Source organism: Vipera berus (assembly GCF_964194415.1).
Source record: "Vipera berus genome assembly, chromosome: 3".
Taxonomy (NCBI): domain Eukaryota; kingdom Metazoa; phylum Chordata; class Lepidosauria; order Squamata; family Viperidae; genus Vipera; species Vipera berus.
Genome location: NC_138204.1, coordinates 25,063,133 through 25,133,161, shown reverse-complemented (window position 1 = coordinate 25,133,161; position 70,029 = coordinate 25,063,133). Strand labels below are relative to the sequence as shown.

The window sequence follows — 70,029 nt, the reverse complement described above, 5'->3', positions numbered from 1 at the left end:
GTTGTGCAACTAAAACTAGCACCTTTTCTGAGGAAGCTTCTGTATTTCTCTGTCTACAAGAAGAAAAAGTGACAGACATGATTAGAATTAATTCTTTGTAAAGTGATCTATAATGAAATTAGGGTTGTTTTGTTTTGGTTTATTTGCCTTTTGGGGGGGAGGTTAAATTGTGCAACATCCCCCAAAATCTAGAACTGACAGGGCATGTGACATAGGTTGATTCCCAAACAAATAAAGTCTGTAAAACCAGGCATTGGGAAATTGAAATTATCCAATTGAAACGGGAAAAGAGAGAATTCTGATTTGGTGTCCTCTGACAAATTGCCACTTCAGTCCTTACTAGTTACTGCTCCTTCCTTTTTAAATATATATATATATATATATATATGTAACCAAGTAACATTCAACTGCTTTCATATTGGATTGCTTCTCCCTTACTCTACCCACCCCTACTACATTGCTGCAGGATTTGGAAGAAACCACCATAGAAAATCAAAACAGAGTTTACCTTGTTTTACACCAATCTCTCTCATTATTGTCTCAGAAGATTTCTTCTACCACATTTCTTCTATTTAATGAGTTCTTGACAGTTGGCAGTCAATTAGAGGTTCTTTAGCGTGATTACAGAGACTTTTTAAGGGAAAAGCAATTGCCCTGGGCACCACCACATGGTGGAGGCTCCCTCCAAAGGATAATTTAATATTTGAAATCATTCAGTGGTTTAATATTTTTCACGCAAGTTGGCAAAAGCTATCTTGTCAATTTTGTAATGGTTTATTATTAAGCTATGGATTTCAATGTATAAAATAAAAATAAATGGGGAAAACTATTACACTGATGTAGAATATAGTAAGAATATATAGTGATGGGTTCTTTAGATAAACATTTCTCTTAAAGTCTAAAAATATCCGTATTTGTGGTTTAAAGTGGTACCAACACTATTTCTTGCTCTCAGTGTGCAAGTTTTAACACAATACTTCTGGAAAATGCCAGTTTCAGTAAGGCTGCTTTAGCACACTATAAAAGCACAATATAAAATTGTAAATATACCATCAGTTTGGTGTAGTGGTTAAGGCACCAGGTTAGAGAACATGAGTTCTAATCTTGGTAAATAAACAAGGGAAGAAAAAAAATAGGCTTTGAAGGTCTGTATCCACATAGATCAGAGTTTTTAAAACTTGGCAACTTGAAGATGGATGTATTGGGAGTTTAAGTCTACCCATCCAAAGTTAAAAACACCTAGATGAAGGGGTTATCTCTTCATTGCTGCCTTCATTGCTGCCCCTATAATCCTATCTGACTACAACTGTTAAAAATAAGTGGAAATATGTCTTGCAGTTTTCAGGCAGGAAGCTTACAAAGAAGTGTTGCTGAGGCCCTAAAACAGGCTTTAGTTGAACAGGTATGGAAAAACGCTCAACCTAAATTTTTTTTAAAACCCTCAGAAAATAGGTTTCTTTGATTCCCAGAGTTGGCTTTCCATAATGGATAGAATTAAAGCAGATCATTTAATTAAAAAAAGAACTAAAGTAGATCACAATTGCATGGACCAATTAACCAGATATTATGATGGATGGTGAATGGGCAGATGGATAAGACAGGTTATGTTCTTCATAGATGGCCCATGTCTATCTGTGACTTTTGTGGCAAAGAACTGCAGAGTCCTTAGTGCTCTCTGCACTTCATGGCATCTCAAGAGAGTACCAAGGACCCCACAGTTCAATCCCAAGCTATAAATATTCTCTTCTGTTGGTGGCAAATAATTTGTTTACTCTTTCTTTTGCAGATATTGGAATGAATTTCATAATTGTGCGATGGCTACTCTTTGGGTGTGCCAGAGGGAGATGGTGACTGTCTGGGAAAAGTTGAAAAAGGAATCTAGAAAAATCAAATTCGAAGGCAATCTTTTTGACCTCTGCATCTCCAGTAACTACCAGAACTTACACTCATTCCAGATCCCAACCCTTTGTTTAGTAGGCATCACTCTGATGCTCATTTGGCTCAACTTATGAAGGCAACAGCTCTGTGATTTTGTACAAATGAACATATGCTTCTTTCCCTTAATATTTAGGAAATATTTTGTGGTTTTTTTCTTTTTTAGTGAATTTTTGATTGTGATAACAGCATTCCAAATATTTAATTTTTTCCAGTGAAATCAATTGTAAGTATGGCAAGTGTTCCAACTGAATTTTGACTATCAAAACTTGTGCATGCCTTAAGGATCTCAAAATTAAATTACTAAAATACAGCTTGCATAGGAAACTGTGGCACAATTGGAATGGTGTCACTAGATTTTGTATATTGGCCTGCTAATCAGGGTTTGCTTTGGTAAGGCTTTCATTCTAACTGTAGTTCTGATTTTTATATTTAAAGAACTTTTTAGCAACTTTCTTTTTGTATGGAGGCGTAACTACAGTAATTAATATATTTGCAGTTTTATGAAAGAAAATGTTGGGGAACTCAAGAGGGTAGCGTGAAGTTTTAAAATAATTGGATTCTCTCAGTAGATCATGCTGGTTTCATTACCTACCTGAAATGAGCTCCCCAAAATGTCCAAAGCAAGATTACAGACTGATGATTGACTTGCTATAGAGGTATTTGAAAGAATGATTAGTTATGCAACAGATTATGTTGGTATATGACTTCAGAATGAAAGAAGGACCAAAACCCTGAGATAGCTTAAGGCAGAACATCTGAAACCCATGCAAGGAATAATGCTGTAATATCCCTTTTTCTCCATTCCTGACTAGTTTTTCCTCCTCCCTGATTTTCCAATGAAACTTGCAAAATGCAGTCACGTATAGTAAATATTTCTGAGATGGAAAGAAATATTCAGTTAGAAGTAAAAATCCTTGCAATTTTCTAAGGAAAACTTCTGTATTGCAGGATGGGTGGATGTTCAGGGGATCACTTGAATGAAGTATGGCTATTGCTGTAAAATAGCAGTGGAGAAATGGAACTTTCTGTTCATTGCTTCTCTGACTATTCCTTGTAACTGCCCATTGTGGTTGAGGCTCGTGGGAACTACAATTCAACTTACGTTTTCTACATTCCTTACCCCCTTCTAAAATCCATATGAATTCTTGTATAACTCTACTCTGTACATGAAGTAGGATATGCCATATGTTGCAGCTATTTTCAACATATTCTCATAATCTCTCTTTCCAATTCCACTTCTCTAATTTGTACTAAATATACAAAGCAACCTTAGATTGTCACAATTAGTGTTAAGTTGCCTTTGTTTAGTATTGGTATTTAGCCTGATTTCTTCCAATCTGTTGGTCACTATGCTGTTCTCCAGATTTTTTGATGGTATGGTTGATTAGAACCTCAACTGATCCTTCTTCTGTTGCTTGCTATATTTCCGTAGCTATTTCATCAATTCTTGTAGCCTTCTGACTTGATAAGTTACTGGTGTGTTGATCTAACTTGATTTTCTAGTATTTGATATTCATGTAGATAGGTGAAATCTTCTAAGGTATCTTGGATATTAACATTCATACTGTTCAGAATTTCAATATACTCCTTCCATTTTTGTTTGATCTTCTTTGAATCATTACAGGTAGTCTTCGATTTATGACCAATTGTTTAATGATTGTTTAAAGTTACTGTGGCTTCAGAAAGGGTGTCTATCTTAAAACGTTGCAAATCCCACGGTCACATGACCATGTTTTGAGTGCTTGGCAACCAGCTTGCATTTGTAACCAGCTGTAGCATCCCAGTCATGTGACCACAATTTGCAACTTTTTTTTACTTGTTTCTGGCATTTTTTTGCCAGTCTCCAGCAAAAAAACCAAAAACCAAACCCCAAACCCACTCATTCAGAATGGATTTGCTTAATAACTACATGATTCAGACTTATGAACACATGATCCATTTAATGACCACTGTAAAGACCATTAAAAAATGGGTCCTGTCATGTCGATGCCTCAATTTATAACCACAATTTACAACCATACTCCAGTTCCAATTATAGTTGTAACTTGAGAACAACTTTTGCTATCTGTAGATTAGTGCCCCTTATAATACTAATTTTAAGGATGGAATTTCCTTCTGGGTTCAAGAATTTTCCACATCTTTAACAGCCTCTTTGACTTTGTTCTATTGTTCCTCTGGTTGCCTGTCAATAAGGGACAGGATTTTGAAGAAATTCTTGATATTCTTCTTGAAAATGATGGATATATGCTCAAGATCACATGGAAATAGACTTACATCTTGTACATGAGCAGTCTGTGATCTTCAAACAGTCTCTGACTTCATTCTTTCTTGATATAACTAAGACTTCTACCTCCTTGCATTAATAATACAACTGATTTGATATCTGCTTAGTCCATCAGGTGATGTCCATACACATAGGCATGGTTTTGGTGATCTGAAGACTTGTGTCAGCAATCAAGAAATAATTTGATTAGCAGAAACTAAGTATCATCATCATTAGCAGAAAGTCACTATTTTGCTTAGTTTTCTACGTTTCCTTGGCCTTATGATTCAATTGAGTCTCATTATTTCCAACTCTGGCATTCCGATCTCCAATCACAAGCACCACCATATTATGCTTATGACTTCTGTCAATTTATGGAAAAGTAGGCAGGGTCAAATAAGTTCCAAACAAACCTGTTTCTTTTTAACTACTTTTTCACTTTGCCTTAAAGACAACCCTTAATTTCAAACACAGGCTTTGATCATAAATAAATGTGCATCCTAATCCCTGTTAAGATCTGCTAAATAGCTCTCAAATAATGGGGACAAACTCTCAGTACTTAGATTGCCACTGTCTGTCTAATTAGATTCCAGTCTTTAGTCAATGTTAAGTCTACAGAGATTCATTGAAATGGCTTCAAATCTCCTTTGCTGCATTAGGTATGCTATTATGATACTCCCAAAGGAAAATAAATGCCTTGAGTACACATGTGAACATACATATACTACTGCGGAGAAGATTGCATAATACACAGCTTACAACAGGAATTGCAGTGGCTTTCACTACTGTCTTAAAAGGAAGCAGTGCCATCTTCTGGAAGAAGTGATGTTAATGCAGCTGTAATTCAACAACTACAGTAGACATGAGCTTAAACGGACTCCAGAAGATGGTAGAGGACAGGAAGGCCTGGAGGAATGTTGTCTATGGGGTCGCGATGGGTCGGACACGACTTCGCAGCCAAAACAACAACAAATTCAACAATGCATACTATACACTACTTTACAATATGTTAACATTGGATGAAGACAGTGTGACTCACTTATATTTTCCAACTACAACAATCATGCAAGGAAAGATATTCCCTCTGCCCAAATCTATACTATGTGGAACAGAACATGCTATTTTAGCAGAACCTTTGGGTTTCTTTATACGTTATCAATGGGTCCCATAAGAACGCTTTGAGAGAGGGTTTATAAAGTTCATTTTCCAAAATTATTCACCTTAATCATTACAAACATTAGCTTCCCAACTTATACAAAAATTAGCATTCCAAAATATTTACGTACAAAGGGAAAACTCTGGGATATATCCAAAAAAGTAATTATTATTTTTTTTAAAAAATAATAAAAACTACAGCTACCCTTTGGTGCATTATAAATGAACCTTCCCTTCACATACTTTCTTTTCACAGTAAGTCAATATTTGCTCTGGAGGACAGAGTTTATTCAAGTTCCATTCTAAGAAGACAATTAAAATTATATGCAAAATAAGCTTATCTTGACAGTGGTAGTTACAAAAAGAATTAACCATCCTGTTTTTCATGCCTTGCACAGCACCTTGCAAGTTTCCTTAATTATGAATAGTGAATCTTCAAGATAAAACATTCATTGCAGTAAAAGAGAGAGCTCATTTGAACTATCACGAGTCTTGGAGTATGTGACCAGGGGCAGTTACCTCTCTATGCCACACATTGTAAACAAGAGTGGTTTAAATCCTTGTTCACCTTTTTGAAGCCAATAGTTTAAAAGTGTCTAAGCCACTGTTTCATGAATTGTATTCCAGACTGATATTTTTTTCATTTCTACTGTCATATTAGTAATATAAACTAGCCTGATCAATACACTGTAAAGCTTCAATGGAAAGTTGAAGTCTTTATTAAATAAAATAGTAATTTCTTCAGTCAAATAAATACAGTCACTTTTTGCTGTTAATACACTTTCTGGAATCTGAGCAGCCAAGCGAATAATAGTACTGTGCCTTTCTGCATTGTTTGATCTCCTTGATCTTTTAATTCAAAAAGTGGAAGGAAGTATCAGATATATAAGGGATAAAAGGGAACAAAGTGTCTATTGTGCAATTGTTGGCGTTCACTAGTCAACTGATGTTCACACTATAGAGAAGGGAAACTGTGATCATCACAACTCACTGCTTGCTTCTCAAATTCTCAAAATCAGTCCACTTCCCATGTCTTTTATGCATTTTATCCGACACTCGAGTCTGATCTATGTCACTTTGGCAAATTGGGCATGTCTGCATAGTAATAAAAATGAGTTATGTAAAAACTATATTCATCTTGGCCTAGCAAAGTATGTCAGTCTCCCAGCTAATATATTTTAAGGCCCTCTGGATTTCTTCAGTTGCATTTCCACATTTCACAAACTAGCACCAAGATGCTGATACTGACGGAGAAACACAGTGTCTCTGATGGCCTATACACTGGATTTGGGGGCTGAATTTAATGGGATTTCTTTCAGTTCTGTCCTCATACAGAGGTATTCCCCAATCACAGCCATGAGTGCTGTGCACACCGTATGTACAAGCCACCAGGTCAAAGCTGTCGGAAAATATCCATTGTAAATCCAGCAGCCCAAAAGGTGAAAAAAATGAACGGTGGCTGTGAAATCCAAGCATTGCTTTCCTCGTCGAATAAAATGCAATAAACCAATGGCACTGCAGAAGAAAAGAAAAGAATTATGTCAAATCTTAAGATACTTCAACATTCTATTTTCCATATAAGCTATGTAAGACATATCTCATGGAAGCACTTTTCATTTAAATCTTTATCCAAGCTATGTGAGAAAGCAAAGAAATTAAAGGAAACTTTAGACTCCGAAGATAAACATTTTATATTATTTTTATATTTCAGCAATTTTTGATCCTTTTAAAAAATTGGTCGCTGAAAATAAAGTGAAATTTTCATAAATAAAAGATTCCTAACTGTTCTATTTTATACGTATGCCTTTTTTTAAACCAGTCTCCAAAGTCTAGAAGGGTAATTATATACTGGTAGTCCTTGACTTATAACCACAACTAAGCCAAACATTTCCATTGCTAAGCAAGGCAGTTAAGTGAATTTCCCCCCCATTTTATGACCTTTTTTGCAAGTTGTTAAGCAAATCATTGCAGTTGTTAAGTGAATCATGCTGTCATTAAGCAAATGTGGCTTCACCCCCTTGGTTTTTGAGAAGTCAGTTGGAAAAGTTACGAATAGTGATAATATGACAATGGAACAATGCAACTGTCATAAATACATGCCAGTTGCCAAGTGCCCAAATTCTGATCAGCTGTCCATGGGGTTGCTGCAGTGGTCATGTGAAAAATGGTCCTAAGTCATTTTTTTTCATTGGCATTGTAATTTCAAATGTCACTAAATGAGTGGCTAAGTCAAGGAAAATTTGGGTAATTAAAACTATGCGTTTTTCCTTTCTAAAATTGTAACTGTTAAGCACATTTTTCTTGGATATTCTCCCCACTGAAATTCTTTCCTATTCTTCATTACATGTTAAACAACTCTAGTTTTTTTCTTTCCTTTTTTTGCATTAGATATTACCATTATTTGGCTTATAATTTATCAGCCTCAGCTTCATCTTTCTGAATGGCTCTACTTCAATACTTTTTCTCTAGACTCCTCTTCATGATCTCTCCATAGGATTTGAGCAGTTCAACCAACCTGATTTCATTATGTATTATCAATTCAGTGTCTACTATTAGGAATTACATAGGTAGATTTTCTCCTGGACACTGTGTTCCCAGCCTGGTCTTTCAGCCATTGCTTCAATAGCTCAATCTGCCCACCTGGCAGTCAGATATTTTGGGCTACTTAGCTAATCATATTAAATGCCTAGTCCCAACTTTCTTTAGTCTGGCCTTCAATTTTACAGCACTGATAATCTGAATGCTTCTGTTTTTATCAAGAGGCATCTCACCACTCTAAAGTTGTTTGGTTTGAGGATGTCAGAAGAAGAACAACCCGACTTACCAGGTGAGCGCATTCAGGATAAATGCCATTGTGGAAAGTCTCCCTGGAGAGGTGGCAAATCCCAAATCCTGTACAGGTACAAAGAAACATAGCCATTGCAATAAACTGTAAACCAGCTAAGATCTATCAGCTTCAATGATGTTACATCAGCTCTATAGTTCAAGAGGCAACATCTGGACAACTAATCAAACTCATTTTAATACTGATATAATAAAGGCAGTAATTTGAAACAGTGCAAATTAACCTTTGCCATACTGTGCGTTAAATTTAAATGTAAATTATATGAGAAGTAATCCATGAAGTTACACATTAGCTTTCAGTATTCCTCCTAAAGATCTTCTACTGCCTTCTTTGTCAAAATTTGTTTCTGACATACTGAAAACATAATTACCTACCTCATAACTGAAAATCTGGTCCAGTGAAGGGTTGCTCTGTACCAGACTGTCTACTAGAGCCAACCAAAGCCCCAGACTGCTATAATAAATTGCTTGCATGAGCATAATCTGGGAAACGATAAGAGCAGGATCCCAAACATAACTGCGGAACTGGGGAGCCATTCCTGAAGCAACAGCCCAGAGGCCGCATAGACATATATAAATAATCCACAGATGTCTTAAAACATAAATTCCTCGGGTCACTGTCTAGAGAATGCAGAGTGATTCCATCAGTACCTGAAAGAAAAAATAATTTGTGTCATTCCAACTAAATCCTACAAAAAGAAGGCCTTCTAATGTACCTCTTCTCCAAAATCCAAGAATTGTATTGCATCTTTTTCCAATTACAATACTACCAGTGTTACTAACAGCTTCCTAAAGTGAGGTCACTGACCCAAGCATGGCACAGGAAAGTTATTAGACAGGTTACAATAAATGAAATTTCTCATATCTGGTTAAAGGGGATAAATAAAATGGAACTAGTATGCACTCTGATTATTTCAGAGGAGGCACTGCAGAATTATATTTGTATATATTATTCAATCTAACTCTTTAAGATTTGAGATGAAATATATTCAACATGAATAAAATATCATTAGAAAATTCAGAAGAAAAATGGTTTCAAATGGATGCTGTTCTTCAAACAATGGAAAAATTGGCTTTCTTGACCATGAAAAAGATCCAGCAAATACAACATTCTGCTTCTATTACTGACATTCCACTGTAAAAAAACAGACTGAGCACATATTAGTCATGGCTCCTTCATGACTAGTATCAGTTAATAGTCTTATTCCTCTCAGAAATTTATAATATATATGAAACACACACCTTAAAAATATCATAATTTAGGATTTAATTTGCAACCCAGTGCAATGTAAGTAGGTTTATTTCCATTTCTGCATTGACTGGTAAAGGACTTCATTGCATCCTTCTGACATTGGATCTATTTAATTTTGTAAAATAACAACTGAATATTTGTTCAGCAATAAGTTCAGATGCACTTAATGAGACTTGTAGATAAGTACATTACATTGCAAACATTTTTTCTATCTACTCAAAAGTACATCCTTTGTGAAGTGTTTAACTGACTTAGCCATGCTCTTTCTCCCAACTATCATAGATTTCCTATGAAGAAGGTCTCACTGTTACACAGTTGTCACCTTACAACAGGTCACTTGGTGACCATTCCAAGTTACAACAGACCCAGAAATGCTATTTATGGCCTCCTCCCCCATAGTCATGTGACTACACTTCAGGTGCTTGGCAACTGGCCTGCATTTACGATTGTTTGCAAAACCCTTTGGTCACATGACTGCAATTTGCATTTTTGTCAGAAACCGCCATTTGAATTTGAATTTAATTGAATTTATTAAATTTACTTCTGAGTGTCCACAAAAAAGGTGCCATAGTGAGCAATGGGTTTGTTTAAGAACCAGGATATTTGCTCAACAATTTTAGCATTTGCTTAATAACTGCTGCAAAAAAGTGGTAAAATTGGGTGTGGTCACATTGTTATCTGCTTTATGACCATCATGATTTATGACTATAATTGATAGGTTCCATTGTGGTCATAAATCAATAACTACCTGAGTACTTGGGTTTGAATATTGACCATCCAACAAGTGTTTGACATGGTAATTCATAATTTATACTCTCAGATACTAAGCCACGGGTGTCAAACTAGCCACGTCACGTGACATGTCGCAACGTATCACGACTCTTTTTGCATTGCCAGCAATGGGGTAGGTGCGGCTTTGGTATGATGAAACCGGTCCACGGGCTGGCAGTTTGACACCCCTGTACTAAGCCCTTCTTTATACAGGAAAATACACAGTAGCTCACTCTATGTCTGTGGAATATAACAGAAAACCAATCAGTCAGTCAGAATAGAGCTGGAGGGGACCTCGGAGATCTTCTAGTCCAGCCCACTGCTCGAGTAGGATACCCTATAGCACCATTTCAGACAAGTGACTGTCCAGTCTCTACCAATGATGAAGCACCTACAACTTCTGAAGGCAAGCTGCTCCACCAGTTAATTAAACCAAACATCATTATATACCTTTTCAGAGATCAGCATTTGTTAGGTCCAAATTTTGAGACTGAACATGCACTTTGAAAGCTGCATCAGTTGGTGGTATCTCACATATTATTTTAAGTGATGGATATATTTAGGTATTTGGATTGTTACAAGTTACAATAATTGAGTTCATAAACAATGAAGGCAAAAAAAACATAGACTGCCAATCACAGTGACTGGATTCCTACACTATTTTAAGCCCCAAACAATCACATAATATAGTCTGATGTAGAAACCAGTCACCATTATATATGTTAGCGAGAGAGTCAAAAGACTGATAAACTTCAATTCTACAGTCAGGGCAACCTTTTCACCATCAACAGATACTAAGCTTGAAAGATGCTAGGTGAAGGGCTTGCTCCATGAATTGGCTCGATGTATAAATTGTAAGTCATGAATGATTTACCCATTGTTTATGCAACAAACTACAAATGACTGGACTCACAAGTCACCTAAACCATAATTGGCTGAGTTCACACACAACAAATCGCATTGAGGCTTCGCGGGTTGTACAAAAGTGGACCTTTAAAAGAAAAGACCAAAAAAAAAGCAAGTAGTTTCCGGTGTCTTTACAAAAGAAAAAAGAAAAGGAAAAAAACAACTCCACTGTTGTAGATCCTGATGGGAGAAAGCATCCCTGCTGGTTTTCTGTCAAGGGAAAGAAACGAAAGAAAGACCACCATCCTAAAGAGGCCCATCCGACCCCCTTCTCACGATCACCGCTCCCAATCGAGCGGCAAATCCGTAATTCCCCCAAATCCTTCCGATTTACCCTTCGCATTTCCTCGCCGGTCCCCCGCTAACTCGCTCCGTCTCTTCTACCGGACCGAGAAGCCACGACACTACAGGCTCCTCTCGTCCACCGCCAGGCCCGTCTCCGCAGCTGACTGCTTTCCTCGAACCACCGAGTCACGCGGCCTCCAATCGCCTAGAAGGAACATTGAGACAACCTCGTCCCTCTGAGGAGCCATGGAAACAACCCCGCGCGCCTAGAAAGGTAAAAGGAAGTGACATTAAACACAGGAAACGTGCGGCCTGTGGCGTCTATGTTCTCCCTGAGCCGTAGAGATAAAAAGTTAGAGAATACTTTAAAAAAAAATAAATCTAAATCATTGTATATTTTTCTAGAAATACTTTTAGAATTAAGGGAACATAGTTTTCTCTAATTCAGCGGTTCCCAACCTTTTCTATACGCCGCAGCCCTAGAATGCTTCTGATATATTTTCGCACGCTTTACAAAATTAATACCTGGTTATGCATATTATACACTATAATTTTGAAACTTCTAAATCCAAGTTTTCGCACACCCAGGGGGTGTGAGCCCCTGCTCCAATTCATTAAATACAGCTGTACATTTACTAATTTTCATAATATGCTGAAACCTTAACTTTCTGTAAAACAGCCTTCGATATTTTTCAAAGAGGAAAAGAGATGCTCATTAAAAAGAAAAGTGGACTGGTTTTAATTTCCAGTGAGTTCATCAAAACAGTGCTAAGGGTTAGGGTTCGTGTTACGGTGCTAACAAAATGTTTAAATGTTTTTCCAAAAGTACAAGTGTTTCACTCTCCATTTCAAGCATGTCTTGAGACATTGGCTGAATCTTAGCTCCAGAAGCATCACTTCCTAGGGAACTCTGAAGTGGTCGGGATTACCCAGTGCTGAGTCAACCGTACTCGTTTCGTCCGTCCGTCACGTTCGCATTGTGCAATAAATAACTTATTTCTTTGGGTTGTCGTTTTCCAAGCCGAAGATGTAAAGAGAGAAACTTAAACCTCTTCTTCATACTCGATAGGGGAGGTCAATTAATGCAATCCCTCCTAAATTTTGTATTAGAATACCTAACCCCGCTCCCGTGAGCTGCTGTGAAATTCAAAATGACTAAATAGCTATAGTATACAGTAATGCCAAGTATAGCACTTTAGAAATATGCTAATCTAGAAAATCTAAACAGGATAGGATTCTTTTGGTCGTTGGATGGGAGAATATCAGGAAATCCTGAGTTGTACCTAAGATTGGATATCCAAAAAAAAAAACCTTCCCAGAATAAAAGCAGTGCCAAATAACTTAGTTGTTGCAAATAAACAATGCAGATCTGTATGTACCGTAACCAGAAATAACGCCATATTCTTACTTATCAGTCTGTTTTAATGCAGGAATACATGGGCTTGTATTGCTAATCAAATGACACGCTTCAGAAAATAATCAGGCATTTATTCAACTACAAGATTCTATACAAATTCTTTGATTCTTCTTTCAGGATTGTCTAGTGTACCACCCCCAATATTTTACAACAAGTGTTGTGCTGTGCAGAGATAAAAATAACATGTTGATTGGAACACAGAACTATAGTACTTTTAAATATCTATGGCTGCTTTCCCTTGCTTGCTATCCTCCAGCTGCCTGGAGGCAAGAATATATCTGGAAGAAATCCAACTGGAAAAGGCTATCCTATGCTACCCTCATTGTATTTGTGAAAACAAATATGAAAACAACACCCGTTTTCTTCTCATTAGTTCTTCATATGTTTGTTTCCTAGGTTGTTTTCCCCATTCCAGTTAACCTCATGTCATTTTCCATTATTAAGAGAAGCAAGGAAGTTTGGAAAACATTGTGAGTTAAAAAAGATCTACGCTCACCCATTCCTAACCAGGCTCTATGATGAAACAAAGGAGATGAAGAAAAGAAGGAAGGAGGAAGAAGTTTCAAAATCAAGAGTACTAGAAATCTTCTGAATCATAAGACAGATGAATCAACCTCCATGAGACAGACCAAAAACAACCATGTGCGCTGATTGATGAAATGTGTTATCAGAAAACAAGCTTGTTTTTGCTGACCGTCATGAAATAGGTCCAGTTCCTTCCAAAGAATTAACTAAAAAGACAATTTCTGAATCTGCAAACCTGGGTGTGTTTTCTTGGAAGCGACAGTGGCATTTATCTTTGAAGATATGAGAAACTGGGCTGCCAGATTGGTGGTTTTTCTAATCTTTCTTTGAAAATTCTTAAGAAAAGTAAACAGTTGTTACTATGGTCTTGTGAAATAGGCCCTCCTTTATGAAGGACACTTCTTTGTTTGAAAGTATCCTCTACTTAAAGTGCTGTCTGATTTAAAAATAAAGAGCTACAAGAAAGGAAAGCTTTGAAGTTGTCCTTCAACAGTTGAAACTTTCCTACATGCTCTCAGCTCATGAAAATGGGACATAAAGTGAATTGAATAAGTAAAATAAACCCTAAGGCTAAACAAGCAGGTAGTTTTATCTGGACACCGGGCCCATTCATATACTTTACCTTGCCTTCAAGATAGCCTAATTACTGTTTATGATGTGTCCTAACATCAAGACTTCCATCTTGGAGCAGCTGGCTGCTGAGGTGAACTAAAACTAGACCAAGGTTGCTCAGAATGGAAAATGGAAGAAAACCTCTTATATGAACATTCTGAGTCACAAGACTGTTTAGTTTTCAATTTATGTGTCAGGGAAGTGTTAACTTCACAAAAGACAATATTCCCATTTCTGCACAAAAACAGAACAAATATGACCCACATCAGCAACTGTCTGAGCTTGTAAGCTCACATCAGTAGCTCCTGCAGGGAGGGGCTGCACTGGTAATGGCTCTCCCAGTTCAGCTGTAAATACATGACGGGACTTGCACTCACTTGAGACTCTGGAGCTGCTGCCCACAGTCTACTCTGTCAACTTTTTTGGGCCAGCTATCAATGAACTACAGTGTCTGCCCCTACATACTGATAAGTCTCCACAGGTGGGACAAGTCCCACACTATTTACTTCCCCTTCTTTCTGGTATCTGTAGCAGCAAGGGCCTGCAGTCTTTACCTTTAAGAGATGTTTACAGCCTGGCTACAACCTATTTAGAGCAATTCTTGCTACCCATGGCAGCAGCAGCAGCAGCAACAATCACTATCCTTATTGGAGAACAGAGACACTGCCAGCCTTGTTCTGGAGGCCAAGCCAGAAAAAAATGCCATGGGGCAATAATTTTTAGATCCATATTTTTTTTGAATAGAGGTTGATTACTGCAGTGATGGCTGTGCAAACCTTTTGAAAAGGCATGTTTATCAAAGCTTTAATGGAAGTAACCCTTTGAGGCCATTCTATAATACAGTAAATGACATTCAGTAGTTCTTGCATAAGCCAAGGCAACTCTTTCATGGGCATTTTTAGTAAAGAGACAAAAGCAAAGTAACCCTCTTGCATTGGAGATGGCAAGTTAGGAGCACCTCATTCTTTTCTAGTCAAGGCACAAAGTCAAGACTAAACCTATGGAGTAATCATAGATTCTGGGATTAAACCGTGGTCAGTCTTACTGAATGAAGCTCAAATTCTATTGAGAAACAAAAATGATATAAGTAAATAGAGGACATCCATAATGAAGGCTAATTGATATATGCAAAGTCTTGTCTGAGAATGGTTATGTCTGAGTTTAAAGGAAATAATGAAGTCATATGTTGCATTTGGTGCTGTGAATTGCTTTTTTATTTTGATTGCTGAACAGCCTTTACTCTTTTATTTTCTCACTACTCTGTGCTTTATGTTTACACATTGAAACTTACAAGAAGGAAACTAAAAGAAGTCATTGTTTCCCAGGCATGATTATTTTACAGGATTGTTGTGATCTTAAAATAAGGATTGTGAAACTGATTTCAGTGCCACTCCGAACTCATAAGTGAAGAATATAAATAAGTATCATCCTAAAAAATATTTTGCAAGAAATTCTGGAATCTTTGTGAGCTTGGAAGGGAAAAAGAACAAATTTCTTGGTTGGAAACACTCTCCATCATACACTACCTCTGTCTTTTTCCATCCTTCTCTTCAATCAATTTTAGATGTCAAGCGGCACATCCACATTCCTCTACCTTCACTAACCTTCCTTAGGGACATGGTTGCATGACAATCTTCTTTCTCATCTACGATCTACACTCAAGTCCAGTTAACATCAGGGTGTTCTGATGTGGAAAAAGTGTTATCCATTTTCTCTCCCAATAAAAGTTCAGTTAGTTCCTGTTGGTTTCTGCAATGGTAATGGTTTTTAAGGCCCTACATGGCATGGGTCCGGAGTACCTCGGGGATCACCTGCTGCCGGCGTCAACTTCCCTCTGCCCTGTGCGTTCCCACAGAGAGGGCCTCCTCAGGGTGCCACCGATCAGAGAATGTCGGCTGGTGGCCCCCAGGGGGAGGGCCTTCTCTGTGGGCGCCCCGGCTTTATGGAATCAGCTGCCGGTTGAGCTCCGGATGGCACCTGACCTTCGCTCCTTCCGACGCGGTCTGAAGACCTACCTATTTGAGCAAGCCGGCCTGGCCTGATGGGGGATGTGCTGGGGGTTTTATTGGGGATTTTTAATATTATTCTACTGTTTTTAGCTCGGGCTCTTATTTAATTCTTTTTTAATTTTTGTATTCTGTATTTTTTATGTGCCCTGTTCACCGCCCTGAGTCCTTCGGGAGAAGGGCGGTATACAAATATAAAAAAATAATAATAACCATTTCCTTCTTCAGTTATTGCCAGTTTTCCTTCTTGAGCATCGTGGTTGGTGATGCTGGATTGACATCAGATCACTTCAGAGATGTCTTAGATTTTCATTTTCTCTAGCAATCTTGTTGCCTGTTAGAGAATTTCTTGCTACATGGGCCTGACAGACAAGTTGTTTTAGAAAGATCCTAGCCTGTCTGCTAGAACAATAATTGCTAGAGAAAGCTCTTGAGCAGGACTTGCTGGCGTTGTTATTGAGCAGAGAAGAGACCGACCATGTAGGTGGAAAATTGTGCTAGCAAACTTACCATCTCAAAAAGTATATGAAAGCACATTAAACCAGTTGTTTAGATATATTCATCTCTATGATGGGCAAATCCTGCCCTGAAATATTTGTAATTATCTTGGTGTCATGTTGCTTTGCTGGCACTAGGTGGCAAATTTTCTTAATACAGTAAATAATCTAGGTTTGGTTGGAACAGTTATTTTTAAGAATTGCATAACTAGTGTTAACCAAATGCTCTTTAATTATTTGGGACATATTATTTTCAGGGGTGTTTTATTTTGTATATGAACTTCTTTTCTAATATTGTAGCTGCTTTTCATAGCTTGTAGTAACATGCCTGTAATTTGGATTGTTAAAAATGAGGAAATATTTTTTTCTCATGCTATTGATGAAGGGAAGAGAAAATATGACTCTTCCAACTTCTGTACAGATTATTTCATGTACTTTTTCTGGTTGAGTGAATCAGGTCTTCTGGATGATCCACTTTAGAGCCTTGCTAAGACTGCCACGGCAGTGTGCCATGTCCTATGGTATCACTCACATTTATGAGGTAATGTTGACAACAGGATGGGTGTACAAAGAGTTAACAACTAGACCATTGTAATGGTTTGGCACAACTTACTTGCCCCCACCTACTTCTTGTCTACATTGCAGAATCTTCTGTCTGCATTTCCAATTGTCTTGAAGTCTAGATAAGCCAAACAAATTCAGAAGAATCACATGAGTAATGTTATTTACAATGAGATTTCTTTAGATATGGACAACCTGTGTCATTCCACATATTGTTAATTTTAACTCCCAGCATCTTCTCAATTTAGTCATTGGTGGAATAAGTAGAAATAACACATATGTGAGCTATATATTAATCAGTGTAAAATAGTGAAGACTATGTATAAATAAATCCTGAAGGAATGAAACAAGAAAATATAGGGTGGAATTCTGGAAGATGATGCAAAATGTAGAAGAGGAATGTACACAAAGCTAAGAGGAAAATAACTATTATATAACTGTGAAATGGTTTCACTTCTTGAAATGTGTACTATAAATATGATCCTTTTCATATACGTCTAACCTTTGAATGCCGTGTTGTATTCAAAAACCTGTTTAGCCTCACCTACTTCTCTCATTATCATATTCAAAGCAGAAATAATATGCAGATCCATTACAAACAGCAGGGTGCTTTCCCCAGTCAGAGACTGGAAATCCCTGGGCAGGTGGGGCTCATTAATATGACAAAAAGACTTTTGTCTAGGTTACTTCTGTATGGGTTGCGCCCTACTTTTTTCAGATTAATACATTTTTTTTCATTTTCATCCTGTCTTGTTTGAGGTAATAATCATCATACTATCCCAATATTTTATAACATTAGTGCTGTAATGATGTTAACCTTATATGGGTTTGTGAAATTCTGGCTGAATTTTCACAAACTACTTCTGAAATTCTCTTAGTTGCAAAAGCCCATGGTTATTTCATATGGGGAAATATCAAACATTTCCAAATTGCCTGGTTTGATCTAGCAAATCATCTGATATTTTCTAGGTATTTGGGGCAATCCCAACAATCATTTCCCAATATCTATAGTGACTGGGGATGATGGGGCTTAAAATAAGTACTGGGTACCAGGTTGTCTATACATGCAAGCAAATAAACTAGGAAAAGGTAACTTATTGTAATGTCTGAACATGGAATCCTGTTTCTTTGCTACTAAATGAGACAGAAATGTAAGGCAGCCAAATCAGGTTCAAATATCACAAATATCCATTTCTGTTTAATTTTACCTGGTTGTATAAAAGAAAGAACAAATCAAGACTTCTCATTTGCAACAAGCCATGCCAAATATGACTTATTTGCCCAACAAGCAACCACTTTTGTTCTAGTTTTCATTTTCTTTGGCTAATGATTTATAGAAAAGAAAATTAATCAAGTCTAATTGACTCAACAATGCAATCCTTTGTGGCTCTTGATATAATCTCAGAGACCCTCTGTGGAAGATCTAATCGGAGGCATGCTAAACTTGACTTGGAACAGAGATAAAAGGGTGATAAGAGAGGGAAGAAAGGAAGGAGTCAGAGAACACTTTTGTCTGGGTCACAGTTAGTGCTTGCTTCACTTTTCTCTAGAAGCATTGTGTCCCTAAACAGGAAAAAGCTGGCTCACTCTTCAGGGTTGTCAAACTGCCGGCCCGTGGGCCAGATGCATCATGGCGAAACCACACCCACCCCATTGCTGGCAATGGAAAAAAAGTCACAATACATCGTGACACGTCACGTGACATTGCGAGTTTGACACCCCTGGTCTACATGCTAGGCTAATTCCCTTCAATACAATAGGCTTTAATATGGTCCTTACAAGTACATAAGGAGAATGCCATCTGGCAGCATGAAAGCTAGAGCAACAACTTCAGCTGTGCATAATTGAAACAAGAGGTGATTCTTCCAATGGTTTGGTTTCACTTAAGTAAAACAAAACCTGTGTATTTCACATAAGTGATCCTGACATGAGGAACTCTAAAGCAGCCTCTAGAGACTTACAAGAATGCCTGTATTAGAATAACTGGGTGGGGATAGTGAACCTGTAGCTATGGTGACTTCCATGAAGATAGAACACAACTTATATATATATATGTCAATCTGTACATACCGGTAGGGTGAAATTCATTTATTTCAGCATACATTTTAAATAGGTTTGCTCCTTTTCTTTCCCAACCTCATGCTTCCCAGATTGAATTCATCGCTTCCAAATTAGCACAGCATCGGATTGGTGAAACTGTTGATAGTACTTATGTTTGAGGTAGCTTGAAGAGTATTCATTGCTGTATTAGTCCTTCCTGAGCAAGACTTCAACATGGCTATTCCATGTGGATGGAAATAATTATTATGTGATCTGTCAGTCAATGTGGTCTATTAGATAAACTATAGCTATTCCTCAACATATGATTACAACTGAGCCCAAAATTTTGATTGCTAAGTGAAAGATTTGTCAAGTGAATTTTGGCCCATTGTAGAACCCTTCTTGCCACAGTTGTTAAGTGAATCACATGATTGTTAAGTGAATCTGGCTTTCCCATTGACTTTGCTTAAAAGAAGGTCACAAAAGGGGATCACATGACCCCCAAGATACTGCGACCGTCATAAATATGAGTCAGTTGCCAAGTGCCCGAATTTTGATCCTGTGACCATGGGGATGCTGAAATGGTTGTTAGAGTAAAAAATGGCTATAAGTCACTTTTTCAGTGCTTTTGCAACTTCGAATGGTCACTAAATGAACTTGTAAGTCGAGGAGTACCTGTAGTATAATATTTTGAAAAAGCAGTCTTTTCAATGTACTGTATGAGGGAGATTAATGTAGTTCATATCACTCTTCTGGTTTACTGGGGCTGAATATTCCTTTAAATGTCCACATGCCTTAAATTTCCTAATTGTTTTATACCAGGGGTGTCAAACTGCCAGCCCACGGGCCGGACATGTCATGTGGAAGCCGCACCCACCCCATTGCTGGCAATGGCAGAACAGTCCTCATACGTTGCGCAATGTCACATGACATCACAAGTTTGACATGTCTGTTTTATACTATTTATATCAGATTTCCCTATTCTGTTACCTTCGGGGGTGGAAGTGATGAGGAATGTCATCTGAGGACAATTCCACACCGGATGCTTATGTTCCCCCTGAATTGGCTTTGCATTGCTCTTAAACAGAGGTCTTCAAACTTGGCTCTTTTATAACTTGTGGACTTCAACTCCCAGAATTCTTCAGCCAGTGTGCCTGGCTCAGAAATTCTGGGAGTTGAAGTTCACAAGTCATAAAAGGGCCAAATTTGAAGACCCATGCTCTTAAACCATGCCTTAGCAGATGAACTGGTTTACTTCTAGCTCAGCTGCAAAGGCATTGCTCTGAAGCTGGTTTTCATATGGAAATGTTGTCACACTGTAGTTTAGAGGCAAGCAATTTCCTGCAAGACACAGGTGGCATGACCTTTCAGCTTTATTGTTGAAATTGCAGTGTTGCTTTTTTGTTGTTTTATGAATTAAAGGTGGGTTTGGGAATGGGAGATCTGTCTCTCTTCCATCCCCATTCTTCAGTGCATCAGAAAATGCTCCAAAGTTTTTTTTCCAGGATCTCGATTTCAGCCAGTTTTTCATATTCTTTGAGAATTTCAAAGCTGGGAAAGGAGCAAGAAGATTCTGAAAGGGAAACAATTCCCATCTCACAACTCTCCCCAAGCACAGCCATGTTATGCAATTTTTCAGTGGGTTGGAACAATTAAGGGGGGAGGGAATGGAAATTATTTACCTCAGAGTCCTCATATTCCTATTCCCACAAAAATGAGGAACTGTGCAGAAATAGTTTGGACTCATCTCTTCTAGTGATGCCACTGATGGCTTCCTGCAGTTCTCTGGAAAGTGAGAAAGCTAAATTTGGTCCCCACATCCTAAAACATTGGCCACCTAGCTCTAAAGCAGAGATAGGGAATGATGGCCCTTTTATGCCCTGTGGACTTCAATTCCCAGAATTCCTGAGTCACCATGGCTGGCTCAGGAATTGTGGGAGTTGAAGTCCACAGGTCATAAAAGGCCATTATTCCCCACCTCTGCTCTAAAGGAAGGCTAGCAGTGGTTTTTGGAACAGGTATGAAATTAATAATATTTTCAGTTTCACCCATTTGTTCTGCAAATTGTTGCTGCAGAAGAACACCTGCAATAACACAGGATGAGCAAAGTTTTTGGGTTCTTGTTACTGAAAGTGAAGCAGATTATGAGTCGTTTTCAAAGAGTATTTGAGGGAATGAAAAGTGGACTAGTGACTGTGCCTAACATACACTATATAGAGGACATTACTTTTTTTGGAAACATCTGGAGGGCATCAGGTTGGGGAAGCCTTCCTTACATTAGTTGTATTTCTTTTATTTCTTTATTATGCAGGACATATACTGTGTATAAGACATGGTGGAATGGATTGAATTGGTGCACATGTACTAACTGTGGGTTATTTAAGTTTTTATTTTAAAACAGTATACTCTATGATTTTATTTATTATTTAATTATTTAAGAAAATAATTCTGATGCCAAGGTTTATGAACAGGAATGTCTCCAAGGCAATGTGGGAAAAGGAAATTGAGTAATATTCCTCTGTGGAAGGGAAAAGGAATATCCAGCAATAATGCTTTTTCAGCAATTTCCCAGCTTTCAGGAAGGTGAATAATAATAAAAAAAATTCCTGGTTCTCTGTGCGTAAGAAGAGGTTTGATACTGTTGTTTGCAAGATTAATTTGCTATATTAGGAATTTTTCCAATTGGCTTATGTCACACACTACAGCTTCCCTTTTCCTTTTGTCAGTTTGAATATGACACAACTGTGAACTGTGATATCTGTGGGCAGCTTTCTAAATATAAGTTCTTTAGCTAGAAAGAAGGAAAATCCCACCTGTGGTGCTGCTGGCTTTTCCAGGCAACAGGGCCTGGCACAGGCCTTTTCAGATAATTTGATTGTGATGTAATCAGCCATTATGTTTGGGAAAGTCCCAGCTCAGCTGTTCAGCCTGTTCTGCAAAAAACCACAAAACCACAGAATTTCTCCTTATAGCACAATTTTTAAGCAATTAGTTTCCATTTTCTATCTATCTCTGAGCACTTTATCAGAGAGTTGAAATTCTGAGAATCTGTCTCTGGGGTGCATCTGCATTTAGACAAGTGGATGTTCACATGATGGTGTCTGATGATGTACAAGAAATGGGTAATGAAGGGCTCCAAAGCTATGTGGAGTCATTTAGTTTTAGTTTTACAATTTCTGGACCCACCTCTGACTTGAGCACCCAGATTTCAGTTGCACAGTTGCCAAACGTCAATCATGCAGTTACTCATTTTTAGGTTGATAACAATCCCCACTGTTGGCCTCTAGGCAGCGACCAATAGGTTTAAAGTAGCAGTTTCCTGCCCCAAACCTAATTATCAGCCTGGAGACAGCAAGTCTGGCTCAGTAACAGCAACCGTTACATAACACAGAAAAGTAGGTCAGACATTAAGCAAGTGATCAGACATTAAGCAAGTGATTTTAACAGAAATGGCCAATACATTACTCTCACTTTGTGCTAAAACAGAATAATTTGTTTTCACAAGCAAGAAACTCTCTCCCCATATTCTCCTCCTCCTCAGGGTGCCACCGGTCAGAGAATGTCGTCTGGTGGCCCCCAGGGGGAGGTCCTTCTCTGTGGGCGAACCGGATTTATAGAATCGGTTGCCGGTTGAGCTCCGGATGGCGTCCGACCTTCGCTCCTTCCGACGCGATCTGAAGACTTATTTGTTTGAACAAGCCGGCCTGGCCTGATGGGGGATGGGTTGGGATTTTATTGTTGTTTTTAATTTATTTATTTATTGTTTTAGCTTGGGCATTGTGTTTAATTCTTTTTTAACTTTTGTATCTTTGTATTTTTATATGTTTGCCCTGTTCACCGCTCTGAGTCCTACGGGAGAAGGGCGGTATACAAATAAAATTATTATTATTATTATTATTATTATTATTATTATTATTATTATTATTATTATTATTATTATTATTATTATTATTATTATTATTATATTCTCCATTTACCCCCGGAATCTTTTCTGTGCAATCCATTTCCTTTGCATCATCTCTCCACTTAATCCTTGTGTGCTCCATTCCCTCTGACCTGTGCCTAATCCTCTTCCCCAAAATGATTTTTGATTGATGGCCAGGAAATATGATTTATTCCTGATATTTAAGCAAAGGATTTCACCTTTTTTCTTTGCTGTAGGAATGGGAGAATTCAATATAAGATATTATTTCAATTTATAGCTTTGTAGTGGTACAGAAATGCTACTTCCTAAGGATGGTGAGATCAAGAACTGGTTCTATTTCCTTACCCTGGTATCTGATCCTCCACTCCAAATCTACATGTCCATCTCTCAAAGTTGGGGAATTAATTACATGATGCCAATAGTTCTATGGGATGAAGATACTGCATACGCCTAGCATGGTAGCTGAGCTGCAGAAAACTATTGCTCATTGTCATGTATTTTGGTTTTTGTTGGACAAGTCAGTGGATATTTTTTATTTCCATCTTCTGAACAGAAGAGGCCAGATCCTTTTGTAATTTCTGTGGGTTTATTATTATTATTATTATTATTTTTAAAAATGTTAAAGAAAATGCAGGGCATGGGTTTTTAAATTCTTTCCAATCCCTTTACCAACAGTGGTCATAAGAGGCCCTTTTCCCCTGTGCAATGAAGTAGTGTATTTTGTCTGTGTTTTTGTTTTCCCCTTGTGCTACATCTCTCTGTGCTTGGGTATTATGTGTGCACTGGGAAGCATAGAACAAGCTGGATATGCTTTGCTGTGGATCACATGACCAGGAAAGGGCTTAGGGTGGGGCATTTGGCAGCCTTTCCTAATGGGAATTTAGGATTCTTTTTCTGGAATGTTTTTCCCACAATCCCAAAGCACTTATAACCAGGGCTTTTTTTCTCATAGAACGCTCAGAACGGAGTTCCGGCACCTTTTTTGGATGGAACCTTGTATGGTAGGCAAGGTGGATTGTATGACATGTGTGAGTTCCGGCACCTTTTTCTTTTACAAAAAAAGCACTGATTATAATCCATATTTCTTTTGCCAGCTTCTCTCATCATACCACATTTACCCCATAGTCTCATTCTTTTCCATTTGGGGAGAGTCATTTCACTGCTGGTTAGCTGGATAGCATTCTGAGCCCCTTTGCATAGATTCTTTTTAACATACTGTTGTTTTGGAAATAATAAAAGGTAACACTTGATGCAGATTCACATATTTTAAATCTAAAGCATTGAGGGTTTTTTCGTCTAACACCTGTGTTTTGCAAATAATAGCACCTGACTTTTAGAGGAACCAAACATTGTGTTAGATTGTTTTTTTACTTACTCCAGCAAAGCTCTTACAGGACAGATAGGTGAAGGTCACTGTCTTTCTGGGGAAGGCAAAATTTTCAATGGTGAATGTGCAACTGTATTTGAATGGTGCCAAAGGTTAAAACTATATGTCGGGGGAAATACTTATTAAAAAGCATATGCTACTGTTTTGAAGAAGTAGTAGCCTTAGGATCTGATCCAAAATTTACTCCCAAACCAATCTGAAGGCTCACACTATCCTTTGGACTGCCATTTGTCCATGTAAGTGTACTTTACTATTAACAATCTCTTCATTGTTTCTTAGGTATTGGTAATTAAGAGGGGAACATTCATCAGAAATTGGAATAGTTGGGGTCGACATAAACAAGAAAAAATATATAGGGTCCGTTCTTCAAAACTATAGTAAGTTGGGCAAGTTAAACACACTTTTAAAATGTTTATTGTAACAAGTTTGGCAGACTTTACATAATTTCTAAACTCCTAATACTTGTTTTGAAAAAAGGTAGGTGAACCAAAGTTATTTTCCTTTGTTTTACCTTTCAAACATTAATTGTAGGTGGCAGAAGAATTCCTATTATATATTGCTTTAATGGAATCCCAGGTATGAACTGTGCTCTTTAAACATGATTTAATGGCAGATAGCCTTGAAAAAAAGCAGTTTTCACACTCCTGATTGCATGCTATTTACAGCAACAATACCTAACAGACCTTGACTATGCATATACAGGTGAAACTTGAAAAATTAGAATATTGTGCAAAAGTTCATTTATTTAACTAATGCAACTTAAAAGGGGAAACTAATATATGAGATAGACTCATTACATTCAAAGCAAGATAGTTCAAGCCGTGATTTGTCATAATTGTGATGATTATGGCTTACAGCTCATGAAAACCCCATATCCACAATCTCAGAAAATTAGAATATTGTGAAAAGGTGCAATATTCTAGGCTCAAAGGGTCCCACTCTAATCAGCTAATTAATCCATAACACCTGCAAAGGGTTCCTGAGCCTTTAAATGGTCTCTCAGTCTGGTTCAGTAGGAATCACAATCATGGGGAAGACTGCTGACCTGACAGTTGTGCAGAAAACCATCATTGACACCCTCCATAAGGAGGGAAAGCCTCAAAAGGTAATTGCAAAAGAAGTTGGATGTTCCCAAAGTGCTGTATGAAAGCACATTAATAGAAAGTTATGTGGAAGGGAAAAGTGTGGAAGAAAAAGGTGCACAAGCAGCAGGGATGACCACAGCCTGGAGAGGATTGTCAGGAAAAGACCATTCAAAAGTGTTGGGGACTTTCACAAGGAGTAGACTGAGGCTGGAGTCAGTGCATCAAGAGCCACCACACACAGATGGATCCTGGACATGGGCTTCAAATGTCGTATTCCTCTTGTCAAGCCGCTCCTGAACAACAAACAACGTCAGAAGCGTCTTACCTGGGCTAAAGAAAAACAGACCTGGTCTGTTGCTCAGTGGTCCAAAGTCCTGATGAGAGCAACTTTTGCATCTCATTTGGAAACCAAGGACCCAGAGTCTGGAGGAAGAATGGAGAGGCACATACTGCAAGATGCTTGAAGTCCAGTGTGAAGTTTCCACAGTCTGTGTTGATTTGGGGAGCCATGTCATCTGCTGGTGTTGGTCTGTGCTTCATTAAGTCCAGGGTCAACGCAGCCGTCTACCAGGAGATTTTGGAGCACTTCATGCTTCCTTCCACAGACGAGTTTTATGGGGATGCTGACTTCATTTTCCAGCAGGACTTGGCACCTGTCCACACTGCCAAAAGCACCAAAACCTGGTTCAATGACCGTGGGATTACTGTGCTTGATTGGCCAGCAAACTTGCCTGACCTGAACCCCATAGAGAATCTATGGGGCATTGCCAAGAGAAAGATGAGAGACATGAGACTGAACAATGCAGAAGAGCTGAAGGCCGCTATTGAAGCATCCTGGTCTTCCATAACACCTCAGCAGTGCCACAGGCTGATAGCTTCCATGCCACGCCGCATTGAGGCAGTAATTGCTGCAAAAGGGGCCCAAACCAAGTACTGAGTACATATGCATGCTTATACTTTTCAGAGGCCCAATATTGTTCTATGTACACTCCTTGTTTTATTGATTGCATGTAATATTCTAATTTTCTGAGATTGTGGATTTGGGGTTTTCATGAGCTGTATGCCATAATCATCACAATTATGACAAATCACGGCTTGAACTATCTTGCTTTGCATGTAATGAGTCTATCTCATATATTAGTTTTCCCTTTTAAGTTGCATTACTGAAATAAATGAACTTTTGCACGATATTCCAATTTTTCGAGTTTCACCTGTAGATATAGTCAAAGTTACACAAATATTGTATGGAGAATCAAAGTTATTAATATTTTGAAAGATTGTTTTTGTCTGATTGGAAAATGATATTCATATTCTTAATCTGAAAACCATATGCCACATGATAAGAATCGATGTTAACTTTAAAAGTTTCAACTTAAAAATGGAGATGAAAACCTTCAGTGTTTGTTCAGGAAATGTTACTGAATTCATGCAAATCTCTTAAGGCTGGAAAACACATTAGCACTTAAGTTCATTTCCCACTTCATGTATTACTCATTGGCCTCAAGTCAGTAATCTTTTTCATTTTTTTATCACTTTGCTTGGTGAGAAACCAAGATCTTCACATTTTTCAACCTGAAATTTCAAAGTAAATACCGAAATTCAAAATGCCCTGGCTATGGCTGATAAGAAGTAGCAATTAAGCTCCTGCAATCCAACACTGCAGAGAAAGTCCAGCAAAGAGGCAGCAGCAGTGATCCCTGCATAGCCAGGCCCGGCTGGCAACAGCTCTGGAAGTGAAGCTGTGCTGCCCATCCTCGCACTGGTGGGGGCAGCAGTGGGTGAAGGCAGGCTCTGGCATGCACACACCCCTCACAGCTGCCACTCTGCATCAACCCCCGCACACCCCCAGCCCCTCGCTGCCATCTCCATCTGCCGGGGCAGAGCCGGAGAAACAGGCTGGGTGGGGTGGAGGAGCTGCCAGTGCCGCTGCCACGAGGCAAAAGGAGATTGGACCCATGCACCCGCTTCCCAGTATCCTGCTGCAGCCTCTTACGCTGCCCCACTGTTGTGGTAGCCAATTTTGGCAACGCTGCCACATCACATCAGGAAGCGGGGTGCATGGGTTCGATCCCCCTTCCCCCACCAGCTTTGCCTCATGGTGGCAGCATGGGCAGCTCCCACCACCTGGCCCGTTTCCCCAGCTCTGTTACCAGCAGCAGCTCCGTCAGTGAGTGCTCCACCAGTACGGCTAGTTCCTCTACTGATGCCATAGCACAGGTGAGGTAGCGGGGGCTCCAGTCTGAAGAAACAGCTTGCCCTCTTCTATTTCCATGGGCTCTGGCTCGGTCGCCTTCACCAAAATATGGAGGCCCTGTACAGCTGCCATTGCCCCACAGGCTTCGCTACCACTGAAGGAGGGCAAGACCAGAAACAGGAAAAGTGAAGGCGGAAGCTACTCTGGCGAACTCTGTGCTGGGGCGACAGTGCGCGTGCCCAGAGAGAGGGGTCTGCGTGCCACCTCTGGCACGCGTGCCATAGGTTTGCCACCACTGGTTTAGAAGATGCAGTAAGTTGCAATTTCTTGTTGGGGGGGGAACTAATACTAAGGATAAATATGTTCTTATTATGGCTTCTGAATGAAGGCAAAGAGTTGACCATGGGATTTTGTCTATGTTGCCTAGCAGCAGCTCTTCAAGATTTCAGCTAGAAATCCTTTTGGCTTAAATATATTAAGGCAGTCTCCAAGAACCTTGGATATATCCCCAATAGATCTCCAAAAACTATTATTATATTATAATGTTAAATGTGCCACCGAGAGAAAATTATTCAATAGATGACTAAAGATAGCAATCCTCATTATCCTTGTGCATTCTGCTTCTGCAGATTTTCTTATATGTGTCTATAAATGTGTAATCCATTTATCATGAAACACAGTGTCAGCATGGTTCTATGCAGCCATGCAGAGCAGGGAAAATGTCTGAGAGCCTTACTGCATAATGTCAACATGAGCTACACACAGAAAACCACATTCTTGTTTTCTTGTCCTCGCCGTTTTTGTTAACAAGTCTCCATGTCAGTACTGATAACAGACCACATGTTCTCACTAGGATGAATGCTTCAATAACCATAGTTTTTGTTTCTGCAGAGGTTTTCAAGAACATAATTCCCATACATGATGAGGATTGAGTATAATATTTAATGTTAATTAAATATAAATTACAGGTAGGCCTCAATTTACAACCACTCATTTAGTGACCATTCAAAGTTACAATGGCACTGAAAAAAGTGATTTATAACCGGTCCTTGCACTAAGGACCGCCACGGCATCCCCATAGTGGCAATATCCTAGGATCATGTGATTGCCATTTGTAACCTTCCCAATTTGCTTCTGACTAGCAAAGTCAGTGGAGGAAGCTGGATTCACTTAACATACATGTGATTCACTTAACAGTTGCAGTGATTTGCTTAACAACCATGACAAAAAGGTTGTAAAATCGTGTGCAAATCATTTAATAACTGCCTTGCTTGGCAATGGAAATTGTGGTCCCAACTGTGATCGTAAGTCAAGGATTAAGTGTATATCAAATTTAGGTTCTGTACTAGTCTTATTGTCAGTTGTCCAAGGTCACCCAAATCAAGGACAGACCTGCAGGGATTTAAGGAATAGTACTTTATTATTCTGGGTATTATAATAGAATATGAAAGTCTAGACTTTTCTCTGTCCCATCTCATACTAAATAAAAACAAGCTGGGGGCTGGTGATATGAGCATTTTTCTCCTGCTTCTGTCAGTCTCTCTACTGTCTAACCACTTCTTCAGGCCCCTCCTTAGTAGCTGTTTCATACCATCCTAAGGTCATCTCTAAATTCTTTTTACATTGACTCATTTTGTTTTGGAATGTGGCTGCTGAGATGTTTTTCTTGGTCCAGAAAACAATATATGCAAATTTACTAGAAATGCCAGGTGTTACACAAAAATATGCCGCTCAAGCACTGTGAATTATCCAGTACCGATACGTGTGCAAGGTGAAATACAAACATGAATTGAAGTGATACAAACATAGAGAACAATATAGAAAGTATGAAAAGATAATATAATGTTTATTTGATAATGACTTTTTATTTAGAATAGCTTTTAAACATTAATCTGCTATAATATTTAATACTGCTGTCCCCTTGATATTTTACTGCCATTTTTATTTATATCTCCTTTTGTTTTGTTTTTTCTCAATGATGTATTTTTAATGTTGATTTAATTATTATTTTAATAAAGGAATGGGCTTTAAATAACCAGCATAATGAAATGAAAATAAGCTGCATCTGTTTTGACATAACTCAAAGGGGATTTTTTTTCTGTAAACTTTCTTGTAAAAGAGATACTTTGAACAATTTGATTTCTGTGAAGAGCGTAGCTGTCTTGTGGTTTTACCCTTTGGCAAAGGAAGGTCACATCTTTTGAAAATAAAATAAATATTAACCTCCACCCAGGGCATCTGGGTGAGGAAAGGGTGCATTGAAAGAAATCAAAATGGCCCCCAGAAGTGAGTAACTGAAGCCTCACCATTTCTTACATGCACCATGATGTCAAAATGGATGAAATTTCTATTGCATGATTGTGGCTGTCATCATAGCTATTTTGGTTCCTGGTATCTATTTTTTTTTTCATGTCAACAACTGTTACTCCCTTTTTTGTGATATTTTATTACATTTATATCCTGCCACAGGAAGAAATGACTCTTGGAATGATGGAATTCATATTACCTACTTTTCCTTACTGTGAAATATGGCACTTGTTGCTATTTGAATTCATAGATCTGAATTAGATTTAATGTTGTGTAGTGCTCTGAGTCTCAAAGCTGTATAAAAATACATAGCAATGTTTTTGAAGACTGTGTTCCTCAGTTTCTTAAGTAATCAAAATATTTTTCTCCTGATGTATTGATGTTAGTTATTCACTGCATTTATACCCCATGTTTCTTCTTTAAAGTGATACACAGTTCTATTTTTTCTCTTCATATAGATGCAGTTCCATTGAGGACAGTGTTGGGTGCAGTTGGTCAGCCAGTTAGGAATCCATCTGGTGGTGATGCTGTCTAACCCACATTTTTGTTCTTTTCTTCTTATTTTGACACTGTCCAGTGACAGACTCAAGTGCACAAAATCTGCTGGGCTTGGTCATCCTTACCTTGGAGGGAACCCAGGTGAATGGCAGGGACTTGAAATCAAGGCAATGGCAAGACAGCAATGGGAATAGCAATTTTGTGCTGGTCTAGTTTTTCTGAATCAAGGATGAATAGAGAACACTTCCATTCAGGAGTGGGGAAAGACTTTTGACCACGTCCTATCTACTTGCTTTATGATAAGTAGTCTTGATCTAGGTTTAGAAATGGTTTTCCAGGACTCCATGAATGGATGGAATATATATATGTATATGTATATGTATATGTATATGTGTATATATATGTATACTGTATATGTGTGCCCTCATTCGGTGTCATCATAACTTCGAACAAGTGGACATTAAACAAGGACTACTTATATTGTCACTAACCCCTAAATGAAATTTAGCTTGTTTTTTATTAATGTATTAATAAAAATAAAAAAGCATATTGCTATGTATTTGTTATATTTAAAGTATTTTATCACTATATTTGAGCATATCTTGTGATACAGTCTAGACCTATGAACTTTATTTTATACATTTACAATTTTCTGAGAAAGGCTTTGTAGGTTTTATTAGACTCTCAGAGGGTCCATGGCACAAAAGAGTTAAGAACCTGTGTTTTATGGCTATTCCATTTTTTTTCTTTCTCTTTTCACCTCTCTAAACTGAAACATGTCATTTGAGTGATCTTTGTACTTCTAATATGCATGATGTTTTCCTAGCAGGCTCACTTGGCAGCTGGTGTCCTTGCAACAAATAGGGAAAGTATACTGTAAACACTACTGAACTGTAATCCTGATTGCTAAGACTCTGTTATGTCCATCAGTTTATTCCCAAATAACTCTTTCTCCCAAGAGGACTTACAGCAACTTTCAGAAGCCTGTAAATGCAAAAGCATTCTCTTAATTAACAAATCTCTTAACTCATAGGGATTACTTTAAATTGTTGAAAATAAATTCCCCAGAGGTAAGCTACCAAAAATTTAGATTTAAATCGATTTACAAAGGAAAGGAAGCATTATCCATTTACTACAAAACTATATCTCAAAATGAAAATGTTTTTATTGTGGAAAATGTCCCTTCATATCATACAAATGTTCATTTGTTCAGTATCTTTGGTAAATAAAATATATACATTTTTTATCTGTAAAGAAAATATAGATGAAAATTTGTCGATGGGGTGGAATAAATTTAAAGTTTCTCTCTTGATTCTTACTGGTAGAAATGCAATTAACTGAAAAGTGTTAGTTAACTCAATCACTACTACTAGCAGGGATATTTTACTAAAATAAATTCTAAATATAAAAGTTACACTCTCTATATAGCCAACACTCCAGAAGATAGGCTTAAGATACAAAATGATCTTGACAGACCTGAACATTGGGTGCTATCTTACAAAATGAAATTCAGTGGTGAAAAAAGGTTCTAGATTTAGGTAAGAAAAATCAAATGCACAAGTATGGTAGTTGGTGTCTGGCTCAATAGTAGTAACGGTGAGAGGGATCTTGGAGTCCTAATGGTTAATCACTTAAATATAAACCAGCACTGTGTTGCAGTTGTCAAAAAAGCCAACACAGCCCTAGGCTGCATTAACAGAGGGATAGAATCAAGTTCATGTGAAGTGTTAATACCACTTTATAATACCTTGATAAGACCACATCTGCTTTTGGCTGCCAAAAATAGTAAGATTCTAGAAAGAGTGCAGAGAAGAGCAACAAAGTCTGAAATGGTATAGGGTTTCCTGCCTGAGCAGGGGGTAGATAACCTCCAAGGTCCCTTCCAACTTTATTATTATTATTATTAACTTGATTAGGGGACTGGAGGCTAAAACATAGAACAGTTGCTGGAATTGGGTATGTCTAGTTTAATGAAAAGAAGGACTAGGGGTGACATGATAGCAGTGTTCCAATATCTCAAGGGTTGCCACAAAGAAGAGGGAGTTAAGTTATTCTCCAAAGTGCCTGAAGGCAGGACAAGAAGCAATGGATGGAAGCTAATCAAGGAGAGAAGCAACCTAGAACTAAGGAGAAATTTCTTGACAGTAGAACAATTAATCAGTGGAAAAACTTGCCTCCAGAAGTTGAGAATTCTCCAACACTGGAAGTTTTTAAGAAGAGATTGGACAACCATTTGTCTGAAATAGTATAGGGTTTCCTGCCTGAGCAGGACTAGTTGGACTAGAAGACCTCCAAGGTCCCTTCCAACTCCTATTCCATTCCATTGTATTCTACAATACAGTTCTAGGTCTTCAGTCAGGCTTGGGATGAGCTCCAGGCATATCGTTTTGGTGCATGCTTGTGTAGCAGTCAGGTAAAGAAACCAATGTACATGCATATACCCTACTTTTAAGCAGACATGTCGCTGCGTCCATAGGTTTCTTTAGGAAAGGAATGTGATATGAACACAATGGAATGTGAATCACAAAACAAATACTGCTGCTTGTGTTATGATGTCATTGGTGCACATTGTCATCTTCCTGATAGTGTTGTTTATTGCACACATTTGTGGAACTATGAGCTTTTGCCCAGGTTTTTATTTATTTAAAAGAAAGGCTTCTACATAATTCAGGACAATTACAAAACACATACATAAAATAACTCTTGGCTGCTATTTAATGACTGTCAGGATTTTGGCATCCCAGATAGTTTGGCTTTGTCTCTGAAATCCTGTAGCTTCATGAATTCCCTAGAACTCCTATACAGTTCCGACACAAGCTATTCAAATGACAAGCCACCCACATGAGTGGCTTGTCCTTCCATGTGAAGGAAATAAAGATGAATCATCACTGCCCACTATCTGTATGCTTTCTTTGGCATAAAAGCGATCAACTGCTCCTTTAACAGGCTTTAAGACACATTTCCTCAGGGTTCAGCTTATAGCAATTTAGATGCAAAAATCAGAGTAGTGTAACACCTTCAGAAATTTTTCAGAACCAGAATAGTACACTGACAAAGGTTGTATCATTAATAAATAAAATGTTTGTGCCATTGCAGTGTACTTTAGAAGTAAGCAACACATGTCTTTGAAAATATTCTTTCCCATACAAATAAGTCAGAAAATAAAATCTGTTATAGTAGTGTTTTGATTCTGTCCTGAGAAAATTTGCACTTTTTACTAAACTTGTTAGCATTAACTAATTTGCAATCCATCTTTGAACTTTATCAAAAGCAATGACATATATTGCACACTTAAAACAAGTAACAAAATAATTTAATGGAATTAATTATTTTTGAAACATGAAAGACATAAGGATATGAGATGCTCAGTAAGAAACTTTTATAACTTAATCCTAAGTGTGCTTATCTAAGAGTAATTCTTACTATATTTAATTTCAATAAATGGGCATAAATTTGTACTCATTTTTTCAAATGAGTTTTAATTTATCCCTTACAGGTCTTCTTGAGAGTAATTTTTATTCTGGATTTCAGTGGCAGTTACTTTTAAATACAAAACTATATTCTGAATCTGCTTTTTCAAAAAAGAAAAAAAAGTATTTTCCGTTGAGGCTAAAAGATGATTTTGTTCTTATGCACTGGAAATGAGCCTCTCACATAATCTGAACCTGAAGGCAGGAAAAGAAGCAACGGATGGAAACTAACCAAACAGAGAAGCAACCTAGAACTAAGAAGAAACTTCCTGACAAGTTAGAACAATTAACCAGTGGAACAACCTGCCTCCAGAAGCGGTGAATGCTCCAACACTAGAAGTATAGGGTTTCTTGCCTGAGCAGGAGGTTGGACTAGATAGACCTCCAAGGTCCCTTCCAACTTCTTCTTCTTCTTCTTCTTCTTGTTGTTGTTGTTGTTGTTATTATTATTATTATTATTATTATTATTATTATTATTATTATTATTATTATTTCTTTAGAAATTTAAAAGCAACTGGCCTAATACAAGAAACAAAATGGGCATTAAGTTGTGCCTCAAAAATTGGGACTTTGCATAATTGATATATTATTTATTCAGTAAGCCCACATTGAAGTTCATTCCGCAGATTACAAGTGATATGAGTAATTAAAACAGTCAAGTGGCTTTTTATAAAAACAGAGTACCACAGGAGAAAAACATAAAATTGAAGTTAGATAAAACACTGGTCTTTGAAACAGCTACACTATCTCTTTGTGTTTAATATCTTGTATTCCTTATTTGACTTGATTTTTTCTTATTATCAATGATCAATGTTAGCTCTAATAATTTAATTGGAAGTTGTTGAGCTACAAGTATCCCTAATATTTTTGGCCCAGTGGAAACACTGGACTTTTAAGAGCATAGGATGGAGACAGTCCCAAAGTTGTGGTTGCAGACACAACCAATCACAAAAAGCATTCACATTCTAGAACAGTGTTTCTCAATCTTGACAACTAAGATATGCGGACTTCAACTCTCAGAATGGATGCTGGGATGCATGGGCATAGATGCTGGCTGGGAGTTGAAATCTACACATCTTAAAAGTTACCAAAGCTGAGTAGCACTGTTCTTTCTAGAAGGCAAACAAAGCATTTGCAGCCATCCTAATTATGATTTTTTTAAAAAAAATGTAAAAATAAAACCTGGAATCTATGTGGGGTCTAAAAACAGTGCGGAAGATACAAGGTACACCTCAGGCTGGTGCCATGCCAGCTTTTCATTCATTTTTCTAAATTAAAAAAAAATACTCTTTAAAAATTTAGAGCAGGAGCTTGAGGAACATCAAGGAAAAGTTTTGTGAAAACCAGAATGGTGGTTTTCTGCAACATCCCACCCCATTTCCCTATGGGTAGATTTGAAGTTCTGAGGTGGCTTTGCCTTTCCAGAAGTGTACAGTTGGAATTAGAAATGGGATGACTCATACATAGTCCAGTCCTCCATTTGGAACCATCTCTGGTTCTTGAAATGTAACTAATCCAGAATGTCAGGCTGGCTTTTCCAGGTGTACAGCAAAACATTCAAACACATTGTTTTGGAGACAAATGATTAAAGTGTGTGTCTGTGTCCTAATGGAAACATTCACAGAATGGAAGAAGACAATAAGTTACAGAAAATATCCTTCTTAGAATGAAGGCTCTGATAACCTTACTAGTTGCTGCTCAAATGTCTCTTCTACAGAAATACATTAGGGATTTTTTTCCCCCCTGGATTAATCTACTCTGCAACCTTCAACCAGATCCAGTCCATTTTTGAACTTGATCTTTCTTTTGCTGGGCTCTCCATGCACACTGCATTTGGTTCTCTTCTGCTCAGTTTTGAAATTATCCTGCTGATGAGACAGATAAAAGGACAGTCCTGAATCTCTTTGACAATTTCTTTTCAACATTCCATTGAGTTGGAAAGAATGACAAGATAGGAAAAACCACGGAGAGCATGACTTCTGAATTAGTATTTTACAGCTTTAATACATATAGTCAACATTTTATTTAGTGACCTTTTGAAGTTACAACAGCACTGAAAAAAGTGACTTATGACCGTTTTTCACCCTTGTTACTGTTGGAGCATCCCCGTGGTCATTTGATCAAAATTCAGATGCTTGGCAATTGATTCACATTTATGACCGTTGCAGTATCTTGGGGTCATGTGATTACTTTTTGCCACCTTCTGACAAGCAAAGTCAATGAGAAAGCCAGATTCACTTAACAACTATGTTACTAACTTAACAACTGCAGTGATTCACTTAACAGCTTTGGCAAGAAGTGTTGTAAAATGGGACAAAATTCACTTAACAACCGTCCCGCTGAGCAACAGAAATTTTGGGCTCCATTGTGGTCGTTAAGTTGAGGACTGTAACCTGTAACAGCTCCAGTTTGGGTCGCCTAATCAGAGGGCAGAGGCTAAGCATGGAACAACTGATAGTATTCCCACAAAGTGCCCAATTGCCACTCCCATAGGGATGCATTGGGCGATTTTTTTTTCCTGGACTATTTTTCTCCCCAACCTTCTACCAGATTCAGACCATTTTTGAACTTAAAGTTTCTTTGTCTGGTTTCTTCTACTAGACCAGATTTGCTTTTGTTCCAAGTTTCAGAGAGTTATCCTCCCAAAAGATAAAGTCTCAAGCTTCTTTAGATAATTTCTTCCTACAATTTACTGGGTTAGAAGCAATCAAAAAAAGGATGGCTCACAGAAATAAAGAGGAAAAGTAAGAATGAAGGCTATGGCATTTCTCCAATATTCTGTGCAATAACCAGTTACTGTATTTCTGTTGAGACATGTGACCCTCAAGAGCTTTGAAAGGAGCAAGACAGCTGGGAAAAGTGGGGAGCAATGGAAAGACACTGCATTTGGCAGAAAGGCAGATCAGTGTGTTTCTTCAGTTACTGTGAATCCATGATCAGTGGCAATGCACAGATTTCAATGCAATTCAGGACTATTTAATTGGCGATCGAAACTTGCTTTTGATCAAAAGATGATTTCCAACCTTTCTGAGAGAAATTTGGCCCTCAAGAACCCCTAGCTGTGGAAGTATTTGTGATGAAACAGCAGGAAAGACACTTTCTTCTGTGCCAAAGACCAACCTTAGTTTGCTTTTCTTCACATATCTGCAATAAAATCCGGCACTTTTGCCAACTCATTTCACATCCAGAAACAGAGCTGGGTCCTCGCCCAGAGCTTTTGCTTCTTTCCCCCACTCTGCTTGTAAAAGTTGCTCTTGGCACATTTCTTTCACGAGGGACCCCAGCACACACGTATGTGTGAATAAAAAAGGCATGCCGAATCTAAACATTTTCCCAAGCTCCCTTAAAGTTTTGCTCTTCTCTTCCTTTTCTTGCTAGAGTTGCTTATAGTGCAGCTTTTTGGGTCAGGATAAAGCCAGACCTCTTGCTAGAAAGGCCAGGTCTCTGTGGGCAGAGGAGGAGATGCTGGCAGAATTTAGCTGGTTTTCCTGCTGGCAGATGATGCTGTGTGGAGGGGAAAGAACTGTAGGGAAGCCACTAACTGCTGCCCAAAACTGCATCGCAATGTATTATGTATGCCAGGATAGCAGTACTGCCTAAGCTAGTTGCTAAGACATTGGAAAGAAATTGTTTTTTTTTAAATTCCATTTATATCCCGCCCTTCTCCGAAGACTCAGGGCGGCTTACAAGCTTAGCAGTAGCCTTCATTCTATGTATATGCCTGCTTGTTAGGGCTTTCACAAACCCCCCAAGCGGCATTATTACAAAGTCAGCTTAATTGCCCCCAACAATCTGGGTCCTCATTTTACCTACCTGGGAAGGATGGAAGGCTGAGTCAACCTTGAGCCTGGTGGGACTTGTGGGGGCAAGATAATTTATATAGTTATACAGGTAGTTCTCAACTTACAACCATAATTGGGCTGCAACTTCCATCACGGTTCTTAAGTGAGTTATGCCCAATTTTACTACCTTTTTTCTCTTCAGTTGTTAAGTGAATCATGTAGTTGCTAAGCAAGTCCAGCTTCCCACATTGCTGCTGGAAGCCCCTGGAAAGGTCACAAAGGATGATCATGTGGCCCTGGGATGTGGCACTTTTTTCAGTGCTGTGATAACTTCGGTTATTTAAACAAATGGGCATAAGTCGAGGACCTCCTGTACTAAAATTCCAACTCAAGAATGTGAGGAAAGCATATTAGTGGGCCATTAGAAAGAGCCTAAAGAAGAACGATATTAACTACAGGCAGAATAGTCAGATGTGCCTTGATGAAGTACAGGTCCTGTAGAAGCATTCATTGTGTCCTAACAGAAATCACGGCATAGCCTTGCTTTGACCCTATGTAGAAGTGCTGCACCTACACAGCAGCCATTAGCCAATAAAGCAAAGCAATCCTCCACAGTTTAAAAGCAGGTCACACTGCTCTGAAGTTTTACTTCGTAAGATAGTTTTGCTCAAGCCTTCCACAAGGCAAGGCATCCTTTTGAAAAAAGCCACATGGCTTTACTTGACTATATTTAATTTTTAATTGCATTCAGTTTTTGTCCCTTCTGTAACCAATTGGAATGGGGCACCAGCACACGACAGGTGGTCCTCATCTTATAACAACGGTTGGGACCAGCTTTTCCATTGCTAAGCAAGGTGGCTGTTAAGTACGTTGTGCCTGATTGTATGACCTCTTTTGCCATGGTCATTAGGCTAATCATTGCAGTCGTTAAGTGAATCATGCAGTCGTAAAGCTAATGAGCTTTCTTTATTTGCTCATCGGAAACCAGCTGGGTAGATCACAGTGGTGACCACATGACCCCAGGACACTGCAAGGGTTGTAAATACATGCTGGTTGTCAAGCACTTGAATTCTGATAACATAACTGGGGATGATGAGATGGTTATGAGCACGAGGACTGGTCGTTATTTTTCCCCCCGGTGTTGTTGTAACTCGAACGCTCACTAAACAAATAGTTGTAAGTTAAGGACTATCTGTTAGTCTGCATGTGTAAGCACCCAAATTTCTCACCTTGCCTGTTTACAGAGAGAGATATTAGTACCATGTCGTCTCACATACAGCAGAGATAGCTAAACAAAAAACCAGGAATTGCAAGTAATGTGGAAGATGAAAAGATAGTTGATGCTAGGCATGTGAAACCTTTCACCCTCCAGATCACAGTGATTTATAACTTCCAGGAGTGAGGAATGCCTGAAACTGTAATTCAGAATGATCCAACAAACCACATTCCCCATCTCTAAGAGGCTGGACAGGCCTTCAGACTATAGTATAGAAATATTTTCTACTTCTGCCACTGCTTCTTCATATGGCCCCATGGAAATCCCCCACTCCCTCCTCCAGGCCTAGTTTGAATCTTTGAAAGCAATCTTGCCAAAAGCATCTTCCAGGTCTAATTACAATAACCTTCCACAACCTGGCATTTTTTAGATGAGTTAGAATGGATGTTTCCAGCCAATGTGCCAAAAAGTAGGTTAGCTGGGTACTCAAGGAGCAGCATCTGCAATGCATCTAGAGCAGGATTTCCTAAACTGGAAAGGTGTACCACCTCTGGGGAGCTATAATAACACAATGGCTATATAAATCTTATCTTGCAAATAGAAGGTTGCACATTCAAAATCTGGGATGATTTAAAAACAAAACAAAACAAAACAAAACAGAATATTATTACTATTTTGCTTCTGGAGAAGAGCTTATATTGTTACAATAAATCTACTTTTCCTGAAGTTTCATTGTATTGTTTTCATGCACCATATCACAAGAAAGATGTTGAGAGTTTGGAAAAAATTCAGAGAAGAGCAACTAAGATGATCAAAGGCCTGGAGACTAAAATATACGAAGAACGGCTGTGGGACTTGGCTTTGGCTAGTCTAAAGAAAAGAAGAAATAGGGGAGACATGATAGCAGTGTTCCAGTATTTGAGGGGCCCCCACAAAGAAGAGAGGGTCACGTTATTCTCCAAAGCACCAGAGGGCAGGACAATAAACAATGGTTGGAAACTGATCAAAGAGAGAAGCAACCTGGAATTAAGGAGAAACGTCCGGACAGTGAGGACAATTAACCAGTGGAACAGCTTGCCTTCAGAAATTGTGGGTGCTTCATCACTGGAGGTTTTTAAGAAGAGGCTAGAGCGTCACAGGGGCTGGACTAGAAGACCTCCGATGTCCCTTCCAGCTCTATTCTGTTCTATTCTTCACTTGTGTTCATGTTGGTGTTTTTATTTTTATGGGAAGTGTATACATTAGAGTTACACTAAAGGGAGATGTGATGGCAAAAAGTTTAGGAACCCCTGATTAAGAGAGAGACCAGGCTTTGGCATTGCCCCTTATTTCCCAAGTGTTTTGAAAGACGTCCATACCTAATTACTCCCCCTATTCTCCCAGACAACGTGAAAGCAGTAGCTCATTGAATAAATTACAAGCCTTTGGCTGGGTTGCCCCTTGTTTTCTAACTGATTGTACAGAGTACAGGTAGTCTTCGACTTACAAAAATTCATTTAGTGACAGTTTGAAATTACAACTGCATTGAAAAAAGTGACTTATGACCGTTTTTCACTTACGGCCATTGCAGCATCCCCATGGGCACGCGATCAAAATTCGGACTGTTTGGCAACTGACTCATATTTATGGCCATTGCAGTGTCCTGGAGTCATGAGATCGCCTTTTGCAACCTTCTGACAAGCAAAGTCAACGGGGAAGCCAGATTCAACTAACAACTGTGTCACTAACTTAACAATTGCAGTGATTCACTTAACAACTGTGGCAAGAAAGGGCAAAACCAAGTCACTTAACAATGTCTCACTTAACAACAGAAAAGTTGGGCTCCATTACGGTCGTAAATCGATGGCTCCTTATATGTCCAAGAGCGGGGCAAGTAAAAATCAACAGCCAAGCATCCTTCCATTACTTCACGGTGCGGAAGCAACACATTCCTGTATCGCCCGCTGGCGGCCAGACCTCCATTTCAGACTGAAATAGGCGGACGACCCAAACCGGCTGTTGTGAAGGGCCGGGGAACAAGACGCAATCTACGGCAGCGTTTCCCAACCTTAGGAACTTGAAGATGCGTGGGCTTCAACTCCCAGAATTCCCCAGCCAGCATAGCTGGCTGGGGAATTCTGGGAGTTGAAGTCCACGCATCTTCAAGTTCCTAAGGTTGGGAAACACTGATCTACGGTACATGCCTAAAGGGAGTGAGAGGGGCGGCGCGAGCAGTAGGAAAGAAATCGCGAAAGCAGGGAAACTTCCCGCCGTCCGTCCTGGCAGAAAGAGGCCCCTTCTTTGGCTCCTCCTCAACCAGGCGGGCCGTCACGGGCCGCCTATAAGAAAGCCGTGCGCCGACGGCGGGGGGGTTACATCGGACGCATCGCGGCTGATTTCGCTCTGTTCGCTTCGTCTCCAGCAGAACGCCATGCAGCTCGCTCGCCTCGCCGGCCTGTGCGCCGCTCTCCTGCTCGCCGTCAGCGTGGCTGCGGAGTCGGTGAGTGGCGACGTGGGGATTTGCGTGGAGGGGGAAGAGGAGGAGGAGGAGGAGGGGGGGGCAGCAAAGGGTTGGCGGTGGGTTTTGGGATCGTGGGGGGGGGGGGAATTGCCCGGCCTTGATTCGTAAGCCATTCTCGCTGGCGGAGTTAGGACGAAGTTGGGTACCGGGATTCCGGTCTTCTTCCCCCTGATGGCTTTGCCGGTCAAGTAATGGGAAAAAGGAGATCGCCTTGTACTCCCGGTGCCACGCCGGAGAGACGGACCCCCCCGTCCCCCCCTCTTCTGAAGAGAAACTCATCTCATGAAGTTAGGATAGAGGGAGAGGGAGAGGGAGAGAGAGAGAGAGAGAGAGAGAGAGAGAGACTGCAATCCCTTTGGCTCCGTTTAGTAGTTTATTCTTACTCGATCTTCTTATTACTTTCAGCGTAGCGTTTGCTTAACCCCGCATCTATCTTCTCGGTCCTTTTGAACTTACTGCAATTGGGGAAGGGGGAGAAGCTTGGCCCCCGCTGGCAATATCTTCCTCCGTCCTTTTACGACCAGCGGAATGGGTTTCATCATCTGGTGACTGCCTGGTGGATTCCTGGTCCCTTTCCCCCCCCCCCCGCCCCAAATGTTCTCGGAGTCTCCCAAGTACCAGCGCAGTTTGGCAAACAGCATGCCGTGTTGTTGCCTTATTTAGCACTTCCTCCAGCTCATAGCTGTGGAATGAGTAACCGCTGACCCAAAGCCTGGCTCTGTTGCAATTCTCCATCGTCACACAGAGCCCATTAAGTGAAATTCCCAGTAGTCTGACACATTACAGATCTGGGGTTTTCCTGTAAATCTGAATGTGATTGCTTTGCTCCTGGTGCATTCACCACCTTCTGCTTTTTGAGAAAAGAAAGGCTCTGTTTTGCTTCTCTCTTCAATTTTTACGCCAGACTCTCTTATCCTCTTGCAAACACACTTCATCCTTTGACCTTGCCAAACATTGGTCTGCCTGTTGCTGATCTCAGTTTGGTGGAGTGGTTAAGTTGCTGGTCTAGAAATCAGGAGATTGAGTTCTAGTAACACCTTAGCCAAGAAAGGCAGCTGGATGACTGGGGCAGTCACCTTCCCTTAAGCTCAGGGGTAGGCTTGGCTGGCTCAGGAATTCTGGGAGTTGAAGTCCATGAGTCATAAAAGAGCCGAGGTTGCCTACCCCTGCCTTAGCCCAACCCACCTCACGGAGATGTGGGAAAAATAGGAAGAAGTGATATTAAGTATGTTTGCGCTTTGAGTTACTATAAAGTAATAAAGGCGGGATAAAAATCTAATAAAATTCATTAAAGCTTTGTGTCTCCTCAGAGGCTGTGGTGGGAGATTAGTTGCAACTTGCTTTATAAGGTTATGCTGGGAGAAGATCAGAATGCTTGAACAGCAGCATAGAGGAATAATTCAGGCTAAATTACCTCTCAACAGCTTATACTTAGGAAATGTTGCTTATGTTTTTAGCAACTTGAGTGAGAGTTAGGGTTCTGTCCCCTTTATCTTATTTCATATCTAGCTGTATTACTCCTTCGCCAGCTTAGTTTTTGTCTTGCTTTCTTCTCTGTCATTTGAGCCTTTTCCTGTAATTGTAGGATGTTCTGTGATCTCATGCAAATGGTTTCGGTTTTTGCTGGATTTGGGTATGGATTGCAGTAATCTGTAGACTTCAGAAGCGTAAATATTTTAACCCTCTTGTACTTGCTGCTTGTTATCCTTTGCCTGATTGTTCCTAAAAATTCTGCATTTAGTTAGTGGAACACAAACTTTTATTTCTTACTAATGGATCTGCATAGCTTATCTTTATTTATAAGCAGTAGTAATTTATGGACTTATTATCAGAGGCAACATTCATTTAGCTTAAAAATGCAAAAAGTCTTGGACTCAAAAGGGATAAGTGAGTCTGAGAGAATTTCAAGATAACAATTTCTGAAATTAATCACTTTTCTTTTAAACATTCCTGCAATTTCTCAGTCAAAGCTTGTGTTGATGTTTTCTTCAGGCTTTAGTAAAATATAGTTATCTAGTTTTTCAGAGAAAGTCCTAAATACCAACTCACCTTAATTTTATGGAATAATAAAATACATGGGAGGTTCTCACTTGTTTTAAGTGGATCCATGCAGAAAGGTATATGAATCTGAGGGCTGATTTTATTGCCTTATTGGACTAGTAAAAAAGTTTGGAGATTCTAACTACCAGTACTTGGTATTCTGTAAAAGAGGGATCAGAAAGACTCTAGGCTTTTAGGAGATGCTGAGTTGCCATTCTCAGCAGTTTAACCAGTGCTGAGGCTTGCTAGGAGTGGTACTTCAATAACATCTGGATTGCTATAGATTACAGGTAGTCCTCAATTTATGACCACAATTAAGCCCAAAATTTCTGTTAAGTGAGAAATTTTTTAAGGGAATTTTAGCCGTTTGACTACCTCTTACTGCAGTTGTTAAGTGAATTGCCCCAGTTGATTAGTTAGTAACATGGTTGTTAAGTGAATCTGGCTTCCCCATTATTTTTGCTTGTCAAGAGGTTGCAAAAGGTGATCACATGACCTTGGGACACAGCAACGGCATAAGTATGGGTCAGTTGCTAAGCATCTGAATTTTGATCACATGATCAAGGGGATGCTACAAAGATGGTAAATGTGAAAAACGGTCCTAAGTCACTTTTTTTCAGTGCTGTTGTAACTTTGAATAAATAGCTTTTCTGTAAAAGAATGTCTTAAATGATTGGACATTAAAATTACTATAGCCATGCAAAATCTATTTAGTCATTTCCTCCCCAGCCTTCTGTTTTTGCTGAAAACTGTTCCAGGTTCCTCGTGGGCTATTCATTTGGCACATTTTAATAGAGCTCTGATTGATTAATCTGTATGATAAGTGTTTACCTATGGTACATGTCTCTGGTTTAATGCTGCCTTTTACTCTTTATTTTGCACACATTCCTCTTAACTCTTTCTGGAAGGCCCCCCAAGGACTATAATGAAAGGGTGATGCATGAATCATATTTTACACTGCTGTGACAGTTGGCATTCACAAAGCTTTGCTGTAGAGAATCAGATTGAGCTTCTGTGTCATAAAAGCAGCATGCCAAGTTTTTCCAATCTTGGTGTTCAGGCAGTGTTAATCTAATTTCAAAAAATACAAGAATCTGGCTGAGCTTATTGTTTTGAAAAGTAGTGCAGCATTATTAATGAACAAACCGGTTTGTCCTGTCTTGCTGCCATGGATCCCTCAGGCTTGTTCTTTCTACTCTTTTCCAGTTTTGTTTTCTGTCTCTCAAAATCAAATCAGCATTGTTAGCCTAAATATGTAATTTTATTTCCAATCTATAACGTGTGGTTTAGACAGGCTGAGACACAGTACAGATGTACCCTCATTTGGCCAATATGATATAACTCCCTGTCCGTAGACTAAACGACTGTTCAAAGACTGTGTTAGAAGCACCTTGTAGCTTGACAAAGTCGAAGAAGACTAACTTCTTTTTACTAGCATCTCCAGTATATATTTAGCAGTGAATGGCCAAATATTTTGTGTGGTTCTTGAGATGTTTCTATAGTTTCTAGCCCTTGAGCATGTAGGGATATGGGACAGGAGACAGAACATGCCACAGAATTAAAATATGGTTGGGCCTGTACCATCCAAAGCCATCAATCAATATCTCCAGAAGATGAGAGTGTCTTAAGTCTTTTAAACACAGAGGAAAGAAATTTGAAATAAAAAAAACATTAAGAAAAATGGATGTTTAGTTTGTATCGGATATCTTAACTGGCTTCAGTCTTTGACTTCATAAGATTTCCCGTATAAATATGATAGCAAACGAGTTGTCTAGACATGTTCCTACTTTTTGAATAAAAACAACAAATGACGAAATCAGCAAAATAGTGGACTGATTAAAGCTGACACATAGTGCCATGTAAACAGTATGCCTATAAAGCTATAATGTTCTGGGGCCATGGTTTGAATAAGGCACAAATGGCTAAGTTCACATTATGCAAATGAAGTGGATTTAAACAATATATAAAAACGAAATCAAAGAACTGCAATATGACTTTATATTTGTGAACTCTTGACTTGGATTATGTTTGAAGGAGCATTAGATCTTTTCAGGCGTCCTTTCACTGCCACTGGGTTATAGGTCATACATGTTTTGGGTTGCAAGAAGTGGACCTAACAAACTTACTGGGTGCTAGAAGACCATCCAAGACCCAGGTAGTAATTTAATGTAAGTTGAGCAGAGCTACTAGTTGCCAAAATTGGAAGACCACTAGAATCCTTTGGCAGCCATATGATTGTCCAGATTTTTGTAATCTTAATTTAGCTGGATTTTATGTCTAGGAGCAGAAAGAAAGTATTTGTTGATTTTCCATTAATCTAGGGTTGAGTGTATAATAGAAAAATTGCACAGAACTAGGGCCATTATAAAATACATTTCAGAATATTGATATTGCATTGTTTTGGCTCAGTTTCATTGTCAATCCTGCCACCCTAAAGTGAGTTAGCTTGTTTTCATATTTACTAGCAAATGAATTAGGATGTGGTTTATTACATTGTGAGACTTCAATAACAGTAAGATACTTTCTATTCACCTGTTCACTGCCATCACTTGAAACTGTACCACTTCACCACTTGTCAAGCACCCACTGTTCTTCTAAAAGAAATGCTCCAAATTCTTGAGTCTAAATGCACGGCTGTGATACTGTAAAACTTTATAGTGGGGGGAATGGCATCATAGAAAACTGTGTAAGTGGTTCTGCCTGATCTCCTCCTAGGAAAATTCTTGCTATAGTTAATATGCCTTGCTCTCTGGGCCCAGTACGTCACGCTGGAAAGATTAAACATGTGGAAAGAGTATGATGTAGTACTGTGGCATATTGATTTTGTCTACAGGTTGCTACTTGAGATGGAAGATGACTAAGTGGAAACAACTCCTGGGGGTTAGAGACAACCTCCTAGTGTTTGGTTTATGTCACATAGGGAATGGAGGAAGGTATATTGCAAAAGTATTAGAAACAGTATTTAATGAAGAATACATCCTGTATCCATCTGATCTGAAACTTTTTGGATCTTGTAGAGCAGGGAAAGCATAGTTAGGAAATGCTGAATCTTGTCAACTACAGCAATGGAGTGAGGAGAGAAGACCTTGTAAAGGAGATTTAGTATCAGGTCGACATGCATACAGAATGTACACAAGCATGCTGAAAACTCAGCATTTCTCTACCTCTTTGTAGCTGTTGACAGTGGAGGTGAATTTTCCCCAAAGATGTTTGACTTCCTAGTACCGGTATTTGTTATTGACCATTTGGCAAATTGTTTGGATTTGGAAGTAATACAAGCCCTCAGACAGATTCTAGCAATGATCTGCCATAGAATGTAGGCCTGAGGGGACTCAGGAAGCTCAGCACTTCCCAACAGAGCAGAGATAGATTCTGCAAATAACTTCCAAGCAAGATGTGTCCATAGTTACTACGGTATATAAGATCAGATTTGAAAGCATCAGTGCTCAGCATGAGAATTTAATATTAGGTTTTGGATTCCTGTTGATATAAAGAAAATATTATGTGGTAAACCTGTGGAACATCGATTTTTCCTCATGCAGAAACACAGGAGGTTGCACTGCCATTTTGCAGCAGAACCTATCTATGGAGGTGAGAGAAGATAGCAGACTCTGATCATTTTCAAGCAACTGATTATTTTAGTTTTAATAGTTTTCTTTTTAAAAGCTTTATTGAGACCTGCCTTTTGTAATTATACTGAAATTTAGGAGGAATGACCCTGAATACATACACTCAATTCTGAAGCAAATAAGAAATGTTTCTTTAAAAGAAAAAACATATAATATCTTTTATATGTAGACATGTGTTGCAGTTCTATAATATCTACTTGCAAGTAATCTCTGAATTTAATTTATTTGACTTGTCTGATAAGAGGCTATGGGAATGCAGCTCTGATATGGACAATTATGTGAAATCTATTCACAGTATTCTGATATCACTGCAATGTGCTGAGTGTATATTTGGCAGAAGCTAGTTTTAAGCTTTTGTAATATATATACCTTTTCAAGATGTGTTCTTCAGTAGAGTCATGTGAAATAAAACATGACTTTGTACATTACTTTCAGGTATACTTTGCATCATAGTTATAAGTTACAATGTAATGAGTTATAATATAATGTAACAATGTCTTCACATATAGCAAACCGTATTATGCCCTCATGGGACATGCTGACTTCTGGTGTGGTGATGGTTCACAATAATGCTCGCCCACACATTGTAAACCTCAGGCCCATCTAATTAAAGGCTCCTGGGATGTCATTCAACATTGTTTGGTATTCCTGGTCTCATTTTTATATTCTGGGAATAGGCTTATATAGTCAACTTCTTATTTGTCCCTCATTCCTCATTTCTACTTCCTATAGGCAAAGCATCATATTACATTAGTAGTGCAATATATTCTACTGGATGGAGTTACATTAGGAAAAGGTTAAGTCCTTGTTACAAGGAGTTCACAATCAATCAATCTTCCCCACCTTGCTGTTTGTAAATGAGACATAATTAAATAAACATCGCTTATGGAAACTCCTTGTATTTTGGGAAGCAAACACATATAAGGAGGCTTGGTGGAGCAGTGGGCTAATGCCTCCTTAAGTAACACCAGCTGCCTGCAATTAGTGCAGGTTCGCATCCCACCAGGCTCAAGGTTGACTCAGCCTTCCATCCTTCCGAGGTAGGTAAAATGACGACCCAGATTGTTGGGGGCAATAAGCTGACTTTGTAATAATGCTGCTTTGGGGGGGGGGCGAAAGCCCTAATAAGCAGGCATATACATAGAATGAAGGCTATTGCTAAGCACATTGGTTTGTGCTTAAATTGTAAGCCGCCCTGAGTCTTCGGAGAAGGGCGGGATATAAATGGGATTAAAATAAAATAAATAAAATAAAAAATATTTATTGTAATGGTTACTTAAAACCCCTTAGCTGAAGTGGTCGTTTGCTGCTCCTTAATCGACATTCTACAGCTGGCCAAATGCTAATACTGATGTATTTCATTTAATCAACAGATTTTGTTTTTAACCTTGTTTTAGGCAAAAATAAATAAATAATTTGGGTGAGTGGATGATGCACACTGATTATCTGACACAATGACCTCTGGACTCAGAAAATGGGGAACTGAAGTTCACTAAAGCAGGTATCCTGAGAACCTGTGAATTAATGGTTAGCCTTTCCAATCCAGTCTTGTAGTGTAATTCAGCAAAAATATTTATGAGGGTCTCTTTTCTGAATATAGTGGAAAATACAAAGGGTTGTGTGCAGAAATTTATAAAAGTGAAATATGCTGTGGACATTAGTATGTATTTATTTAGAACATATAGAATTTACATGTACTGTTTGATGCTGCGATGTTTTTTAATTAAAAAGAATTTCTGCAGCCCTACAGAAAAAGGATCTAATTATATTTAATCAGGGGATTTGAAGGAGCTTTTTTGTGGGGACAGAAAAAGTAATCTTTCTGTTAAGAATATTGGAATCCTTTAGGTAAAAATAAAACTTCCAGGATTTTCAGAGAGGTATGCATGTGGTCCTGTTTGGCCACCTTGCCTGATCTAGAAACGTAAGCTGGGCCATGTTAATATTTGGGTGTAAATGCACTGTAGATTATTGCTTAGGAAGGCAAAATGCATCCTGGAAGAAGGAAATGACAAATTATTCATGTATCTTGCCAAGAACACTGCACTGGATACATCTGTGTAAACACCAGAGGTTGAACTTGACTCCATAGTGACTTAATTTTTTTTAACGGAATGAATTACTAGTTATTTTTGTGGCAATGGCATCATAAAAATGTCCTTTGAGAACTAGATTCCTGGTGACGTATGGACGTGTTCTTTAATTTTCTAGCCATTGCCGCCTTCTGGGATTTTTTTTTCCAGTTTTTCAATCTAACCTAGGATCCTGAGATTTCTTAGTGGTTGCTGTGTCTAAATGTTAAACAAGTCCAACTCTGCTTAATTTTTCTAGGTCCTTTCCTCCAAATTGGATAACTGCTGTTTTTGGGGCAATCTCAATATAAAATGTTCATGGGAGCAAAGCAAGAAAATAATTATCTTTCTTGGCCTGAATCTATTTTCTGCTGCTACTACTAATGCATCTATTTGCCTAATTAAATATCTTTATTTTATAGAATGGGATGAACAGTCTGTCCAGATGTTATTGAAGTTCCCAACAACTCTGGTCAAAATCTGGGGACTATAGTTGAGAAATTATGGGAAGTATAATTGAAGAGCTAATAGAATTTTAACCTTTTGAAATAATGAACTAGATTAGAATTACTGCATGTAATACATTCATGTATTTCACTTTATTTCCTAGGGATGATGATAGGGAGACTTATATCAGTCAAAACTGGAGGATTTGCAAAGCTGAATTAACCATAAAGGTCAAAGGCTGTATCTGAATTAGTTGAAAATTAAGAAAGTTATGCTAATCTTTAGGCATCCTGATTAGATTAAAACAGTTAGCGTGGACATCATGCAAGAATTTAGCTGTACAAACAAGTCTAGATTATCTTCATAGTATATTTGAATGCAGGCTGACTACATCAGATTTAACAAATAGAGTGCCAGACACTTAAATAATTAAACAAAACTTTCTTAACACTAAAAAGTTAATCTGATATGGCAAACATTTCAGAGACATACTTAAAAAATAGACTAAGCATGGAGGTAGAATGCATCTTTGTGCTGAAAAGATTTATGTTAACCTCAGATCAAAAGCTACTCAGTGGGTAGTATATACAATAGTCAAAATGGCAGATCCAAGGCTTCACGTTTGTGAGTACCAGTTGTTTAATATTTTATGCTGATGACTTAATGACATTTGGTTGGCCACTATGGACCAACTGCAGAACATTTGTTCGGTTCTAGCAGAGTAATGCTTAAATTTATAATTTTCTGCAATTTAGAATTGGTTCTTCTGTGTCTTCTTTGATACCTTGCATGTATATCTGGCTGGATCCAAGTATACTATTGATATGAGAAACGGATGTCAACTCTTCCTTTCTCTTAGCATGATTTTGGACTGCTTACACTAACTGGATGTTCTCAGGAGCACTGCTTTATTTACCTAAACAACTATCTTTAGATAATTTTAAATAGAGAATTCTACCTTTTTCTTTCCTGTTAGTTTGCCTGTTCTGTTAACATCCATGTTCTTGTAATTCACACATTCAGAATGAGTGTGAGTGCTTTCTGGAAAAGTCTGTAATGCTGGGAAAGGTGGAAGGGAAGAAGAAATGACCAGCAACAAGATGGATGAATCCAGTTACAGTGGCAATGGGTGCAGTGTTGGCAGACCTGAAAGACCAAGTTAAGGTCAGATTATGGAGGAAACCTGTGTGAACATTAGTGGTTGAAAATGACTTGAAGACACATAATCCAAGTATTCTACCTCTCTGAGCCCATAGGATTAGTTCCCATTCAAAAGTGACTTTATTTTAAAATGTAGTTTGTATTCTGACAAGTTGGAGGGATGGGGTGAAGGTCTTCCATAACAAGGTGCTTTGTTTGATACCTACAGAGTTGAATTGGTGCATGACCGTAACTTCACCAGAGTCTGCTGACAGAAGGATTCTCTAAACTTCCTTAGAACTGTAGAGTCATAAGACTGAATGAAGTGATACTTCTGTTTTCTTGCTCAATGTTCTTGTTGTAAGACGTAACCTTTTACCACTTTACCCAATCCCTTAGCAAAGGGGTTTTTTGAAGGAACTTCAGGAGTCAGAGCAGATGTAAAAATTACAAATTTTCCAAATGGTCAGCAAGTCTCAAGCAGCATTTTTGTAAATGAGGGATTTGAAAATCTAATGAACTGCAGAGCACACAAGATTTACTTTGGCTGAGGCACCCTCCGGACCATGTAGGCTGCCACGAAGTTATGTGGTAACTGCATGAGGGGAGAGGCTATGGGAGTGTCAGGTTTGCCCTTCGGGGCTGCCGTTAGAATTCTCTCAATAAGGTTCTGTCCAAACAACACAGTCTGTTAAGTCATGTTAGGTAAATCTGGTGAGCTTAATGCTACTGTAAAGCTCCCTAAACCTTGTCAATGTATTTTGGAGACCTCTAAGCCCAAAAAATATTATATAAATTTGTTTAATTAATAAATATTAGTAGCTAAACTTTTATCCTGCTAGTTTTGAAAGTAATTAGATGGAAAGGTTGCTCTAGTCCAGGCATCTCAAACTTGCGACGTCACGTGACATTGTGCGACATCTCGTGACTTTTCCCCCATTGCCTGCCGGCAACAAGCGGGCTCAGTTTCAGTATGATGCATCTGGCCCGTGGGCCAGCAGTTTGACATGTCTGCTCTAGTCCTTTATAAACTGTTGAGATGAAAATATGGTAGCAGACATCTGGGTCTTAAGTTTTAGTCCTCAGTTAACCTTTTCTGTATCTTCAATTTCCTGCTCAAGGGAGCTGCAGGAAGAAGAATTGGTTGTAATCTCTCTTCCCCCTCCCCCCCTCATGACAACAGAAACATTTGCTCCTAGGACCTCTGCATTCAAATCTGTATCTGCCTGGAGTGTGAGAAAATTAGGAAGGAACTGATACAAGCATGTCTTAACCAGGGGTTTTCTGCCATTTTAATCCAATCTTGCATAACCTTGGTCCATCACCTAAAGATTAGATTCAAAATGATTTAATAGCCCTGATAAAGACACACTTGTGTCAGTTCTTCCTAATTTTGATAAAGTGATCAGATACTTAGCATGATAAAAGAAATTGGAAGACAATTACCCACTCATTGTGTGAAAGGGGCCTGTGGTCTATGTGTGAGTTTTCTTCTTTTCTCCAGTCTGCTCATTCCTGGGAAATTGAGCAAACATGGCCAAGCTGTATTATTGCCCACCTAAGTAAACAGTGGAATTATGTACAGTTCACCAAAGAGTACACACGTGAGATTGTGTGACCGTGTCTGGGAGGGAGCAGGGTGTTGTTTTAGATTTAATAAGATCCATTCGTCCTGCACCTCCTATCTGAGTCAGAACAGAATCAAGAACTAGCATGTTTGAAAAATCAAGACTGGCAAGAATCATAGTGCCATTAAAAGTCAATGTTTTATTGACTTGAGAATTGTTTTTAAACCCACCTGTCATACATAAGTGCCACACCCCAACCAGAGAGTTTTGCATCTTCATTGGATACTATTAGGCAAGATCATGGACAAGGCAGTTCACCAGGAGAGAAGCAAATTAATTCACCTCTGTCCCCTTGGCAACTTGCAAAAATGGCAGCATTCCTGAAAATGCATTGTCACTTGAACTGGTCCGATACTGTAAGATATACAAATTGTTTGGGGTACTGAAAAAATAAATATACTTCTGCAGGCTGCAAATGGTTAATGATACACTGATACTTCATTTCCCAAGCTTCTTGGCTCAGAATTTTGGACTTGATTGCTGTGGCTGTTTTACTTTCTTTGCCATAATGTACACATTAATAAGGATTAAATAGAACCGTCTGAAATTTAATTATTTGTCTTATTGAAAACAGAAAATACGACATCTATAGTAGAAAATTCTGATCTTTGGCTTTGAACAATCCTTGGATAGATTTGAAAGTTTCAATCATAGACTTTCTTTTGCTAAAGCTACAGATAAGATTTCCCTAAAACTTGATTGTCTTCAAAATGCTCTGCAAATTGGTGTTCTGAATTAGCACCAAGTCAGTCTGAAAAACAATAAACTAAAATTTTTAAGTGGACCCCAAACATTTCAAGTCACGAAAAAGAAGCTATTAGGTTTGCTGCCTTTTCTTTTTTTAATTTTATTTTATTTTATAACAAATTTTATTATTTAAAAACTTTGGACAAGGTGTTAACGGTCTGACAATCCTTCTTGTCATTACATCACTTTTGTATTTTATATACATATATACACTTTATGTACATATCATTTATATACAGTTATAGAATATTCAATCTTATCAACCACCTTATTCTAGTAATATGTGAAATCAGCATCCTGTGTGTTTCTGTTGTGACCTTCCTTTCTGATGCCACCATGAGTAAAACTTATTCCAAATTTTGTAGTAATCTGACTGGTCTTTATTTTTAATTTCCAAAGTTAACTTGTCCATTTCTGCGCACGCCCAAATTTTACTTATCACTTCACTCTCTTCCGGTATTTCACTGTTTTTCCATTTCTGGGCGAACGTCATTCTCGCTGCTGTTATGATATGTATTATTAAATATAACTCTTCTTTGCTATGTTTCTCTTTTGTTATGCCAAGCAGGAAAAATTCTGGTCTACATTCGACTCTCCGTCCTAATATTTCCTCTAGCCATGTCCAAATCCTTTGCCAATACTTTTGCATCTTATTACAGGACCACTAAACATGAAAATAAGTACCTAATTCTTCGGAACACTTCCAGCAGCTAGGGGATATTGTCTTGTACATTTTGGCTAATTGTGCTGGGGGGAGATTCCACCGATAAAACACTTTATATAAATTTTCTTTATAAGCTGAGGCCAGCGTTATCTTTTTAGTTCTATCCCAGAGAGTTTGCCAGATATCAAAATCTGCCATATCCCAAATTTTTAGCCCATATCAGCATTGGTTCTTTAACTTGTTCCTCAAACATTTTGTACCCCAATAGCAAACTATACAATTTCCTTATTTGTTTCTCATCTGGCCCCAATAAAATTTTATCCAATGCAGTTTCTTGAATATTTAGCCCCCACTCTTTCTTATCTTTCCCATATTGTGTTTGTATCTGTAGGTAAGCCCACCGTTCCAATTTTATCCCTTGTTGTTCTAGTTCCTGTCTAGATTTCAGTTCTCCCATTTCATTCGTAATATCCTTATATATAGTACTGTTTTCCAAATTAAACAAATTTGGGTAGACTATCACTTCAAGGGTGGACAACCAGACTAGTACTTTAATGTAATTTTGTTTTCTAATTTTATTCCAAATTTTAAGTAACACTTGTCTAATCCAGGTTTGCTGCCTTTTCTGAGAGCCACATCATTAAAAGTATCTTTACTCTCTGCATTAAATGCTGTTTTTATGCATTATTGAGCATATTAGTTGTACAGTTAATTATCAGGATTGTAAATATTTATATCTTTCTGCAGTTCCATTCCTAACTAGCAGCTTCAAGGCATGCTTGTGTGCTTGCACAGATTTGTGGCTGGTAGCTGAGAAGTAAATCTTTCAGCGATTTGTAGGTTAGAAAATCTGCTTCTCCACCCCTCTGCTCCTCCCTATGATGTTTACTAATCTCACTTGGCATTCAATATGGGTAAAAGCTGCTTAATGCTCAGAAAATACACTGGAACTGGATTAAATGTAGAAATGACAGACTCTAGTAGCTAAAGGATTCAGCTGGAGAATGGATTAAGAGCCAGGCAGAAGAAGAGACTGTCAGAACTGTAAGAACTCCTTTTCTGTCAAAAACCTTTCTGGCACATGTATCGTGATGAAGTCATGATGGAGTTTTAAAAAACCCAAAGCCAGAATCTATATATCATGCTAACCTCATGTTCTGAATCCAAGTAAGGCTTTATATTTATATATAAAAAAACAGGTCATAGCCAGCAAGTCAAGTACACCATCCCTGTGTCTCTTCATAAGAATTGGAATGTATAGCAACTCTGTTTTTATCCAGCTTTTTTTCAATATAGTATGTATTTAGTGAACACTTCTGGTGTAGAAAAAACTGATAACTGACAACCTAATGGATCCTATGTAAAATTGCCAGCTTATTTTCTACAAAAAGCAAAATTGGCAAATCTGGAGGGCTTTGTTTAGGCAAAGCATATCATCTGAAACTTGGGACTTTTAAAGAAGAATAGCAATGTTACATATCAACCCTTTTTTCCTTTGAGTTGAATATTAAGAGGACCAGATAAAGTTGGCTGATTGCATATATACTGCCAATTAAATATTTACTGGATATTTCATATAAAATGTATAAAAACAACCTTTATCAAGCTGAAATGTGGGGGGGGGAACACTAATATCTATCAGAAAAGACAGCGAATATGTTTTTTTTAAAGGTGGACTAGTTGAGCCCGATTTAAATATTACATATATATCCTGTCTTTTATTTGGGAGCTCCATATATCTTATCCTATCCTACTTTCACCTCAGTAACAAACCTGTGAGGTAAATCGGGCTGAGAGAATGAATGAGTGACTCAAATTTACCCAGTGGGCTTCTGGGTCTTCTTCCTTCCAGTCAAGTACTTTGACCATTCTACCATTGTGGCTTTGAAATTCCTCAGCACACAGAATTGTGTAATTAAAACTCTGAGTATGGGGTTTGTTTTGGAGAAAGTATATTGTCTATTCATAGGAAGTTTGTAATAAACTTGGTATTACTCATATAAAGTATATTGTGTAATGTTCTTTATGCCTCAGCACTGTATTTCTGAGTGAATCAGATAGTCTGCTTCAAATGAAAACTTTGTTCACATGTTTAATCTGGTTATTTAGTCGACTCTTTGTCAGGGTTTATTTAGTTGACCCTTTGTCTGGGTTTCTTGGCACAATAAAAAGGAAGTCATTTTTTTTTAGTTGAGTTCAACTCTTGGTGATTTCATGGATATACCATTGCTCTTTGCAGAGTGGGTATATCAAAGTCTGAAAGATGGCAGATATACACACACTTACAGATTTTTGAAAGCATATACGTGGACAGATGGATCCTTGTGGACATATCTATGTGCTAAATTGAACACAAACTAATCAAACAGGCCAGATTCAGCCAATATGGTAAAGGATCAGGTTAAAACTAAACAGCAAAAAAATATGGCTGCCTTATCAAGGAAGATCTTGGTGTGATGGTGAAGATGCCCAACTTCAGTCAGGATGGAATAACTAGACTCAGAAGTACTTAACATTGTTTGAAGTTCCTGTGATTGGTAACCTGCAATTAAATATACTAAACAGACTTTCAGCAGTATGTTAAACAAATTGATACCTAGCAGTATTTTAATGTATCCTTTACAAACATGGGCTTTCATATTACAGAATATGAGCTTTTAGTAAAGAGGCTATTAAATGTTCAACTATTTTTTTCTTTAATGTACCTTTTTGAAAGTGGATTTTCAGCACTTACTACACCCATAACAAAATCTGAAAAGAGTCTGGAAATTATAATTACTTTTAAAATCATCCTAGGTGTTGATGAAAGATTTCATTTACTGCAAGATTATGCATGCAAGTAATTTTTTTATTCAATGTATTACATATAAATGGGAAAGAGTATTACTAAAGCATGTTTTATTCTTACACACACACACACACTATATAGATATGATCTTAAAATTTGAGAAAGACATTATTTTGAATGAAGTCTTTGATTATGTAAAGTGCTCCATTTTACCACTAAAATCTATTTACATTATTTCAATTAAACTCCTCTAGCAGCTACTTAGAACACAGGTGATTATATATGCATCTTTCTGGATCTTGCTTATCCTCTTTTAATACACCATCTACTGTTTTCAGCTCTTTTCTTGCAGTAAAATTTGTTCAGTGTTTTCAAATCTCTTATTAGCAACAGCATGACTGTTGAAGGAAAGTTGCATTGATTAGTCAATATAGTGAATGCAGTCTGAGTTGGCATATAGGTGTGTCCTTTATGTCTGTTCTGCAAATAGGACAAAAGTGAATCAAAAGGTATGAGTTCATGAGTGACATGCACAAAGAGTTCTCCATAACCCTGGCATCAGAAGCCAAAACTTGTTAGCAGAACATATCCTGTTTGCAGAGTTCTGATCATGCAAGATTTATACAGACCCTCTAGATTTTGCAGCTGGGCATATTGCCATACCTTGTTGTTTTGGAATTTCTGAAGACATTTGGCACCCTCTGTAAGTGGTACTGAGCTTGTATCAGGTACTTTGATCTAATTCTCAAAGCTGTAATTTGACACATAAACATTCCAGAAGGACATTATAATGGATGTTGAAACCTTTAGGTCTGTGGGTAGGAGAATCTGAAAGGATAACTCTAGTCCTCAGTTGTTCATTTTCCATTCTGTACACTACAGGTTCTCATTCATGCTGCTAAATAAGTGGATTAAATTATAGCTGACTGCAAACTCTGATAATTCTAATAAAGGAGAATATGTGTAACTCAGGGTTGACATGAGGGGTGCTCTCTGAACTTGCTTGTTTTCTTGCACACGTTTCATTATCCAAACTAGGTAACATCAGTGCTAGACACTGATGATTATTAGCACTGATGATGTTACCTAGTTTGGGTAAAAAAAACATCTGCAAGCAAACAAGCAAGCTCAGAGAGCACAAAGGACTCTTTTGATACTTCTCTTCAGGCAGATGAAGGTCTTGCTTTCAAAAGCAAGGCCACGAGTTATCAAAGTAACAGAACTATCCATTGGTTTTGGAAAGGAGTTGCCTGCAATTTTAAATTGCAATGTCCCAGTCATTTCGCTATCCAAGGTTCAATAGTATACAGCAGGAAGCTGGCTTATCTCGTAGCTCTGTAATACAGGTCCTCTCTGGTTCCTTCAAGGTACAAGGCAAATGAGCTCTGATACAATCGTGTAGTTTGATATCTCAACCTTGGCAAAGTCACTTTGGCTTTTATGTATTGTAGAGTAGCTTATCTGTTGTTGCAATGCTAGCACTATATCTGCATCTGTTATTAGGCCCCAGCATTGAAGCCTTTCCCCCCCCCCCCAAAGGGCAGTTAAGGAGTTTGCTTTATAAAGGGTAATGTTCTTGATGGATCGCTTAATTCAATTGAGTTAATATTTTTTGCAGACTAGCGGCTAGCCCCTTTGATCCTCCATCAGCCACGTTTTCAGATTGAGGTACAAACAAATCTCAGTTTTGACTTGAATATAATAGTCCCATTTAAAGGCAATTACTATTATAGGTAAAGGCCTCAGAAAAGCAAACAGTTTTCTTTAAATATAGTTGGCTTGAGACATTAGCATTCACAGACTGGGAAAAGAAGTACCCTTGACCCACTAGGAGTATACAAGTAAAATAAAAGTTGGGAAAAAGGGAGCTGATGATAATGCTGTAAAAAAAAAGGTCATTCCATTTTGCCCATTATATAAAATCTTGTTTCCATCTTTAAAATTAACTATGGAGGGAAGGTAACACAAGGACAAGAAGGGCAATAAATTATACTATTATATTGTCTCCTACTGGATCTGGGTTTTGAGCAAATTAGATCCTGTTTCTAAGTGATGACCTGACAATCCCAGCTTACACCCTTGTCAGCTAAGGAGTTTGAATGGCATGAAGTGTTAATACCACTTTACAATGCCTTGGTAAGGCCACACTTGGAATACTGCATCCAGTTTTGGTCACCACGATGTAAAAAAGATGTTGAGACTCTAGAAAGGGTACAGAGAAGAGCAACAAAGATGATTAGGGGACTGGAGGCTAAAACATATAGGGAATGGTTGCTGGAATTGGGTATGTGTAGTTTAATGAAGAGAAGGGTGAGGGGTGACATGATAGCAGTGTTTCAATATCTCAGGGGCTGCCACAAAGAAGAGGGAGCCAAGCTATTCTCCAAAGCACCTGAAGGCAGGACAAGAAGCAATGGATGGAAACTAGTCAAGGAGACAAGCAACCCAGAACTAAGAAACTTCCTGACAGTTAGAACAATTAACCAGTGGAACAACCTGCCTCCAGAAGCCGTGAATATTGCACAATATGCACCCGCAATTAATTATATTACTAATCTTACCTCCCTTGCAATTTTCTGCATTGGAATTGATGTTTCTTTTTTTTCCTGTGAATCTTCAATGTTCATTAATTTTACACTTGTTTTGGCATATATGCAGTTCTAAAATACTTGTGAAATTAGGTCATGTTCTGAGTCGTCAAATCAGGCTATTAAATTCACCATTTTGAACCTCTTTTTGGGTTGCAAACCCTGAGTTTGGTCATTTGTTCATTTCTGACTCTTCTTCTCTCTCTCTCTCTTTTTCTCTTTCTCTCTCTAGGTGAGAGAAACTGAGATTATGGATCCAAAACTGAACATAGAGGAATTTGCATCTGGTGACTTGCCAGATGATGAGGATGCAAGGTCAGACTTAACCATTGATTATGATGATGTTGATGAGATCTCAGGTTCAGGAGATGAAGAAGGTAGGTCTTGCTCAGAACTAATTCCTGGTTTTTCTTGTGTATGTATGTATGTGCTTGTGTGTGTTTGTGTGTATACATACACACACACACACACACACACACACACACACCATAGTTCATAAATCTAAAGTTACATTTCAGCTTGGATGTATTGTACTGCTGTTTACTTTTCTGAATACCATTTGTTTAAAAAATTTGAGATGCCAGTATTGAATTCCTTGGCTTTGACCTGAGAATGTGTCTGTGCAAAATGGTTCTTAAGCTGGGTGGAATTGATGAACACTGGAGGACTTGCTGCTTCATATTTTCTGATCATCCAAATTAACCTACCTGGTTCACATATTTAACTTGTAATACTTCCAGTACCCTTGTTTCCACATGCCCCCCAGCAGTGGAAGAGTCCCACATTGTCTGAATTTTCTAAATAACCTTTCAAGAAAACCTGCTATCTTCTGGTTAATTTGATACCTTTTTAACACTCTTTTTGGGGGCGGGCATGGCTTTTGACATTACATTATATTATCACTTTTTTCTGAAGAGGCCTTTTTCCCCCTTCTCTGTTTTTATCTTCTGTTTGCAACTAATCTACAATCTGGTCTTGGTTCTTCCCAAATTCTCAACACATACTACTTGCAACAATGCATTGCCCTCATGTACACTGTGTTCTCAAGAAAAACAAACTCTGAAACTAGCACACTACAAGTTGAGGCAAATCTGGTGGTTAATATGAGTCAAGGACTCATGCCACCTTCAAGAAATAGGTGTTTAAAAAAACCAGCAGATTCTCTGCAAGCCAAGCCAAAATACATTCTGAATGACTTGTAATTCAGGTCTTTGTAACCCGCTGCGTCACATGACGTATTGCAACGTATTGCAGCCTCTGCATGATGCAACTGGTAGGCCGGCAATTTTGACACCTCTGATCTAGTGAGAGGAAGTATTTGATAGAGGAATGTGCATGATCTGGTGCAAACTAACCAAAAGAACTCAAGATTAAGCTAACCATTGTTTGAAATACTGCATTTCACAATTTTAATTTTAGCAAGGATTAAATATTTCCTTTCCTATAGGTTATACAGATATGGAGGATAAATTGGTTTCTGCCACCAACAGCTCTATGGTAGGTATTTCCATTTGAAATTTAATTTCTGAAACAACTGGTTATTTGCTTTCCTACCTATCACCATGAATGATACTGAAAATGAAAAGTGCTGTGTTAGAACTGTGTATCTTCAGTGCATTAATAATAGCATATTGAAATCATGGAAGTTGTAATAACTCAGTTTTACTCTGGACTGAGTAGATTATACTTAAGAGTATTAGGTCCACTTTTCATAAGGAACATAAAAAAGCAAGGTCTGAATCATACAAGGGATTGAAAACCAAACCCTCTGAGTAAAATTAAAGGAAATAGAATGTTTCACGTACAAAAGAAAAAGCAGTTTACAGATATATACATGTCTTTCCCATGCAAGAGGGGAAAACTTGGTTAAAAGTTAAAACAGGACAAAGGCAGGACAAAGGACAATGCACTGAAATTAAAGAAAGAATGGATGAAATTAAAGAACGGAAATTAAAGAACGGAAACCTAATGGATTATTTGGAAAAATGTCCTGATAGTAAATGAGTTAAGCAATAGAACAGTCTGCCTAGAACAATAGTAAACCTCTTCTGTAGTGCTGCAGCTGGATAGCCATGGTTTCATGCAGTGCTTTTCAAAGTTGGCAATTTTAAGATATGTGGATTTCAACTTCCAGATTTCTGTAGCCAGCATGTTTCTGGGAGTTAGAGTACACACATCTTAAAGGTACCAACTTTAACCTGTTTAGCGGATTCTGACACTGGTGCATTTGGTCTAGATGATGTGCAAGGCATACCTTCTGGAAATATGTGGTTCCTATCTAGTTACCCACTGCAAACTTCTCGATCTCTTCCACTCTTAAAGTTTTTTTTAAAAAAAAGATGTGGAGAGAAAATGATGCGTACTGCGCAGTAGAAACCCTTAGTAGCATTATTAATGTCCGCAGGTATTGTGTGACACCAGTTGCATACCTAACTGATTCCAACAAGGAGCTGTTGTTTATTCTCCAATTATTGCATCAATCTCCATTGTATTGCCTTCAAATATGTGGTCAGCCCTAAATAGAAACACTTAGAATAAAGGGAGGTTTTTTTTTATCAAAGTCTTGCTTTTGAAAATGCTCAAACTGCACTTATATTGTACTATTGCCTTCAACTGTACATTAAGGTAGGGTTTACATTCTTCTCTTTACTAGGATCCCATGGACAACTATATTCCTGATTCCAAAAAAGATACCAAGGATGAAATTGAACCAGCTGTGATAGACAATGAGATTATTGTTCCCAAAAAAACACCTCCTGAAGGAGAAGACCTGTCAAACAAGGTCTCAATGGCCAGCACAGCCAATGGGAGCATCTTTGAGAGAACAGAAGTACTTGCAGGTAACCACCTTTTTGATGGATGGATAAACGTGGCTTTCCATAACTAAGGAAGAGGCTGTGCTTTCTGAAGCAAAGCTTTTGATTAAGAATGTCACATACAGAAACAAATTATAATACTGCAGTGCTAGTTTTAATCTAAAAAAACCCCAGAATTGTTTGACTACTGGTTTAAAATTACTTTTTCCCAGACTGGAGCTCTTCAGCTATGCTGAACTTTAATTTGTTTAATTCCCAGTCTCCATAGCTATTATTTTAAAAAAAGAGAATGTGTATGAGGGGGTAGAACATTTAAGTTGAACTTTTCTAAGGAATTGGGTGTTCCATATGCATTGCTGCTTAAACCAGACATGTTTGATTACATGAATGTAATAAAAACTAAAGTCATCAGAAGTTTTTTCCCCCACTATTGATGATCCATGAACTTCACAAGGTTCAGAAATGTGAGTTTATTGATGGAATTTCAGTGCAACTAGAAGCTTGTCCCAGCAGGATTTGCTGCTCCACTACCTCCAGAAAAGCTACTGTAGCTGTATAGTAGCTTATGTTGATCAATTTCAGATACATGAACTGTTCTCTAGAGGTAGGAGTAGAGGTTATGTATGCAAGACATAGGCAGATCACATCCATGGATAAGTGCAGCCCTCTTGACTACTGGATGGAGGTTTTGGAATACTGACAATCTAGCCACATCCCTCATTTCCTCCTCATTCCAGGATAATTCTGGAAAATATGAATGGCAATATAATGACTGCATAGACAGTAATCCACTGTCTTTCCCCAATCCCCAACGTTTAGTATGTTTTGCTGAATGGCTGTTCACCTAATTTTTAAAGCTAGATTTTTTAAAAAAGGATTTCTCATTTCCTGTCTGACTAGAAGCTTTCCATGATCATTGTCCAGGCATCCATTGTTCAGCCAGAAGTGTTACGGTAGCTTTTCTGCCTTTATTTGTTTTCTTTCAGTATAAACTCCAGTTTATAGTGGATGATATTTATTCTGAGTCAACTAAAGCAGAATAGAAAGTGGTCCCCAGTAGCTGTTTCCAAAATCAGCAGTGATAAAGTTGCACAACTAGACTGAAGCTGAATGTCAATGCAGAGCTTTTCAAGTTTCCATGGCATTTATTCTACTTTCCCTTTCTCTTTTTCTCTTTCCTTCATCCCTTTCCACTTCAGCTCTTATTGCAGGTGGAGCAGTTGGGCTCTTGTTCGCTGTCTTCCTGACCCTGCTCCTAATCTACCGCATGAAGAAGAAGGATGAGGGTAGTTATGACCTTGGCAAGAAGCCCATCTACAAGAAAGCTCCTACAAATGAGTTCTACGCCTAAGGCTTGCCTCTGCTTTATGTACCAACTTGGGAGTCAGAAATAGACTTTGTAAAAAGAAAAAGAAAAAGCATTTGGACCATGGACAAAATGCTCCGAAACAAATACTCTTTTGGATCTAATGTCAAACGTTTGTTTGTTTTTTTAAAACCCTCCTTTCCAACCCTTCCCACTAATGAGGATATAAAATAAATAAAGCATTCAGAATCCTAGGATGGCGAAGGAAAACCCCATACAAAGTAGTGTGCGCTTTAAATATAGAGAGGAAATTTGTTGAATTTTATATTTGGGTGAAGTGGGTTGTATATGAAACTCTTGCATTTGGTTGCAATGCTTCAGCTTACTTTGTTTTATAGAAAGTGTTAAGAGGATTGTCCCATAACCAGCTTAGGGATCACAAAAGGTGTGACCAACCACTGTCATCTTTTTTTTTTCCTAAACAAAGCTATTTATGAAATTTCCTACACTACATGCATCCTAAATTAGCCTGGGTCTTGAGAAAATTATTCAGTAGCTCTGCTAGTAGTTTGGGTCTTGCTGAGAAGCGATTATATGTAAAGAAGGATTTCCTTCTTGGAGGACAGGTACTCTGTCACCTACAAAAGCAAATTGTTAGAGGAACATCATGTCTTCCATTTTGTAATAGGATACTTTTAGTGATTTCACTAAAAATGTCAATAGCTGCCTATAAATATCCATCAAAATACTGCTTTATAATAATACAAGTTTTATAGATTCATAAATATTTCACTTGTAGTTTCTCCCTTCCTGTTGCTGGACATCTTTCTATCAAGGTAGCATTTCGGATCAAGATTGCACAACCTGAGAATGTTTCCGCTTTCTATGTTCATATCATAAGTGATATTAAACAAGTGGAAGATATTTATGTATTTTTTTCCAAAATAAAAGCAAAGATGTGTTTGTTTTTAATAGAACTATTTATAGTTTCCAAGATGGCTGCTCTGTTTTGGGTAACTTCTTTTTATATGTAAAACACTAATATAATGAAACTCCTAATGATTGTGAAAACTATTTAAGCTTTATTCTGTGTATTATATATATATATATATATATCCTAGATGCAATAATCTCTGCTTAGAATTAATGTTTATGTGCAAAATTGGTTTTCTTTGAAATAAGTGTAATGAGGGGGGGGGGGAAGGGTTTTTTAGCTTTGTAATATATTATCGTTACTATAGAGCTATATTTTTTCAGTAAAGTGCACAGTTTTTATAAAAATACCAGAAGGATGTTATGCAGTTTTTCTGCATGGGTGATGGGGTTGTTTTCTCTGAATTATGGAGTTTTGTTTTGTTTTTAATAGCAGTCTATTCTTAGGTGGAGCAACAACTTCACAGAGCCATGCATGGCAACTGAAAGTAGCTCAGATAAACTGAGATTGCTCTTGGCTTCACTTGCATGGTCAGCTGGTAACTTGATTAGAATTTCTTGCTTTGCAGGTGGTGGGGCTGATTTACAAAGATAATTCAACTAGCTTAAGAAATAGCACACAACATGGTCTGGAAGCACATGGTACGACTATTTCTTTCTCTTAGCAACTTGGTTCTTTCATGAAAACAACCAAGACATTAGAATGCTATTTTGTTCCCTTTTAGAACCTTGGCTGATGCTCTTGGCTTTCGAAGTTCTGAATGAGCATACAGCTATTTCTTCTCTAAGAATAGAGATGCTGATTGTACTTGATGAAAAATGTCTTGGGGAGAATTTGTGATCCATCTCTAGCAAGCTAGGGCAGATAGAAGATTTTAAATAGCCTGCCTCTTCTGTACTAGATCAGAATGAAGTGTGAAATTGGAGCAGCTGAGCTGGTTTTCAGGATACTTGGTGAAGATGCTTGTACTACTTACTTTATATAGCATCCTGTGCATTCCATTGAAGGATCATGCAAAACTGCTGCTCAGAACAATGACATGTGAGATGTATATTTTTATCTAAGATTTTTACCTGGAAGACATCCATTAATTCAAAAATCCTTTTTAAGGATTTCAGTCAATGTGGTGGCATCAATCTATCAATTTTGATTTTGCTACCCTTGTTTTTAGACTATTGCTTGTACAACAGGAGTTGTGAATCTTGTCTTGAACCTACTTAGCAGGAGCTAAAGGGAAACAGCCTGAGTCATATAAATCCTGACATACATAATCTTGATCTTTTCCTAATTTTGCATTCTTTTAAAAGCCTGACATAATCTTCTGCTTCCCTTTGCAAAACTCATGTTGCTAAAAGGGGTGTGGGCAAGGCTTGGTACCAATGTTTATTCATAGTTGCATAAGGACTGTTCTCCCTTTTCTGCTCTTGGCAGCAAATTCATGCTATGATTTTTATCATGTCATTATGGGATTGCTAAACATATGGCTAAAGTTAAGACTATGCCAAGGGTTCTGTTTCAGCAATAGTAACATTCTTTTTTTAAAATTGGGTCTGCTTCAGGAATTGTTCTTTGGAGTAAGAGGGAGATACAGCATATAAACACTTTTGATTAACGGTACTTGGAAAATATGGATCCCATGTCTGCCTTTGGTTGCTTGAATATTTCTTGTATATTTACTTTCACTGTCATTGATTTGATAAAATAAACTGGTACTTTCTAAAATTCTGTCCTTGTATAATTAAACTCTGTGAATCATGGAGAGGTGCTAACAGTCTCTCCCTGCCCACTTTCTTAGGGAAGGCTCTAAAACTGTTTTTCAATCTGAGCTTTTAAGAACAATTAGTGGAACAACTTGCCTCCAGAAGTTGTGAATGCTCCAACACTGGAAGTTTTGTAAGAAGAGATTGGACAACTATGTGTCTGAAGTGGTATATGGTTTCCTGGCTGAGCAGGGGGTTGGACTAGAAGACCTCCAAGGTCCCTTCCAACTCTATTATTCTATTAAGATGTATGGAGTTTAACTTCCAGAATTCCCCAGCCAGCCATGAGATTGGGGAAAAACTGCTCTAAATGGTCTATAACCTTCCAGTGTGTAGTTGCCTGCCTTGAAACTAAAATGATGGCTTCTGTGTTTGTGGGAAGAAGATAGTGTTACTTAGATGGTGACCACAGGTTGGTCTCTAGAGAAACCACATCCATCTTTTTATAGAGAGTGAAGACTTGCCTTTTGTTGCCAGTCATTTGCTGCATTTAAGCTATGCCTGACTTGCTGGGTCTATAAACAATGGTTAAGATAACAAGCTTAATACTAACTTGCTTAGACTGAAGAAACTATTTGGATAAGCAGTGGAACGTTTCAGATTGGCAGACAAAGTCCAGTAGCCATGACTCGACTTTCAGATAACAGGCTTAAAGGTTCTGTTCACAAGCTAAGTCAAAGGGAACATTTTATTTATGACATAGTGTTATTTGTAAGGCAGAGTATTATGGTATGCTCAACAAACCATGACTGAAAGCAGTGTGTGAATCCAACTACTGGGTTCAGATGATAAAATGCCCTTGATATTGTAGAATGCAGTTTAATGATAAAACCCATGCTGTGATTTTCCATTAAGGAGTAGAGAAAGACTCTTACCTGAAACTCAAGAGCGTTGCCTTAAATTCAGTAACTTTATCTGGACCTTTAATCTGAGTATGATGGAGGCATTTTTAGGGTTGCAATCAAGATTATTAAAAGATTACTTTTAACTTGATTTGGTGATGAGTTGTGGGAACAAAGGGCATCTGCAATTGAAGCATATATGTGGTATATATCATGATGTAACTTCTGAGGGTCTTGATGCTGTTCGATATTACCCATTACTGATCCTCTGTTGGGTGAAATGACAAAAAAAACAAAAACAAAACTCATTTTGCAGTTCTACAAATCTGCAAAGAGGTAAAAGTAGTTGGGGACAAACAATAGGATAGCTGTTGCCTTGGTGTCATACTTGCAGGTGGCCAATGGAGTTGCTGCAGCAAAAATCCTAACATCTCGGATATTTTTACTTCGTTTTGTTTTGTTGCCTTTTTCTTCTGGAAACTTGCTGGACATGTCCCTGCAGTTTTCTTGGCAAGCTTTTGGAAGTGGTTTGCTACTGATTCCTTTCTTAGGAGGAGAGAGTAACTGGCCCAAACTCAATCTGGCTTGCATGACTAGAACTCGGAGTCTTCTGTTTCTAGCCTGATGTCTTTAATCACTACACCAAACAGGCTCTTAACTCTTGGTTACAAGCCTGTTTTTTCAGAGAGAAATATCTTATGGCATTAAACCACGGTTGGCATAGCAATTTACAACAGCTGAGTTGTATTTCAAATTGAGGGTGAGGGCTGTGATGGATGACAGCTGTGTTAACATGCAATCATCCAGTCCTTGAGTCTGAAAAAAAGTGTAGATGTATAAATTATATTTATATATTAGAGTGTATCAGGCACTTTAACTTCAACCTGTGGCTTTTTCCGATGCTGGGACTTGTTGAACTAGGAAGCACCAAGATGAAATTGGAGGGAACAATCAGTGACAACCAAGCCCAATTTCCAAGGTAATGGCAGTGTTATAATACGATGAGCATCTTGAAGCAGTCCATGAAAGACAAAATGGTATTATTCTCGGCCAAAGTAATTAAAAGTGCATATATATATATATATATATATATATATATATATATATATATATATATATATATATATATATATATATATATATATATATATATATATATATATATATATATATATATATATATATATATATATATATATATATATATATATATTGGTGCTTTCTCTTATTAAAGATGCTGAGCTTGTCAGCTGGAAAGCTGAGAGCCCAGGTTCAAGACCCAAGCTCCATGCAATGGGGTGAGTTCCCTTTATTTGCCCCAGATCTTGCCCACCTAGCAATTTGAAATCGTGCAAATGCAAATAGATAAATAGGTATCACTTTAGTGGGAAGGTAACAGCGTTCCATGTGTCTTGGCATATAATCATGCTGGCCACATGGCCACAGAAAAGTCTTCACAGACAACGCTGGCTCCCTTGGCTAAGAAACAGATGAGCACTGCCCCCTAGAATCGGACACAACTGGACAGGGGAAACTTTTTACCTTTACCTCTTACTAACATGCAGACTTGCCGCAAGCAATTGAACAAGGCCAGCACACTATATTTTTGATGACCACTTTTAGAAGAAGATGAAGCTTTGCAAATAAATCCTTGTAAATGGCAGATATTCTGGCTTGTCCCTTTGGGAAAGCCAAGACCTTGTTTTTTTGGGAGGGGGGAGTTCAAGAGGCTTCCTATTCAAAGCCAAAGAAATTGTTCTACATTCTCCCCAAACTGGGGAAGGCTGAGACAACCAGTGTGTTGTTTTCTAAAGAAAGTCATGAATATTTTAGACTGCAGTTGAGTGGCTTTCAGTGAGCTGAGGGGATATCAACTTCTATTGTCCTCCCACAATCAAAACTTTCCATCTCTGTTGGCAGTTTTCCAAACTCTATAGAAGTTAAGAAAAGTGCATAGAAAATACTTAAACTTTTGCGGGAACTTGCATGGGGGGAAACACAGAAGTCAGTTTGAATCCTCCCCACACATAACACATGCCGAGACATATATTTTCTCCACACTGTATCTTTGTACAATATGATCGCTTTTCCCACATTACTTTTTGACCTTGGAAATAACATGGATTATAGTTTAACTGATTATTCTATTTACTGCCCTGGATGAACAGTACGAATCATTGAATATTGAGGTATACTTTGAACAGGCCTACCTTCAGAGGTGGAGCAGGGAACAATTGCCTCATTCCTTTCCCGCCTCTTTCCACCCTGCACATTTCATGGAAATCTGCTTGCTTGTTGTTTATCTCTACCATCTAATCCTGAGATATTCCAGTGCTGTAGCTTAGTAGGTTTTAATCTCTTAGCACTTGAAGTAGCATAGAGCAACTCTGGTGAGAAGAAAATCCACAGTGAAATTCTTTCCAGAGCAGAACATAATGCCAGACGCTTGTAGATGCCATCTTTTCATTATATTATTTCTGGCCACAGTCCTAAATCAAAGGTCAGCATAATTTAATCCAGAAGTGTTGGTCCCAAGAATCAGGAAACACTGCTGTGACCAGGTACCAACATTTTTTGATCTGTGTTGTACCATAGCAGTTGTGCAAGATAAGAATTTTGATTTGATTTGGTTGCATTTGTCTGTTTCTAAGAGCTCAGTGGGTTAGGACGCTGAGCCTGTCGATCAGAAGGTCGGCAGTTTGGCGGGTCAAATCCCGAGTGCCGCGTAACAGAGTGAGTGCCTGTTACTCGTCCCAGCTTCTGCCAACCTAGCAGTTTGAAAGCTCGTAAAAATGCAAGTAGAAAAATAGGGACCACTACGGTGGGAAGGTAACAGCGTTCCGTGCGCCTTTGGCGTCTAGTCATGCCGGCCACATGACCACGGAGACGTCCTCGGACAAGCGCTGGCTCTTCAGCTTTGAAACGGAGATGAGCACCGGCCCCTAGAGTCGGAAACGACTAGCATGCATGTGCGGGGGAACCTTTACCTTTTTTTTAAGAGCAATTATCCTAACACAGGGGTAGGCAACCTCGGCTCTTTTATGACTCATGGACTTCAACTCCCAGAATTCCTGAGCCAGTATGGCTGGCTGAGGAATTCTGGGAGTTGAAGTCCATGAGTCATAAAAGAGCCGAGGTTGCCTACCCCTGTCCTAACACAACAAGAAAAAGCCAAATGAGGGAACAATTTGT

The 70,029-nt window shown here is 38.4% G+C and overlaps 3 protein-coding genes across 3 annotated transcripts in view; 2 read left to right on the top strand and 1 right to left on the bottom strand.

Moving 5' to 3' along the window:
• Positions 1 to 2,012, top strand: part of LOC308665591 (neuritin-like) — a gene marked incomplete at both ends in the record, with an annotated part of 7,201 nt that extends 5,189 nt beyond the window's left edge. Inside the window, one exon of the mRNA XM_081323655.1 lies at positions 1,787 to 2,012. Coding sequence (XP_081179781.1) covers positions 1,787 to 2,012 — 226 coding nt within the window. The remainder of the gene's footprint in view (positions 1 to 1,786) is intronic.
• Positions 2,013 to 6,059: 4,047 nt separating this feature from the next.
• On the bottom strand, positions 6,060 to 11,714 carry SYS1 (SYS1 golgi trafficking protein). Its single transcript, XM_081322754.1, has 4 exons — positions 11,464 to 11,714; positions 8,576 to 8,851; positions 8,181 to 8,248; positions 6,060 to 6,871 (listed from the first exon to the last, which is right to left on the bottom strand). Exons 2-4 carry the CDS (start codon positions 8,735 to 8,737, stop codon positions 6,631 to 6,633), a joined length of 471 nt encoding a protein of 156 aa, XP_081178880.1. The 5' UTR covers positions 8,738 to 8,851; positions 11,464 to 11,714; the 3' UTR covers positions 6,060 to 6,630.
• Positions 11,715 to 41,206: 29,492 nt separating this feature from the next.
• Positions 41,207 to 65,954, top strand: SDC4 (syndecan 4). Its single transcript, XM_081322863.1, has 5 exons — positions 41,207 to 41,415; positions 59,412 to 59,556; positions 60,627 to 60,676; positions 61,833 to 62,019; positions 63,195 to 65,954. The coding sequence occupies exons 1-5, from the start codon at positions 41,347 to 41,349 to the stop codon at positions 63,344 to 63,346; spliced, it is 603 nt and encodes a 200-aa protein (XP_081178989.1). The 5' UTR covers positions 41,207 to 41,346; the 3' UTR covers positions 63,347 to 65,954.
• The last annotated feature ends 4,075 nt before the right edge of the window (positions 65,955 to 70,029 follow it).

Coding starts and splice junctions, on each gene's coding strand:
- SYS1 (XM_081322754.1), bottom strand. CDS start 8,737: ATGGCTCCCCAGTTCCGCAGTTATGTTTGGGATCCTGCTCTTATCGTT. Junction 8,249..8,575: donor ACCAGATTTTCAGTTATGAG/GTAGGTAATTAT, acceptor GTACCTGTACAG/GATTTGGGATTTGCCACCTC. Junction 6,872..8,180: donor ATCCTGAATGCGCTCACCTG/GTAAGTCGGGTT, acceptor TTTCTTCTGCAG/TGCCATTGGTTTATTGCATT.
- SDC4 (XM_081322863.1), top strand. CDS start 41,347: ATGCAGCTCGCTCGCCTCGCCGGCCTGTGCGCCGCTCTCCTGCTCGCC. Junction 60,677..61,832: donor CTGCCACCAACAGCTCTATG/GTAGGTATTTCC, acceptor TCTCTTTACTAG/GATCCCATGGACAACTATAT. Junction 62,020..63,194: donor GAGAACAGAAGTACTTGCAG/GTAACCACCTTT, acceptor TTTCCACTTCAG/CTCTTATTGCAGGTGGAGCA.